Raw genomic sequence first — 67462 nt, 5'->3', positions numbered from 1 at the left:
GGTAGCAAGTTATTAACTTCACCATTAATTTAACTTCCTTAAAAGACATTCTGTAATTTCCGGTGGTCACATAATAAATGATGTAGATCGCTTTACTTTAGTTTGTCTCCCCAGCAAGAAGAGAGAACCTTGCTTAGTCAAACAACAGAGAGGGAAGATAAAAAGGAAGGAAAAGTTGTGGGGGGGAGGGGGTGGCGCGGGTCGGTGCGACAATCTGAAAACCCTTTAATAGAGATGGACTTGATGGGTACGGGCTATGAAAAACACTACGACTCTGGAATAAATCAATTCGTTGTTTCTAGAAATTCAAATCAATTCACGAAACAAACGATGCTTCCCCGAAGGAGGCATGCAAGCTTTCTAGATCAGTCCTTTTGACGTGGGAAAAAGAAATTGCGTGCACAAAAAATCCAGTCTAAGGTTGAAGAAATCGCCAAGAAATCTTTATGATGTGAAAGTAATAATATCTTAATTTGGTTCGAGTTCGATGCGGTGACGAATTGCCAAAATCGAAGCGGTCGCCGTGCTCGATGGACGTGCTTTCCTATGGTTGGGCCATTAGTGGGAATTGTCAACCAAAATAGAACTACTTACTTTTGACAGAAAGCACACTTTGAGAGAGAGAGAGAGAGAATTTTTTTTCTTGGTGAGATTGTCTAGGGTTTTCTTGTTTTGGAAAGTACTTTAAGAAATAATTCTGCGTCTTCTTATTTATGTAGCGAGAGCTTCTACCTGATTCTCGCATGTAATTCTTCTTTGACTAGATAATGAAATGAGTCCTCGGCTTGTGGACATAGATGAACTGTTGAATCACGTAGATTCGTTTATTACTCTTACTTGCTTTTTATTATATATGAACTATCGATATTCTAATTCGTATGTGAGCATAACCTTCATCTCACTTTCTCCCATCCATTGCGCATTGATGTCTTCATTTACCAAATGGTATGTTCGTTGAACTTGACTTCATTTCCAGAGCTTCATCTTTTCGAGCAACTTGAAATGCGGTAATTCACTATCATACGATGTTCTATATATTTAAGAGAGAATATCGGAGATCACCCCGCATTTACACCTAATTTCATGTTGCCCTTATAAGTTTGATTTGTACGGAATTTGGCTCCTGAAATTTCCATCTTTGAATACCCCCAACTTCACCGTCAATGAGAATTTGGTAAATGTAATTAGCTAGAACAAAGCAATATTAACACTAGAAGTATCAATTGGCATAAATAAAGATTCACATAGATTTTTTTTTTTTTTTTTTTGAAATGAAATATTCACTTCTCCAGGGATAAACATAGTATTAAAAGCAAGGAAAAAAGGGCACAATACATTCTTCTTGTAAAATGTCTCTATGCTTTTGTCCTTCGCCGACGGCTAGCTGGCATGACTAATAGCTCAAATTGAACGAAGACATCGTCATTTGCTGGTCTTGTATTCCAATAAGCATTCAACCATTCAACCAACTCTTTGGGTAATGTGCAGGAGATTCGCCAAGTTTCAAGTCTCCCAAGTCCATCACCCCCTGGCATAAGAAACAAGGAAAGACAATTAGGATTCAAATATAGACATACAGGGAACCATGAAAAGTAATCGCACTTATTGAATTGGTATTCAAGTGGGTTAGGAAAGAAAGGATTTAATGGGATTATACGAATCAAATGCTGATAGGAAAGCTAGAGATAATCGAGAGTAGGGCTTAGAGGAGCCACCACCAGCACAAAATAAGGATGTGATTATGGAGAGAGAGAGAGAGAGAGAGGGAGAGGTAGTAGGGCATCTGGTCGCAAGCAAAGACGGCCCTCGCACACCATGACTTGAAAACAATCAATCGAATACCAAAGGCAATGCGAGTGCCGTCTCTCCTTGCGACAAGACTCCCCAACCTCAGAGTAAGTTTCGCTTTCAATGACCTCTCCTTAACCCTCTTGCTTCATATTTATAGACCTCAACTCTCATATTTATAGACCTCAACTCTCTCTCTCTCTGTTTATGTGCTTGCGTGATGCGCAAGTATATCAAATACGTTGTTGTTTAAGGTTGCTTACTGGGTAAGTTATTGAATCTTTTAGAAGGTCTTTTCTAGAGAAGATTGACTAGAAATTCAATCACCGTGTTCAACAAAAGTCTGGAATGGGCATTATAGTTCTCACGAAGTTTCTTAATTCGATCCCCGTCTGTGTTGAAAGGTTCGACTTGCAAAACCCGCTCAACCCGCTCGGCAATTAATTGGGTTGCAGCCAGTCAAAAAAGAGAGAGAATAACAGTAGAGAAAGATCATGACAGAGAAGAAAGTGATTATGCCGCCAAATCCTTCACTCGTTTTCATTTTCGTTTTCGTTTTTTTTTCCCCACTTTTACGTGGCATTCCCAAGGAATGTTGAAGTGCTATCCAATTCAATTTGACGTGACCAAATATTTTTCATTTTATCCAACATAGACAAAGGCATACCGCAAGAGTACAGCAATTCAATCGTGGTTATATGTGCTTGGTTGAGAGGGCTAATAAAAAAGTTAGATTTGAAAGTTCCCTGAAGTTACCCGTCGACTTATGGGAATTTTCATAAAAATCCATGAATTTTATAATTCTTTAGTTTTTTTTTTTATAATTCTTAAAGTACTAATTAGGACTTGTATTCAAAATCAGCCTAAATTTACAAGTAAGAATAAGTTTGACATATTAGTAATTATCTTCTCTGAATTTGTGTCATGGGTTGAAATCAATGCTTTCATTAACTCTAACAATCAAAGGGTTCATGATCACATTTATAAAAATATACACACTATCTCCACCTAAAACATTAACTTGGAAATTTCTTGATACCTGCGTTGCAATTCTATGGCATCCATCACGCAATTGCAACGTAGGGGATCAAAGACTAAGAAGTTGCGAAAAAATACTTTAAACCAGTCAATCATAAGGCTAAAGGAAATTAATGTTTCTTAGTCGATGCGTGAGAGAAAAGCAAAGAGGAAGTGACCTTGTGCTAATTCACTGAGAAAATGTATGAATGGTATCCTATAGCACTTGCCGAGAAAGATACAAAAAAAATCCTAAACTTTTTATATTGATATCAATTTAGTCTTAAACTTTTCAATTAAACTAATTTAATTCTAAACCATTTTATATTAGCACAAACTCAACCCATTAAGCCAATTTAGGTTGGAAATTGCTGATGTTGACGTCAATTGTCCTATATGGCATGACCGAGCTAACGTTGATATTTTTACATAATTTTTAATAATTTTTTTCGATTTGAAAAATATGTTTACATTTTTCCTTTCCTTTTTATTTCCTAATTAGTCATGGTAAGTAATTGGCCATAGGGGAGGGTTGACGAGGGCATGACCCTTGCGGCCAAGGCAAGAGTAGCCCTTCCCACCTAGGCAAGGGTCGCTCTTGCCCGAGTCTAGCAAGGGCTTAACCCTCATTGCTTGGGCACAAGGGCAACCCTAACCGAGCCCTAGCCTCACAAGACTTGGTGGGAGCGATGAGGGTCAAGCCCTCACTAAAGGCCGTGAGGATGACTATCGCAAGATTTGGAGGCTACCATGGTCAAGCCCTCACTAGACTCGACAAGGGCAACCCTCGTCGACCTTAGATTCAGGGAGGGCACCCTCACCTAGGTCATGAGGGTCGTGCTCTTGCTAGATCCAATAAGGGTTGCCCTCGCCTAGGTCGTGAGAATCCTGTCACATAGGTGACTAGCATCAATATTAGCAATTTTCAGCCTAAATTGGTTGGATGGATTAAATTGGTACCAATGTGAAAAAAAAAAATAAATTAGATTGATCAAATTAAAAGAGTTATGACCAAATTTGTATCAATATAATAAATTTAGGATTTTTTAGTACTCTTCATAGCACTCGTTTCACAAATTTTGTAGAAGTAGCTTAGTTTAACACACAATAATGACTAGAAGCACATCATTTTGACTTTGATTAACTAACGGTTATACACATGACTGTAATGACATTGTATAACTTACTAATTACTACTGTTAGTATATGCGGTGCATTTAATCATACTAAAGACATAATCTTATTGGAAGACGAGAGGAAAACTGATAGTAATTCTAAAACATAATTTATTGAGCAAGTTATTATTAACTTCACTATTAATTTGATTACCTTAAAAGGCATTCTCTAATTTCCGCTAGTCACATAATAAATGATGCAGATCGCTTTAGTTTGTCTACCCCGCAAGAAAGGGGTACCTTGCTTAGTCAACCGAGAGAGAGAGAGAACAATCCGAAAGCCTTGTAACTGTAGTTCGTAGAAAGGTACGAATACACTCTTAACCCCCAAAAGATGGACTTGATGTGTACGGACAGCAAGACACTACGAATCTGGAATTAATCAATGCACTGTTTCTATCAAATCAATTCACGAAACAAAAGATGCTTCCTCCCTCGAAGGAGGCATGCAAGCCTTCGTTAATCAGTCAATCATGACGTGGGAAAAAGAAAGTGTGAATAAATAAAATCCATCTAAGGTGAAAGAAATTGCCAACAATTCTTCATGTTGGGAAAGTAAAAATATCTTAATCTGGTTCGATTTGCCAAAAATCGAAATGGTCGCTGGTTTGATGGAATAGTGAACCAAAATAGAACCATTTACTTTTGACTGAAAGCCCACATCCTGTTGAACCTCTTTTACAGAGAGAGAGAGAGAGAGAGAGAGAGAGAGAGAACCCTGTCGGCAGGAAAAGATGGCACTTGCGCACCATGACTTGTGATGCCAAAAGGCAATGCATGTGCCGTCTCTCCTTGCTACAAGACTCCCCCAACCTCAAAGTAAATTTCGCTCTTCAATGTTCTCTCCTCAACCCTATCTCTTTTCATATTTGTAGCCATCTCTCTCTCTCTCTCTCTCTCTCTCTCTCTCTGCATGTGTTTGCGTGATGTTCAAGTGTATCCAATACGTCGGCATTTTATGTAAATTTCCGGGGAAGTTACATGCATCTTTGAGAAGGTCTTTGCTAGAGAAGATTGACTAGAAATTCAATCACCGTGTTCAGAAGGGTTGGTTATAGTTCTTACGAAATTTCTTAATTTGATCCCGGTCTGTGTTAAAAGGACCAACTTGCACAACCCGCTTAAAAATTAATCGGGTTACAATCGGTCAAAAAAAGGGAGGATAAAAGCAGAGAAAGATCATGACAGAGAACAGTAGTGATTATGCCGCTGGATACTTGACTCGTTTTCGTTGTTTTTTCCCTTTACGTGGCATTCTGGAGAAATGTTGAAATGTTGTCCCATTCGATTCAATGGGACCAAATATTCTTCATTTTATCAAACATAGATAAAGGTATACCGCAAGAGTACAAAAATTCGATCATAGTGTATGCGCTTAGTTGAGAGGGCAAAAAAAAAAGTTAGATAAGGAAGTTCCCCGAGGTTACCTTTCAACTGATGGGAATTTTCGTAAAAATCCATGAATTTCATATTTCTTTCAATCCACGTACAATTCTTAAAGTATTAAAGTATTAATTAGGACTTGTATTCAATATTAAACTAGATTTACAAGTATGAATAATTTTGGGGATATTAGCAGGCATTCATTGACCAGTCAATTATGACGTGAAATAAACAAAAAAAGATATGCAGGAATAAAATCCATCGAAGGTTAAATAAATTGCCGGGAATTCTTCATGATGGGAAAGCAATGATATCTTAATTTGGTTCGCGTTCGATGTGGAGACGAATTGTCAAAACTCGAAATGGTCGCCGAGCTTGATGGACGTGCTTTCGCTTGGTTTAGCCATTAGTGTTAACTTTATTAACCAAATGGAACCATTTACTTTTGACTGAAACTTGAGAGAGAGAGAGAGAGAGAGAGAGAGAGAGAGAGAGAGAGAGAGAGAGAGAGAGAGAGAGAGAGAGTTCTTGTTCTTTAACCTAATTTGAGAGGTTTAAGAAGCACGGTTCGGCACAGTTACTGATCTTCTAAGTTTTATGCACTCTAGAATTCTACCTTTTTCAATTTCTGTTTCTCAAAATTATGAATTATCAAAATCTTATAATTCGATCAATTCCCACGGATACAGGCAAACTACCCCCTCCCATTCCACATACATCGGATAATGCTCTTTATCATCATCTCTCATGTTGAAGTTTTATACATGGCACTAATATGATGCAAAAAGCATATATATATATATATATATATATATTAGAAGAAGAATATATGTACATATATATTAGAAGAAGAATATATGTACATATCATAGAGAGAGTAAACACAATATATATATTAAATAGAATATTCAATTCTCAAGAAAACAAACATAATATTAAATGGAAAAAAGAAATGCACAATTAAATTCTTCCTATAAAATTTTTCTGTGCTTTCGATCTCTAGGTCCTCCAATGAGTAGCTGGCATTGCTCCTAATAGCTTAAACTAAGCACGCCGTCATTTGTTGATATTGCATCTCAATTGCGCAATCAACTTCTTGAACTATACAACACGGGGCTCATTGAGTTTCAAGTTTCACTATTCCTTCATCGCTACCTGACATAAAAAATGAGAAAAGATGATTAGTATAAGACTATAGATGTGGAGGAAACCGCAAAAATTCATCGCACTGTCTAAATAAGTACTCGAGTGACTTAGAAAAGAAGGGAACTAATTCAAATCCATGAATCAAATGCTCATAAGAACACAAGTGCTAATTGAGAGTAGGACTCCGAGCCACCACAAGCACAAATAAGGATGTGATTATTTGGGGGAGGGGGAGGGGGCGGGGGCGAGAGAGAGAGAGAGAGGAGGGCATCTTGTCGCAGGAAGAGACGGCGGTTGCACACCACGACTTGTAAAACCAAAAGGCAATGCATGTGCCATCTTTCCTTGCGACAAGACTCCCCCCTATCTCAAAGCAAGTTTAGCTCGTCAATGGTCTCTCCTTCACCTTCTCTCTCCTTATTTATAGCCCACAGCTTTCTCTCTCTCTCTCTTCTGTGGCTGGGTTTGCGTGGTGTGCCAGTGTATCCAATACGTTGGTCTTTTCCTGTATTACAGCGGAAGTTGCATCGATCTTTCGACGAACTTCGTTGGGGGATTGGCTGGAAGTTTTCTCGCCGTGTTCAACAAGGGTTTGGACGGGTACTATAGTCGGTTACGAAGTTTCTGAACTGGATCCCTTCTTTGTTGAAAGAAATCGACTTGGAAAGCCATCTTATTGATTAATTGGGTTATAATCAGTCGAAAATAGGTAAAAGTAGATAAATTCTATATTAGAGAGCAGTAATAATTAGGCTGTTAGTGAAATAACCTAATGCATTGACAATAAGTTATTACATAGACTTAGTTTATGGAAAACCAACATCATTATAGCGATTGATCACATGGGTCTCATTGTGGATTTTACATATCTAATGAGTATAATCGTGTATACCTACATTGATAAGGCTATGTAATATATTTCCATGCATGCGTATAAAATTGCGGTTTTATACTCATGCTTTCTTAATGCAATCTGATTTTTCCCATGAAGAAAAGTATATTGTGTTTATTGTATAGTTTTTATTGTGTAATCGGTAACACTTCACCATAATTTGTCGAATACTTGGTATATCTACTAGGCTATAATTTCTTTTAATTAAGTGAACATTACAAGGATACACGCATGCAGATGAAGGTCGAATCCTTCACTCGTTTTCGCCGGCTTTTATTTTGTGTGGCATTTCATAGAAGTGTTGGAGTGTTGTCCCATTCAATTCGACAGAACCAAATATTTTTGCTTTTGTCCAACCCGGAGGAAGTTGAGCGCAGAAAATTGATCATGGTATATGTTAAGTGTCGGGAGGGCTAATAATAAAAAGTTGATTAGGAAGTTCCCTGAAGTTACCTACCAACAAATGGGAACTTTCGTATAATTCATGAAACTATAATTGTTTCTGTTTACGTACACTTCTAAGTTCTAATTAGGACTTGTATTCAAGATGAAACCTAGATCCACAAGTAAGAATAAGCCTCAGAAATTACCATTTTATCTTCTTTGAAACCGTAGCAACTCATTAATAACATCTCATCCGACGAGTTTTCATTTATCTTAATTTTTCGATTCCTCATATAACCCGAAATCAGTAGAGGCACGGTCTTAAATTCTTCCACATCGCTTTATGCCGGGCTCATGTTGAATTACTTGATGCCTTTCTTGGCGATTCTTTGGCATCCATCTTGCAATTGCAACGTAGGGGGCTCAAAGACTTCGAATTTTCCGGGGAAAAAATCTTTAAACTAGTCAATCAGAAGGCTAAATGGAATTTATATATTTCTTGGTCGATGCGCGAGAGAAAAGCAGAGAGGAAGCAACCTCGTGCTCCTTCACGGAGAAAATGTGTGCATCGTACGATTATTGCACTCATTTTCACGTATTTTAATAGAAGCAGCTTCATTTAACACACGACAATGACCCAAAAGTATATGTGAATGATATCCATAACTTAGAAATTACTGATCGTAAGTATAGTTGGACCTCCATGAGAAGGGAAAATTATATGTAGTCCTGTATATTTATAGGTATAGGATTATGTTTTACACTGAGAACATAGTTAGCATGATAACAATTGAAAAGAAGGAAATTAATTGTGGACAATGTGTTTTACTCCCTCCATGGTTGGGGGAAGTATCTATTTGATGGGCACAACAATGGACACCACCTAGATTTATATTTAAGTTAGTTTATATGTAGGTGATGTCCATCTTGATAACTGTTAAATTAGATAAATGGTTGTTCTAACTAGAAATGGAAGAAAATATGGTCATATTATCTTATATCCATTCTATGACTAACCCAACGAATACAGTTAATAAGTGCAAAATATAATGTGGAATTTTCATTACCTTATTGTCTTTTTGTTTTTTTACTTGCTCGAGTGTGTACACATCAAAGCAATAATTAACTTATTCGATCATGTAAAGTTCATCTAGAGATCGTATGAATCAGTAACAACATAGTTCAAACAATTTACATTGAAACCTCAATAAAACAAGTTTCTCACGCCCCGCTCTGGGGGATATCCAACAGCGACTTGAATCATTCCCGTGACGTTCGCTTGAATATTTCAAAATGTTTCTCCAAGAGTAAGATGGCGTTTCCATTCGTCGGTCCTGTGCGGGCCTGAAACAGCCATCTCCCATCGAAAGTGCTGCAGTGTGTACAGAATAATCATTGAGGTGCAAAAATATGTGGATAGGAGGACACGTGCTCAGCAAATGAGTGGATAAATTCTCCTAGGTACATGAAATATGCGTCTGCATTAGCTGTAAAAGGTTTATTTATAGATTGTTGACAGGCCTAGCTGGAAAGAGCCGTTCCACTACAAAGTACTGCGAAATCACATCTAATCTCTCTTTTGCGTCGCGATGGACACTGACATTATAATTAACGACATACCAATCAAACAAATCAATCAATTAATTCTCTTTCATCGTCCGTATGATATTGATTGGTCACTAAGTATATATATATAGATATCGTTTAATTAATTATAAATCTATTGTATGAATGTCAATTCACTTCTTGATTTTTAAATTTTTCTAATTTAGTTATAAACCTTTGTGTGAAATTCTAATATAATCTTTTCGGCTAAATTTCGCTGGAAGTACACCACGTAGGATAGTTGATGATGATTGAATCGCCATGTCAGCGATATTTTGCAAAATTTAACTGGAAAGACTATAATGAAATTTCATGTAAAGGTCTAAAACTAAATTAACGAAATTAAAAAGTTTAGGACAAATTAGCTTTCGGACAATATATTTAGGATCAATTGAATAATTTTTTTGACTAAGACACTGAGGGAATTGCAAGAAGTCATGGTTGGTGATTTGACATTCAAGTGGGTTAGAATAAAAAAGAAACGATAGCACTATATGAATCAAAATTTCATAAGAATAGTAGTGATAATTGAAAGTAGGACTCGGGAGCCATCACAAGCACAATTAAGGATGTGATTATGGAGAGAGAGAGAGAGAGGCGCCGTAGGGCATCTTGTCCCTAGAAAAGACGCCACATTCCAAGTCATGCATGTGCCGTCTCTCCTCGCGACAAGACTTCCCTAGCCTCGAAGTCCTCGAAGTAATCTATGCTCTTCAATGGTCTCTCCCGACGACCCAAAAAAAAGAAGAAAAAAGGGTCTATCCTTGACCCTGTCTCTTCATTTTTATAGACCACAACTCTCTCTCTCTCTCTCTCTCTCTCTCCCTCCCTCATGTGTTTGCGTGATATGCAAGTGTAGCCGATTAGTCGGTCTTTTTTTGGTAAATTGCAGTGGAAGTAACATTAATCTTTAGAAGGTCTTTGTTGGGGTAGATTGACTAGAAACTTAATCACCGTCGACAAGGGTTTGAATGGCCATTCTAGTTGGTACGATGTTTCTCAATTTGATCCATGTCTTGTGCTGAAAGGATTGACTTGAACAACCAATTTATTAATTTTGGGTTACAATCAGTTACACAAAGGTAAAAGTAGAGAATGATCATGATTGAGAATAGGTGTTGCTAGGAAAAACACTTGATGCGTGGACAATAAGTCATTAAATAAATTTAATCTATGTGAACTAAGATCATCATGTCCATTGATCATATGGATCTCACTGCGGGGCCATACATTCAATGACTATGATCACCTTGTTCTACATCTACCAAGTTTAAGTAATATTTTTCTGTGCATGGATGTGACATAGATATTTGTGGCTATATGTCACATCTGGTTCTTAATGGACTTGTAATTTGCATGCCAAGAAAAAGTAAATCGTGTATAAATCACTAAAACTTCATCAAAACTAGATGGATTCCATGCAATATTCTATATAAAATGCTAGGAAGTGGTGAAAGCTCGGGCAGTACATTTTGTACAACACTTGTTTAACACAGGTAAGATGCCCCACCTTCTCAATCCCACGTTCATAGTACTCCTCCCAAAAGCTCACAATGTTACATTTTTTAATCAATTTTGCCCATAAGTCTGTGTAATATGAGTTAAAAACTCATATCTAAGCTACTAGCGAATAAATTGAAAGTGTTTCTTGATCGTATTATTTCACCTTCGCAATCGGCTTTTGTTCTGGGTAGAAGTATCCAACACGATTATGTACTTGCATAGGAAATCATAGATTTTATGAGGAAGAAACAAAAGGGAGAGGTTTTTCATGGGAGTCGAGGTTGATATGTCAAAAGCCTATAATAGAGGAGATTGGAAATACTTGAGGCAATGTTAAGGAGCGTAGGATTCTCAGACCATTTTAGCAGGCTCAAAAACAAGTGTACTTCAACAGTTCATTGTACTTTGCTCATCAACGGTAGACCGACAGGCATTTTTAAATCTCAAAAGGGCATCCGTCAAGTTATCCTACAAGAGTACATAAAATTTAATCATGGTATATGTGATTGGTTGAGAGGGCTAATAAAAAAAGTTAGATTGAGAAATTCCCTGAAGTTATCCGTCAACAGTTCGGAATTCTCGTAAAAATCCAAGAAATTATAATTCTTTCGTGACACTACATGTACATAAACACACTATCTTCCACCTGAAACATTGACCTTTTAATTTCTTGAAGCCTTCCTTTTAAGCCTATGGCATCCATTGCGAAATTGCAACATAGGTGGGTCAAAGACTTAGAAGTTCTGGAAAAATACTTTTATGCCGGTCAATCGGAAGGCTAAAAGGAAAATGTCTCTTAGTTGATGCGCAAGAGAAGAACAAAGAGGAAGCAAGCTCATGCTAATTGACGGAAAATGCTTGCATGGTACGACATTGCACTCATTTCGCAAATTTTGTTGGAGCAACATCGTTGAACACACGACATTGACCCAAAAGCACATGGTTTTGAGTTTGACTTAGGGTTTGTAGGAGAAAAGTATTTTACGATGATGGTGACACCACATAATAATAATGATGTGATGTAATTGATCAATTACCATTACTAATGTGTACTATGAATTCTATCCCAATCAACACTACGCGTAAGGAATTTGGAATTTAGGTGGAGGGGGATCGAAGATAGTAATATTGATATAAATTTATATGGAAGATAAGAGGGCATTTATATGGTCCTAACGTAAGTTCCGAACATATTTTATTTGGGAAGTTTTTAACTGCACCATTAATGGATCTACCTTAAAAGTTATGCTCCACGGTACGGTGGTCACATGATAAATTTTGCAAATCACTTCAGTTTATTTTGTCTCTCCCACGATAAGGCAGAATCTTGCCTAGTCAAACGAAAAGAGAAGGAAAGACAAGAATCTAAAACTCTGTTGATGGGGGCAAAAAACTGTAGCACTAAAGAGAAGGTGCGAATCCCCTGAAACCCCCAAAAGGTGGACCTGATGTGTACGGACCACCCATATCATTCCATTAAATTCTCACGGGAACAAACACAGTATTCACAGGAAAACAAAAGGGCACAGATAAATTCTTCTTGTAAAATGTCTTTATGCTTTCGATCTCCTAAGTCCGCTAGTAGGTGGCTAGCATGATCCCCTAATTAGTTCAAACTGAATGGAAAATGTCGTCATTTGTTAATTTCGTGTCTCAATTAAGCATTTAATCACTCGGCTAATTTCTTGCACTATATACACGCAATTCATCGTGTTTCATGTCTCACAAATCCTTCACTTTCACATGGCAAAGAAACAACAAAAGATTAGTAGTATAACAGTTGACATTGAGGGGACCGCGAAAAATCATCAGATTCATTGGATTGGTACTCCAAGTGGGTTAGGAAAGAACACTGGTGATAATTGAGGGTAGGGACTTGGGAGCCACCACAAGCGCAAAAAGGATTGTGATTATTGGGGAGAGGGAGGGACAGAGAGAGAGAGAGAAGTGGTAGGGCATCGTGTCGCAGGAAAAGATGGCACTTGCACGCCATGAATTGTGATACCAGAAGGCAATGCAAGTGCCGTCTCTCCTTGCGACAAGAATCCCCCAACCTCAAAGTAAGTTTCGCTCTTCAATTGTCTCTCCTCAACTCTCTCTTCATATTTATCTTCCACAGCTCTCTCTCTCTCTCTCTCTCTCTCTCTGCATGGGTTTGCGTGCTGTTCAGGGGAAGTCACATTTAATCCCCGTGTCCAACGAGGGTTTGGAATGGGGATTACAAGTTGGTACGAAGTTTCTTAATCAGATCCATGTCTTGTGTTGAAAGGATCAACTTGCACAACCGCCGTATCAACTAATCGGGTTGCAACCACTCAAAAAAAGGTAAAAGTAGGGGAAGATCGTCATAGAGATATGTTGCTGAATCCCTCACTTCCTTTTGTTTTGTTTTCTTTTGCATGACATTTCGGGGAAGTGTTGACAAGTTGTTTCATTCATTTCAATGGAACCGAATATTCTTACTTAACTACAAAGAATATAGAAAATTGATCATAGTATATGAGTTTGGTTGAGAGGGCAAATAAAAAAAGTTGATTAGGAAGTTCCCTGAAGTTATCTATCAATGCACAGGAATTTTCGTGAAATTTCTTGATGTTGTAGTCATTTCAGCGTAGATGCACTTCTAAAGTTCTTATTAGGACTTGTACTCAAGATGAACCTAGATTTACAAGTAAGAATAAGTTTAAAAGATGCAATTATCTTCTCTGGATTCGTGTTAACTGTTATGGATTAAAATTAATGTCTTCATAAACTCTGATAATCAAAGGGTTCGTGTTCTCATTTAGTATTCCTATATAAAAATATACACATTATCTTTCACCTAAAACATTAATTTGGTGATTTCTTGATGCCTTCCTTGAAATTGTATGGCATTCATCACGCAATTGCAACGTAGGCGGATCAAAGACTTAGAGGTTCTAGAAAAATACTAAGTCAGTCAATCAGAAGCCTAAATTGCATAGCCTCTTGGTCGATGCGATAGAGAAAAGCAAAGAGGAAGCAACCTCTTAGTTGACGTAGAAAATGTGCGCAGGATATATAATATTGCACTCATTTTGATGAATTTCGTAGAAGCGGCTTTGTTAAACACATGACAATGACCCAAAAGCATGTGTCGATGATATCCATCACTTGTATATCACCAATGTCATAGCCCTTTATATGAATGTATTTGTATATATAAGTATGTTTATAGGGACAGGGATAGTGTTTTGCGCCTTGAACTTATGCGGAATAAGAACTTAAAAGAAGGAAATTAATCACGGACATTGTGTTTCACTCCCTTCATGATTGGAGGAAGTATCCAACTGATAGGTTATAATGGTGGACACCACCAATATTTATCTTTAGTTTAATTTCAACATGAGCGATATCCATCTTTATGACCTTCTAATCGTAGGCACGGCTTGATCTAATTAGAAACGGAAAAAAATATAGTCGTAGTTTCTAATGCCTGTTCCATGACTAATTCAACGGATATATTCAATAAGTGCAAAATACGACACGGGTTGTCCATTCTCTATTTTTGACGGAGTTTAATGTGTACACATCGAAGCCATAATTAACTTGTTCAATCATGCAGACTTTGTTTACCGAAAGAGGGGAAAGAAAAAGAAGGCTTGAGCAATAACTTCTCCTGCTTTTCCATGCCAAAATAATGTTTGGACACCTCAAAAAGGCACCTAACTTTCATATAGTAATATTAAAACCTTAATAAAACATGTTTTTTTTTTTTTTTTTTGGTCAGACAATAAAACAAGTTTTTCACGCCTTCACATTGCACACCTAGATTGAGCCTTCACTTCCTGCTCTTCAAGAACATCCGACAGCGACTCGAATTATTCTTGGACTTTCACTTTGAAAATTCAAAATGTTTCTCCGAGAGTTAGATGGCACTTCCTCAGTCTTGCACTGGCCCGAAACAACCATCCTCGATTGAAAGTTGTTTTATACTTCAATTGTGCATCAGGCTTTCTGGGCCCTGCTGATTTTAATTAAGAGCGGAGGTATATAGATTTCAGATGAAGATTGTGAAAATTACTTTAAAACACGCGTGGTTAGTGCCGGCTACTGAACTGTTCCTTGCCGGAAAACTACATATGACTCGCAATCTAGAGTTGAATTTTTCTTGTTTTGTTTTGTGCAAGGGGCTAGTGTGAAAGGAAATTATAATAACCGTTGAAGAACTAAATGGAACATTAGAATATAAAAAAAAAAAATCTAGTGGTGAATTTTTCTTGTTTTGTTTTGTGCAAGTTGCTAGTGTGAAAGAAAATTAGAATAATTTCGTTGAAGAACAAAATGGAACATTAGACTATTAAAAAAAATTGTGTGTTGGAGGAACAAGGGCTCAGTAAATTAACAGATAAATTCTCCTGGGCACATGCAATTAGGAAAAGCTATTTTAAATACTGCCGTCTGCATATATTTGTTTATGTGCCAAGTGCTGGGGGGAGAAGAAAAATCATTGAAGACGGGAACATTAGAACAATGGAAAAAAAAGAAGAACATGTGCAGGTGGACTCGTGCTGAGTAAATTATTAGATAAATATTAGGAAAGGCTGTTAACTTAATTGTTGATGGGTCTAGTCTAGCTAACCATCCTAGGAAATTAATACATGCTTGTCAACTCTTAGCTGGAGAGAACCTTTGCCCCACAAAATACGAGGAATGAAAACGTAGCCTCTCTCTTACGTCACGGCAGACACTGGCATTAGTTGACGACATGCTAATCAAATATTTTTGCGTAATAAAAGAGAAAGGCCACCAAACGATAATAACGTTTCGTCGTCAGCCCGACGATTACGGGTCAACGAGGGCATTTCCTTCTTCCTCACCCGATCTCTCAAGTCTCAAATGATTGGATCCTTTAGAGCTGTACTAGATTTTGATGGACGCACGGCATGAAGTATGATCCTTTTCCTGTCAAAGAGATCCAAGCAGCATCGTCCCTTTCGCATCCGAGTTCTGGTAAGGCGAAGAACATGGAGAGGGAAAGGGGGTTCGAACATGGAATTTTGGTTTTGGGTTCTGATGAGATACAGTCTGACGTGCGAAATACAGACAGGAAGTGCAGAAACAAGGGGAAGAGAGTACTTACAGAGAGAGGTGCTTACACTGTTGCATCGCGAAACAAGATGAGAAGAGCCATGAACAAAGCGACTCGTTGACGGAGACGACGACGACCAAGCCAACAGCAACAGCTCAAAACTCTTCCATCGCTATATTCCGATTACTAACTAAATCACAGAAGAAAAATAAAAAAATCCAGGGAGATGGAAAATTAGAGGGGCAAAAATAGGAAAAAGAATGAATGGATGAAGGAGTTGAAGGGGATCTTGCCGCAGAAGGATGGCACTTGCTTTATGCATTGCAGGTGCCATCTCTTCTGTGACAAGAGCCCCTCAAACTCCATTTTCTTTCTTCTTCTTCTTCTTCTTCTTCAACCATGTGTATGCTCCGAAGAACAGACATCTCTTGTGGATTGCCTCCTGCATTTATAGCTGTAAACATGGTTTTTGTCTCGGAGACTTTTTAGTCCTCCAACACTTTAATTGGTCGAATGACTTTTCATTATTATGAACAGTATTTCTAGATGAAGAAAAAAGACTCAGTTCGATGAAACTCACGTTTTTCAGGTGTACATTGAAGAAGGTTATGTAGTTACGAGTCCACTTTCTCCTTCTCTAACAACTTGCATCTCTCAAGTCTCAAATGATCGGATCCTTTGGAGCTGTAATCACAATTTTGGTGGTCTCATGCATAAGGCATGATCCTTTCCCTGTCAAGGAGAGCCAAACATCATCGTCCCTTTCGCATCCAAGTTCTCAAAAGGCAAAGAACATGGAGAGGGAATTAGAGACCTGCATCGAGAGCTTTAGTTTTTGGTTCTGATGAGATACAGTCGTACGTGCGAAATGCGGACAGGAAGTGAGGGAACAAGTGGAAGAGGGCACTCACGGAGAGAGATGCTTGCACTGTTGCAGTGCGAAACAAGATGAGAAATGCCATGAACAAAGCGACTCCTTGAAGGAGATGACCACGAGGACCAAACCAACAACAACAGCTCAAAACTCCTCTATTGGTATACGCCGATTACTAACTGAATCACAGAAGAAAATAAAAATTTCAGGGCGATGGGAAAAAAAAAATGAATGGATGAAGGAGTTGAAGGGTTTCATGTCGTAGAAGGATGGCACTTGCTTTATGCATTGCAGGTGCAAGTGCTATCTCTCCTGCGACAGGAGCCCCTGAAACTCCATTTTCTTCGTTCTTCTTCTTTCACGCCAATTGCCACCTGTATTTATAGCTATAATACATGGCTTTTGTCTTCTAGATTTTTTTAGTCCTCTAATTGGTTGACTGACTTTTCATTAGTATGAACAGAGTTTCTAGGTGAAGGAAAAGTATTAGTCCGATGAAAGTCACGTTTTTCAGGTGTACACTGAATCAGATTATTTCGGTACGAGTCCACCCTCTCCTTCGCGAACAGCTTCCATCTCATGATTGAAAGTACTTTCTTTAATTGATGCACGTTTCAATATAAGAATTATAAATCAAATTATAGGTTTTCTTTCCATTAATGTTTGGATTTTAACTAGTTTTAGTTAGATACGGTTGGATTAGCCTTGGTACATTAGTATCTTCTTCAATTCGACTTTAGTACGGACTATATAGACCTGTTTATAATAAAGAGGTACGTTGCTCATGCGACCCATACTATGTAGATATTTACTATTACTGGATGGGTATCAAAGTTATGTCTTGACTTAATTACTACTCTTTTATAAAGTTTGGTTAATGTCATGACTCATTAGTTTACCTCCATCCATATTAACAATATGTCACTGCCGTCAAGGAAAAAATGATGATTAACATGTATAAAAGCCATAGATATTGATGTTGTATAGTTCTCTTAAGAGATCGTGGGGATTGATCTTTTTGGCTCATCGATAGCTAGTCACAAGTCTTTTATGAATATCTTTTTTTTTTTTTTTTTTAGTTTGTTGTCCGTGTGAAATTTTATGGAATCACTGTAAAACTTAGGAAGACAAACATGGATTAGAAAGATTTGAACTTAATGAGTATTTATGAGACCGTCGCCAACTATTTTAAAAGCTTAAGATACTATATAAAAGCGTGATTTAATATTTAAAATTTCAAGATAAGTGCATTAAAAGTTTTAAAATTGATTAAAAAAGTGCAATTGAGCCCTAAATTTTTTAAAAAATGCAAGTAAGTTCTAAAATTTGTTAAGAAAGTTTAATTGCATCTTAAAACTTAAAAAAATACAATTAAGTCATAAAACTTCTAACAAAAGTGTAATTGAATCCTACAAACTTCAAAAAGTATAATCAAGTCCTAAAACTTATTAAATTGATATAATCAAGTCATTTCGTTGATTGTATATTTGAAAAGTTTTATGAATTGCATTTTCATAATGAGTTTTAAAACTTTCAGTATACTTATCCCTTAAATGTTATGTGAGTTTGGAGTGTTTTATGCACAACTAAATCTTTCCTAGTGAGAGGTGCCTAGGTCGTAGTTGATTTGATATAATGCCTCCTCACGATTAACCTGGTCAACGCTCCGAGCGAAGACAGAAGGGTGCTAGCTGGCCGGCAAAACTATTGGAACTTTGAAGTTTGAATTCACTCGGGAAAGCCAAGCGCTTCATTGGTTTAGCGACACTAGATGGCAAATATTACTGACTGGCCCATATTTTAAGAGTCAATCTGCCCCAACTATATGCTTAACCTTAACTGAGAACGACGGCATACATCAAGATTCCTATTCCCCGCAAGATTCATGCATTAAAAGTAAGTGCGATGGCGACGAGTCAACGAAGACCATTGATTCTGTCAATGTGAACAGAAGGCTGCTGCGTGGAACCGGAGACAAAGATGTCTCCTGTCTAAACACAGATTAAATGCAAGCAGGCTTTGAATAGACGAGGTCAACAACATTCCAGAACAAAAAATACTCCAACTTTTGGTCTCTGACAGCCTGTTAAATGCAAGCATAATTGATGGACAACCGGTGAATAGTCCTGTACCACATCTTACTGGTCCTAAGGAATAGAGGAGGTTAGGTTAACCAAAAGATTGTTATCGGTTCAAATAGAAGAATCTAGGGGTCGGCTCCAGTTTTCACGTAGAATGCTGTAATTTCACTTGTCCGGCACCATTGATACGTGACATGGAAGTAGCAAAAAATGCTGTTGTTTTTTTTCTTTCTTTCTTTCTTTTTTTTTTTTTTCCAGATGTAAGATACCAATCTAAAAGCTTTACTAGGAATAGGAGGATGATTGATGTGGCTCTAGAAAAATTGGTCCCATCTTACGGCTGCGCAAGATCCCTTCATATGTAGGCCAAGGGGGGCCAACAGAGAAGGGCGTAATTTTCTCTGCATGCCTCTGACAAACCCGTGCATTTGGAAGACAATTGTGCTCAAATCTGATCTTGGCCCTACCTTCTGGTAGAAGGTAAGACTCTGTGGATTATGCATGTCAACTAGAGAAGGAAATTAGTGTTGTATGTTCCATTCCATAGTATGCATAACATTGTTGACGGTCTAATTTGTTTGAGCCCAATGTTGATTTCCAACGCAAGCAATTTGTTTCCTTTTAAAAAAGCTAGAGGATCAAGTGTAGTGATCTTGCTATATGAAGACCCCCAAAATACCATATAAACCTTATGAATGGGTTAAGTTTATACCTTTAGTTTTTCACACTCAATTAACTAGATTTGAATAGCTGACCTCTAGTTCCTTCTACTCGAATCAATTACTCCAATCCCTGAATCGAACCTTTAGTCATTAATTGTTTTAATTCAAAATGATTTGTGTTCCAATCATTCGTGGTGAAACTCCTGAGAAGTTAGATCCACATCATGGCATAGCCTTACCACTAATACATCCATACCAAACGGGGAACTTACCTTTTCTTTTTATTTTTCTTTTTATTTTCTATTGAGCCTTGTTACAACCGTGGCCAAGTGGCATATTTCTAAGCCAGCTCAGGACCTTTACTTCCTGCACCGAATGCCAATGTGACGATCTTTATACGAACGGCCCCAGAGTGACGGCAGAAATATTTATGGGTCTATTCTACAAACCTAATCAGAGGCTTATGCTATTGCCTCTTTATATACCAAAAAAGAAAGAGAAGAATTTCAACTAGCCAAAGTAATGACCTCCTTGGGGCCCATGAAAGTTTAGTGAGAAGCAAAAAGGATGTCCATCCAATTGAGCCCAAAGCCTGAGCCCACTCCTTATCCATCTCACACAACTGTACTTCATGAACAAGGCCGGCGCAGACGGTTTAATTCGGGTCGGATTTCTTCTCACTTTTATCAAAATCAAAGATTACTCGAGTGTTGTTCCACGCAATTGAGCCCAAAGCCTGAGCCCCACTCCTTATCCATCTTACACAACCGTACTTGGTTCGGATTTCTTCTCACTTTTTATCATAATCAAAGATTACTCAAGGGTTGTCTTTGGGTCTTGAGGCCTTTTGGACTTGTTCTGGTCTCTTCTAGCCTAGAGGCCGAGTCTTCACTATCCTCTCCGTCTCTCTCATATTTCTTTCATTTGGAAAAACTGAGGTTATCTTTTTTACTTTGTTTTTTTGGCCATCGTTAGAGAGAGGCTAAAAATACACACGATTTCTATGGTTCAATTTGCTTGCTGGACCCTGTATGACGTCCCTCGGCCAAAAATACCCGAACGATGTCGAGCAGAAACAGATGCGATTCATAAGCTGAAGTGGGACTGGTTTCATAGTCGCAGCCCCTAATCCCTTCATTCGATTCGACAGTACTAGGAATGTAAAAGTACATACGCTAGGACAGGGATTTCCGCTAGACATTCCAAAGGCCTTTTATAAACAAGAGGATTGGGGGCATAGTACAAGAATGAAATTCTCACTAGCCTCCTGAACGAGAACTTGAAGGCTCGCAACCTGGCTAGCTAAGCCTATCTCTTCTTTTTTATTTGGACAAGCAAGAGAAACCGAAAGGAAACGTAAAGGAAAATCAGATCGATTCTTGCTAAACCAGCTCCGTCACTCTGGTTTTGCTTAGTCGCCCTCCGGCGACCCCGACACAAACACCAGATCTTTTGTTTCCGTCTTCACTTCCTCCGTGCCCTCTTCACCCTTCAACTTCGCCGTCTTTGCCTCCTCAAGTGCTTCGACCAGGCTCTCCAAGCAAACCTCGACGTTGTTGGAGGCGCTCTTGGGCATCAGGTGCTCGGCCACGTCGGCGGGCGTCAGGTCGACCTCGTTCAACAGCTTCCCGATATGGTCGAACAGGGGGTGGGTGTCGATTTCCAGGTAGTTCTTGGCCAGGACCTTGAACGCCTCGAACCGGCAATACGACAGCTCCACGTGCTTGTCCATCCGGCCCTTCCTTATCAGCGCCGGGTCGAGCTTCTCGATGTGGTTCGTCGTGAAGACGAGCAGCCTCTCTCCGCCGCACGACGACCACAGGCCGTCGATGAAGTTCAGGAGCCCCGAGAGCGTGACCCTGCTCGCCTTCTCGCCGTCCGGATCCTTCTCTGCCCGCTTCGCCTGGTTACTCGCCTCGCCATCCTTCACCTCCTCCACTTTTGCCGCCTTCTTCCTCTGGCCCGTCAGGTCCAGCGAGCAGTCAATGTCCTCGATCACGATGATCGACTTGCTCGACGTCTCGATCAGGAGCCTCCTCAGCGACGTGTTGTCCTTCACCGCAGTGAGCTCGAGGTCGTAGATGTCGTAGTTCAGGAGGTTCGCCATCGCGGCGATCATCGTCGACTTGCCGGTCCCGGGGGGGCCGAACAGCAGGTACCCACGCTTCCAGGCCCTGCCGATTCGTGCATAGAACTCCTCGTTCTTGCTGAAGGTGATGAGGTCGTTGATGATCTCTTGCTTCTCGCTGGGGTCCATGGCAAGGGTTTTGAAATTAGCCGGGTGCTCGAACACGACGTGGGTCCAGTACCAGTTGTTGTTCGTGTAGAGCTTCCGCTGCCGGTTCTGGAACCTGATCTCCTTGCCCTGTTTCAGGACATGCCTCAGGTATGGCCCGAGGATGAGGTCCCTTTGCGCCTTGTGGAAGGTCAGCTTGTAATACCTGCATGATATGGCCAACCAAATTGTTCAAGGAGAGACAAAACAGAGACGCGACCAACAATGCATAGCCAAGCAAAACTGAGTGAATGTAACTCGTACCCGCTCTCATCGACCCCATCGGCGTGGAAAGACGATGCCCGCCTCCTCGATTCTTTTTTGCCAGAAGCCCACCAGAGCTTAACGCCGTTGTGCTTGTCGGAGACCTCCTCATGGTCGTCCATGCTCACCACCAGGGACTGGTTGTTCTTGACCAGGTCGCCCTTGAGCCGCTTGGCCTGCGTGGTGGCTGCTGAGCTGAGGTAGTTCTCGATGGCCAAGTAGGCCTCGCTGCGCATGAGCCGCTCCCCCGTGTACTCGTTGAAGGTGATCTGTATATAGGGGTACACGTAGCGTAAGAAGCGCTGCGAGTACTTCGTGACGTAGGCCCGGAGGTCAGGCGGCAGGAACTGCTGCAGGATCGCCCAAGCGAACATCATGCCCGCAACCACCGACCCCAGGTGAGCAAACGCGTTGCCCCCTCCTCCCGAGTTCGCCGTCTTAATTGGCTGATCGATCTTCATCTCAACTCTATCACTAGGAGCACAAGCACAAGTACAGAGATCATACACGAACCGGTAGTGTATTTATAGAAGTGGAGAAAGAGAAAGCGGGGGGATGTGGCTTCAACACGTGGGAGGGTTTTTTTGTCATGAAATTTCTAGGACGATGAGAAAGGTGGGGGAGGAAGCAAGATTCTCGACGCCTTTAGAATTTCGTTCTCCATCGTCCGAAATGTAGAAATCTTATTGGTTAAACTCATGCTAAAAATCAAATTTTGGGGCGGTCCCCATCACCATGTTGTCTCTTTGTCGTTAGTGATGTCTCAGCATCTACGTCGGGGGAGGATGCTTCCTATGGTGCTTCCGGGAGAGCATTGCTGTTGAAATTCTCGCTAATGCTGACTCAAAAGTAGACGGTTCTCGAGGAGGAGGCGCTGTCATGTTGACCTTGGGGTCGGAGTCGAGCCCCTGTTTTACGGAAAATGACCGCTGTGATTTGGACGCGAAACTACTCCCGTCATTTCGGTGCTCGATCTCGGAACTCGATCTCTATGGTAGAATCGTTTTTGGTAACTTGGAATCGAGAAAGAGAGACGCTACTGAAGAAAGTAGAGATTCAGAAAGACTCCAGCTCGATCAGAATTTTATAATAGCAAAACTGCCTTATTCAAATCAGAGAAGTTCTGTCAAATCAGTGAAAGCGTCCTAACAATTTTGAAATCGACATGATAGGTTTGCTATATTGTTTAAAGTGTCCTCCTAGCTAGCGGCGTTCACACAACTGTCAAGTAAAACCCAAATCTCCAAAACCCGTGCGGTTTTTCCAAAATCAATGTCGAAACCAATCTAACACTCGCTCTCTACAGATGACATTTTTGAGGCTTAAGGTTTGGGATTCTTCTGGGAAAGTTTATGATCCCGGTTTTGGGATTAGCTTAATCCACGCATGCCCTTGGTATGCTAGAAATGAGTTGAGCAATCCACAAAATTGGCGTCTGAAATAATAGAAAAAGCATATACATGTGCATAAATGGAGCAACTTATTAATTTCTTAATTTAATTTAAACGAGCCGACACTCCAAAAAAAAAAAATGACAGATAAAAACCTCCCAAGACAAAACGAACTGAGAGGGTCATCAAAAGCAGAATGGTCCACCAACCCCGAATAGAGTCAGCTTTGATAAAGATGAACCCCCTTCGGTGACTCGACACGCATTGTCGTAGATTCTCCAAAATCAATTATTTACCTTGTTTCTGCAACAGGACAAACAATCCCACTAGGTCTTTTTATTGCAGAATTCAAGGGCCGTGTCTTAGCTTCTCATTGGGTATAGTGCAGACAATTCATATATAATTGCAGAATGATAAACATATCTTGATGCGCAAGAGTGTATGACGCCAGAAAGGTTGATGTCATGCAGCTGACAAAGCCAAGAAGACGAGCAATCTCACAACGCCTCTTCCTCATACGACAAAGACCATACATAATCTAGTCGGTGTGCATGCTTTCACATGCTTGGACCGCTTTGCCTTCTTTCCCACTAGACAAATGAGGATAATTAGCCCTGCACTTTAAAAATACTATTACTTGCACGATCCACACCCTTCCCGATGTGCGCCATTATCCATTTGACCATCTTGATTCTCGATTAATTCCTAAACTTTGCTATGTCCCCAAAGTCGGTGTGGACTGCTTAATAATCTGTCACCCATTTGTTCATAACAAAAGAAACCAATGGATCATGAACCAAAATCTGGTCCGAGCATTACTTAAGCAATGGAAAGTCAAGGACTGAGATTAATATAGTGAGCCTAATTTTCAACCGAAGAAAGAAGCTAACCCAGAAATTGAACTATTTGCAAGAGTTCAAAGGCATAACCCAAATTGCAAAGTAACAAGATGAAAAAGTTCATTTGGACCGCTAAACTGTCCTTCCCATTTGAGCCTATCCTTGACGTTCAGATTTTCCTAATCTTATAATTAGAACTAGAAGACTAAAAGAACGTATCTACCATTCCAGTTTGTTAGCTAATTTCAGCTCGATCCCGTCCACTTTGCTTGGCCACTCTCTTTCTGTTCTTCAGCATCCGCACGACCAACATGACACCCTTCATCTTCTCTTCTTCAGCAGAGAACCCGCCCATTTTTCACTCATCCTCCACCATTTTGGGCTCTTCTCTTGCCTTTCCCTCATAGCTTTGGCCTGTGCTTCTTCCTCGGCCTTCTTCTTCGCTTTTTCCTTCACTGCTTCGAGTGCTTGTATCAAGTTCCTCAAGCAAACTTCCACATCCTCATCGTCGGACTTGGGCATCAAGTTCTCCGCAACATCCGCAGGAGTCATATTGGTCTTGTCAAACAACAGGCCAATTGTTTCATACAGAGGATGATCGTCGATGTTCAGATAATTTCTTGCAAGAACCTTGAATGCTTCATAGCTGCAATATGACATCTCTATGTGTTTGTCCATCCGTCCTCTCCTTATAAGAGCAGGATCGAGCTTGTCCAAATGATTGGTGGTGAATACAATTATCCTTTCACCCCCACAGGCGGACCAAATTCCGTCGATGAAGTTAAGAAGACCAGATAAAGTGACCTCACTGCTTTTCTTCTTCTCTTTTAGGGTCAGCTTCTTCACTAGGCTCTTATCCTTGCCACCGTTGTCATCGCCCCCCTCCTTCCTCTGGCCGGTGAGATCAAGAGAGCAATCAATATCCTCGATCACCATGATCGACTTGCTTGAAGTCTCAATCAGAAGCCTCCTCAGCTCCGTGTTATTTTTTACTGCGGTGAGCTCCAAATCGTACACATCATAGTTCAAGAAATTAGCCATGGCAGATATCATGGTGGACTTTCCAGTTCCTGGGGGACCATAGAGCAAATAACCACGCTTCCAAGCCTTGCCGATTTTAGCATAATATTCTTTTCTCTGGGTGAATTTCATAAGGTCGTTCATTATTTCTCTCTTCTTGTCTAGATCCATTGCCAACGTTTCAAAGGTTGCTGGGTGCTCAAAAACAACATGGTTCCACCTGGAGTAGAGTGGATCATTTGTGTATAGCTTCCGCTGTCGATTTTTAGATGCAATCGCCTTCCCTTCAGTCAATACATGCCTGATGTAAGATTGCATGATTAACTCCCTATTTTTTCGATGGAACGTAAGTGTGTAGTATCTCGGTGGCTCTGTCGCCCCATACATTGAAACTGAGGAACTCTTGGAGGAGACTCTGTTCAAGAACCACCGAACCTTTGCGCCCTTGTATTCATCGGTGACCTCCTCATAGTCATCCATGCTCAGGACGAGAGATCGGCTATCTTTGACAGAATCCGCTTTGAGCCTCTTAGCCACAGACGTGACATTTTTCGTGAGGTAGTTCTCAATGGCCGTGTATGCCTCGCTGCTCCGCATCCTTTGGCCCGTGAACTCGAGGAACGAGATCTGGATGTGGGGGTCGAACAGGCTCATCCACTTGTGGACATATCGGTCCACAAGGTTGCGCAGTTGGGCGGGCAAGTACTGCTGGACCATTGCCCGGAGGACCATCAGCCCGCCGATCATGGACCCGTAGTGCGCAAACATCTCAGGGAACATCCCCTCTCTCTAATGTGAAATTTCAACCTGCGAAGCGAGGGCATGTGCAGTGTTTTAGTGTGCGACTGTCAAAGAATGAACGACTGTTTCATTGCATATACGAAAGGAACCCAAGATGAAATTACAAACGTGAGTTTTTCTTCAAGATGGCTGAGTACAATCCAGAAGGTATTAATTTGCCGAACAACGTTCACGGAGAATAGTTTTCGGACTATCATGTCCTAACTCCTATAGCCATAACTGTCTCTACTAAAAGTTGTCGTAGACACCAAAAGAGACCTGAACGGTGGTCCACACCAGGACCACAAACAGAATCAGACATTCACTGACAAAAACAAAGACGAAAAGGAATTGCTAAATATACGATAAAACATATCATCATCATCATCGTTATGTGTCAATGCAACGCAGGTTACCTTCAAACAAAATTTGGGATCGGTCTTTGCTGCAATCGAACGTGCCACCCGCTCTAAGGACTCGGCAGGAAATAGCAACAAGTCACGTTGACGCCAAAGACAGAGGGAGAGAGAGAAAACGCCGTAAAGAGAGAGAGAGAGCCCGAGAGTGGTGGCGAGCTATGGCGCTAGATTCGCTGCCTCGTGACCGACGCTCTCCCTGCTAAAGGCGAGTGGCTCCTTTACGGCAGTGGACGCCAAAGGAGGAGGAGGAGAAGTGAGGACAAAGATGCAGAGGGAAGGTGTATGGAGCAGAGACTGTGCGGAAGAGGGAGAGAGAGCGCGCCTTAGAGGAGGAGGAGGAGGAGGAGAAGATGAGCGGAAAGCGCCAGAAAATTTCTAAAGGCTAGACAGCACAGGTGATAAGGAGAGCTACTGTTGGGAGCACTAAATACTCGCTCGGATCTATCCATCATGAAAATCCGGTGCACTAAATGCTTCTTCATGCGAACTCAGTGTGCTTCACGATTTTTGCTTCTCACTCGAGTAGGTAACACAGCCTATTCCAGCTTCTTTTTTTTGACGAAAACAGAGGACCGTAGATTAATATCAACCAAAAGTGCCACCATAGGGCATAATGTCAGTACAAAGCAAATCCAACAGGAGCGGTGGAGGAGAAAAGATCCAATTATGGGCTAGACTTCGGTGTTCATGGGCCTGTGCAGCCCAGTGGGCTACTCTATTCGCTTCCCTCCTGCAGAACAGTATGTGTAACCTAGAGAAGCAAGGGATGAGTGCCGCAGCTTCAGAGATGAGAGAGCGAGCTTCCCATGGCGTCGAGCATGGATTCCGCAGAGCATGGACAAGCACCCAGCAGTCAGATTCCACAATGAGTTGCTTCCTTTCCATTTTCTTTTGTAGCAAATCGTGTAAGGTGACAGTAAGGGCTTGAGTTTCTACTTGCAACGCCGTAGTTGCTAGAACAGTCTGTGTAGATCCATTGATTAGTCGACCAGAGTAATCACGCCAAATAGAAGCCACAGATCCCTCCTTTGATGTGGAAGAAAAGGCTCTATCTATATTAATCTTTATCTCGGCAGGATCCGGAGGCTTCCATAGGTGCTCTGAGGTCAGGAGGTTGGGGGAAGAGCGCGTCCACACTTCATGGGATCGACAAGCAGATTGGGCAGATGCAAAAGCTGCCAAAATAACTTGTTGTGGATCAGGAACAGCCCTGCGAAATACAAAAAGGTTTCGGGATTTCCAGAGGTGCCAGAGGATATGTGCCAGGGTTTCCAAATCAGGTATGGCCTTCTTCTTGCATATCAAATATGCTAACCAAGCATCCATGCGATTTGTATTAAAGTCTGTTGGATTTAGTTTAACTACTGAATGAGACCAAATCTTGCGCGTCCATGGGCAATGCAGAAAGATATGTTCCGTAGTCTCTGGGGTGTGATGATGACAAATCTGGCACGTAGGATCAGTGATTATTTTCCTGCGATAAAGATTGTCCTTTGTTGATAGAGCGTTGTGGCATAAGGACCACATAAAGATGCGTATCTTCGGTGGGGTTTTCATTTGCCAAATCTTGTCCCAAAGCTGTCGGGGTGGGTGGTAGGAGGAGGATGCAATATCTTGTACCTTGACATCTGTAGTAGATCGTAGGGAATGATAGCCATTCTTGATAGTATAATAACCATTCTGAGATCCTTTCCAAATAAGTCTATCCTCTGTACAATCTGTTCGGATGGGGATTGTCGAATTTCTTCGACTATTTGATCAGCAAAACTTCTACGCAAAGAGGGGTTCATTCCATTGGTTGCTCTCCAAATTAATAAGATCAGCAACCCTTAGTGGTTCTCCTCTTGGTGCAGGACCGCCAATAGGACCATTATTCAGCCACTTATCATCACGGATTGAGATCCGTTTCCCATCTCCAACTGACCATTGTAGATTTTGCATAATTGAATCTCGGCCAGTCAGTAGACTCAACCATCCCCAAGAGGGTCTCGACCCTTTGTTGGCATGCCAGAACTCTGTGGAGTGATGGTATAGACCCTTAAAGAGTTGACTCCATAAAGATGACGGGTTTTGTAAGAAACGCCATGCCTGTTTTCCTAGTAGTGCTTTATTAAAAGTGATAAGATCACGAAAACCAATGCCTCCTAAATCTTTCCTAGCCTTAAGTACATCCCAACGTTTCCAATAGATGCCGAGTGATGATGATTGTTACGCCACCAAAATCTAGCAACTTTCTTCTCTATAGATGTACATAAGGACATAGGAATTTTGAAAATAAACATTGCATATTGAGGAATTGCCTGTATTACCGATTTAATGAGTGTCTCCTTGCCCCCTTTAGATAGGAATTGCTCTTTCCAGCCTTCAAGTTTTGAATTTACTCGACTCAACAACTGGCGAACATCTCCTTTTTGATTTACCCCAATCCGAGGGAATCCCAAGGTATTTGCCAATCTTCGTTAACACCGGTACCCTAAGTTCTCGGGCTAGGTTTTCTGAAGCCGAGCGGGCAGGTTTTTCGAAGTAGATACCAGATTTATTCCGTTTACCGCCCGACCCGTTGCTAGGCAATATTGATTCAGAATGTTGGCCAAATTCTGACATTCCTGAATTTTCCCGTCAAGGAAAAAGATAGCATCATCAGCAAAAAAGAGATGGGATAGAGTCGAACACCACCTGTTTAAAGTAATGCCGTGAAGATTATTCATGTCCACTGCGTGATGGATAAGTGTTGACAGCACATCTGCCACCAGGATGAAAAGATAAGGAGAAATAGGGTTACCCTGTCTGAGACCTCTTGATGGATTAAAATAGTGAAGATTTTCACCATTAAATTTAATACTAAGAGAAGCTGTGGTAATGCATTGCATTATCCACTTAACCCATTGTGAGTGAAAGCCCAGATGTAGGAGATAATCCCAAAGAAAGTCCCATTCAACGCGGTCATATGCCTTCTGCATGTCCGATTTCAGAACGGCCTGAAAAGATTTCTTTGGCTTCCGAATTCTAAGCTGATGCAAGACCTCTTGAACGACTAAGATGTTGTCCTGAATTTGTCTACCACTCACAAAGGCAGATTGTTCAATAGAAATTAAATCAGGTAGGATAGGTTTCAAATGATTCGCCAGAATCTTTGAGATAATTTTGTAAATAAAGTTACAAAGACTAATTGGGCGAAATTGATCTAGTCGTTTTGGGTTCGGTGTTTTGGGAATCAAAGATATGGAAGTTCGGTTTAGTTCAGGACGCATAGCACCAGAGAGAAAGAAGTCTTGTACCGAATTAAAGATGTCTTCCTGAAGAATATCCCAATGGTGCTGGTAGAATATCCCATTTAGGCCATCAGGTCCTGGCGCTTTTGTTGAACCCAATTGAAATACAGCTTGTTTTACTTCTTCTCAGGTAACATCAACTATAAGAGCCATGTTCATATCCTCTGTTACTTTTGGTGGACACTGCATTAGGATTGGTCGATAATCTCGGTGACTGTCGAAGTGTATAACCTTTGGAAGAAAAGGTTAGTCATATTCTTCAATCTTTCTTGATCTCGGACCCAAGTAAGATCTTCATCCCGTAGCATAGTGATTCGATTCCGGTGTCTCCTCCGAATAGTTGTCTTTGTGGAAGAATTTTGTGTTCTTGTCCCCCCATTTAAGCCAACTAACACGAGATTTCATCGCCCAATATTGCTCTTCTTGCTACCACAAAGTCTGGATTTCAGTTTGAATTCGTTTAACCTCCGCTGAGTCGTAGTTCCTGATGGATTGATTAGAGATGACTTGGAGTTGCCGAGTCAAAATGTTGATCTGCTGGTTACCCCTAGGAAACTTACGACGACTCCAAGATGCTAGAGCTGCTGAAACAGATTGTAGTTTAGAAGAGATAGGGTGGATTGATCTAGGTAGGGAAAGCCAAGAATGAGCAATAACTGATCTGCATTCTGTGTCATTTATCCAAAAGGCCTGAAATATGAAATCCCGCTTCCTCTTAACAACCTTAGCATTAGTGTCCAACAAGATGGGGCTGTGGTCAGATCCTAGCGCCGGTAGTGCATAAACTTCAGCTTCAGGAAATGTTAGACGCCAGGCAATTGTACAAACAACCCGATCCAATCTTTCTTTAATTAGCTCATCACCCTCCCGGTTATTGATCCAAGTAAAGGCGCAGCCCTTACTATCTACATCCATAAGGCGGCAAGTATTTAGAAAGTCTCGAAAAGATTGCATACGATAGCAATCCGGCGGTCTCTTTCCATCCTTCTCCCAATAGTTAAGGATTTCATTGAAATCCCCAATGCAGGCCCATGGTAAAGCATTATTAAAACTGATATGACATAATTCTTCCCAGAGGTGTTGTCTTAGCGAGTAAACAGCTGGTGCATGAAGACATGTGAGACGCATAGACTTCCCATTGGCCAAATCGGTGCATACCATATCCATGAAATTTTTTGTGTTGCTCCATAGTTAGAGAGACCCGTCGGTCCAAAAAACCACCGTCCGCTAGCTAATCCAATAGGATCTTGAATAAGACAATTAGGGAATTTCAAACGCTGTTGGAGTTGGATAAGTACTTCATTCTGGTTCTTTGTTTCCATTAAGAACACCAAGTGGGGCTATTCTTGGACCATGAGGGCCCGTAGAGCGCGAACTGTCAGGGGATTGCCCAACCCCTGACAATTCCAGCTTATGATCTTCATTTTTCACTTGGTGGCTGTTGAGGGCCAGCCACCAAAGCCCAAATGTCAGCTTCCCGCTTCGCGCACTGTGGGTATCCAGGAATTGTTCATCATCCAGTCATGCGTAATGACACCCTTTGTGTCATATGGCGTATAACGTTTTTGTTTTTTAGCCACACCCACCTTTGGTGGCAGTCTAGAATTCTTTGTTTTCTTGACTTGTTTGAAATCCATAAGTGATGATTGAATTCCTTTCATTTTAGCTATTGCAGGAATGAGCGCTGTATGTAGATGTGTCCCTTCCATGATCGGCTCTGGATTTTTTACATTTGTGCGGGTGCTTTAACTCCATGATCGAAGAAAGTGCTAGTCGGCCTCTGGAGCAGCAACGGTAGCTATTGGTGGGGGCAAAAGAGGGATAATCGGAAGTTGGGAAGGAGGCGTCTCGGGTATGCTTTCTTCGACCGATCCGGAAGGATGAAGGATTATAAAAAGTTTGCCGTAAGGACTAGCCTGCTTTAACCTCGCCTTTAAGCCATGGACCATAGGCCATAGTATCCCCGCCTTCAAATTTGGATTCATCATAGGGGATCTCTTTACAATACATAGCATAATGGCCCAACCTTCCGCAAGAGTAACAGAAATGGGAAAGTCGCTCATAGCGAAAGTCAATCCATAATAATTTTCCTTCTATACGAATCAGTTTACCTGTCTTTAAGGGTTCCTGTAGTTTCAGTTCAACCTTCACCCTAGATGATCATTTATGTTTTCTCTTTAACGATTAGGTGGTACGGTCGTATTGATTATAGATGGTGACTGATAAGTTCCGAAATACATTTTGCACGCTTTTCAAGTTTTAAAACTGACTGAGTTGAAATTTTCATGGCGTCCCTTATTTTTCATTGACAATTTTAGTAAGTTCAAAATAAATATATATATGCATATATTTTTTATTTATGAATGCTTGGAATGGATACCAATTTCTTTATTCATAGGAATAGTTGGGGAATGGGTATAATTAAGTAAATTTTCAAGTCTAATTTCGTCATCTTCACATCCAACATGCTACTCCATCTTAATTAAGTAAATAATACTTTCAAGTCTAATTTCGTCATCTTCACATCGAACATGCTACCCTATCTTATGTAAATCAATTAAACGCATGTTAGAAATCTACCTGAAAGAGATTTAGGTCCCAGGGGTAACGCGGTTGAAAAATAAAATCTAGAAAAATCTCGAAACTAATAAAAGTCAAAGAAGAAGAAGAGCTAATCGATGCTTCATGCAATGAAGTCCATCGCTTTTTGCAAAGATTGCGCTCTCCAGTTTTTTTTTTCTCGGATAACGAAAAGAAAATAAGTGCAGGCTCGCAAGTCGCCATCCCCTTTTCTTTCCGAGGTTGCGTCTTCGAATTTTTCTTGTGCAAAAGAAGGGCACGCGAGCTAGCTAAGGCCGGCTTGAAAAATTGGAGCATTCCACCACTCTTTTCTTCATTCGCGTGCTTTCATGATATGACATCAAGGAGATGACGTCTTGAGAAGGTGAAAAGTCCTTATCGATGATGCATACAATGATGTCTGTTGAGCACTTTGGATGGAATTATTCATCTGGCGACAGGTCAAAGGAGCAGGGAAATTTCATCTAGTTCAGACAATGCCGACACTCCCGAGTCGCCGTCTGGTCCAGACTTACGGTCCTACTCGGTAGAACGACCGATGAAGAATCCACGGCCGTGCTCAGTGACACATCAACAGCCGTAAGACGACAAGACGACAAGAGAATTTTGGGTCGCCTTCATTTTTTATTCGCGACCTGCTTCCATCGGACATAAGTTTAATACAAATTACTTGGAATTTGTTCTTGATGCCCAAGAAAACTGATGCATAAGAAGCAACGCCAGGAGTTGCTGTGCTAGTACTATCCCTTTTCGAAATTCATAGAGAAATTAGACATGTTTGTTCCTGGAGAGATGTTCGCAAGCTTCGGATCCGCGATCGGCGGTCTGGCATTCATCTGCGTCATGTTTCCCCGGTGGCAGCAATACGTCCCTCCCCAGATCCGCGCCCTCCTGGACCGAGGCGTTAACAAGTTGATGAACTTGTTCTATCCGTACGTCCTAATCGTGTTCTCCGAGTTCGAGGGGGATCGGCTTGCGCGCAGCGAGACCTACATGGCCATCCAGAGCTACCTCAAGGAACACGCCACTTCGCGGTCGAGGAGGCTCAAGGCGGAGACTGTCAAACATAGCCAATCTCCGATTCTGAGCATGGGTGACAACGAGGAGGTCTCCGAGATGTTCGAGGAGGTAAAGGTCTGGTGGGCATCGAGAAAGAGGGTCCCCAGGAGCACGTCCCTTTCGCTCTATCCCATGACCGAGGACCGGAGGTATTACCGGCTCCTATTTCACCGGCGACACCGAGAATTGATCACGGAGTCTTATATCAAGCACGTCTTGACGGAAGGAAAGGCGATTGCACATAGAAACCGGGTGCAAAAGCTCTACACAAATAATCCGAGCAAGGGCTGGAGCTACGCACCGTTTGAGCACCCTGCCAATTTCGAGACCTTGGCCATGGACCCGAACAAGAAGCGGGAGATCATAAATGATCTCAAAAAGTTCACAGAAGGGAAAGAGTACTACGCCAAGATAGGGAAGCCCTGGAAGCGCGGGTATCTGCTCTATGGCCCGCCTGGAACCGGCAAGTCCACCATGATTGCTGCCATGGCTAATTTCTTGAACTACGATGTGTATGATCTCGAGCTGACTGCGGTGAAAGACAACACCATGCTGAAGAAGCTATTAATCGAAACTTCGAGTAAGTCTATAATCATGATCGAGGACATTGATTGCTCGCTTGATCTGACAGGCCAGAGAAAGAAAAAGAAGAAGGAGGATGACGATGACGAAGATGATGAAGAAAACGCAAATCCGGCAAAGAAGCTGGTCAAGGAAGAGCAAACAAGTAGCAAGGTGACTCTATCTGGTTTTCTCAACTTCATTGACGGTATCTGGTCAGCTTGTAGGGGAGAAAAAATCATCATATTTACGACCAACCATGTGGACAAGCTCGACCCTGCTCTTATAAGGAGAGGAAGGATGGACAAGCGCATAGAGATGTCCTATTGCTGCTTCGAGGCATTCAAGATTCTTGCAAAGAATTATTTGGACATCGAGGATCACCCTCTGTTCGAAACAATCAGCCCACTGTTAGGGGAGACCAATATGACACCCGCCGACGTCACGGAGAACTTGATGCCTAAGTCCGATGACGAAGATGCAGAGGCCTGCTTGAGGAACTTGATAGAAGCGCTCAAAGCGGCAAAGAAGGAAGCAAGGAAGAAAGCCAAGGAAGAATCACGGGCCAAGGCCAAGGAGGGGAAAGAGAAGAAAGTCAGTGGTGAGAAAGAGGAAGCGAAAGAAAGTGGAACATCTGCTGAAGAAGTGAAGGAAAATGGTGACATCAGTGGAGGAGTTGCTGCTGAGGAAGTGACGGAGGATGGTGTTGCAGTTCCAGATGTTGAAGTTTAGCTGAAAACGGGGTAGATGGAGTGGTTGGCGTAAATAGAGAAAATTAAGTAGTCTTCATGGATTTATCGCCCTGTTTTATGTTAGACATTTGCTGCATTATTTCAGATCAATAAAGAATTAGTGGTTTGACAATCACAATTATGTTCTAACATCTCAACTGGTTCTGGCTGTCCGAGCACATGTCTAACGATAAACATTGCTAACTCAATCAAATAAGAGTTAGTAAAAATAGAACTAAATGATAACTGAATTCGTGAAGAGTTGGCTAATCTCGCAAATTAACATTGGTAATTTGTTATGGAAGTCAATGTTGCAACCCTCTCGATGGCTAAAATCCTGAAGACGGCTTGACGGATTACCAAGTGGGCGGATCATGGCGCATGCACTTGGTGTGAATTCTCTCAAGCCTTGTCAATTACAACATTTTTTTTTTTTTAGTTATGATGCAATTTGGTTTTTCTTTAGTAGCCACCACTAATCTATTTGTTATTTGGTTTTTCTTTAAAAGTCGTCACTAATCTGTTTTGAATCAATTATGAGCCAAGTGAAATGCATGACTTCGTGTTACTTCCGTGAACCAAAGATTCAAGAGTCTGGGCACTTGATTATACTAGTCTTATTTAACGCCTATCATTGGTACCTTTTCTCTTGATGCAATCTTTTCCTAACTTTATTTCGTAACATGCAACTTCATGTCCATGCAAAAGCACGCAGGCATCACTAAAAATAATAAACATTCAAGGCCACATGTAATAACAACCCGAACCATATTGTGCAACATCAATATAAAATCTTGTTATTACGCTTCATGGCAAGACTCCCATAGGCGAAATATAAATCTCTTAATTTAATGATGAGAGATAAGATCTAAATGAAATGAAAAATAAAAATAAAAATAAAAATATTGCTCACATATCCAAATATGAACATATCTAAAACTGTGAATATGGCTTTTCTAAAAGTTCATTCGTTTCGCGGAAAATTGACAATTTTTGGAAAATGACTTTGGAAAATATTTTCCCATAAATCATTTTCTAGAAATGAGTACATTTTCCAAGTGTCGGCTGAAAACCTAAACTTTGAGTGAAAAATTTTTCCACCGTTCATTAGCTAATTTAATTGTTTGGGAAAAATTATGAAAAAATGAATTTTAATATTTTAAATTGACCAAAAAATTAGTTTTATTTTTATATATTTTAAAAAAAATGAATTTTTAATTATTTGTATTTTTAAAAAATCAAAATTTTAATTATTTATTATTCTTTCTTTCTTTCTTTCTTTTCCTCCCTCCTTCATCTCCGCCGCCACATGCCCGATGATGGCCACACACCCAACGATGGTGACCAAGACCCGGCCGCTAGATCCGGTGAGCTCAAGGCTGGCCTTATCCCGCCCGAGCTAGTGGCTCGCCGAGCTAGGCGAACCTTGGTGAGCTCGGGCGGCCCAAGCCCCGTCCAGCTCACTGGATCTAGTGTGACATCCTGATTTTTCAAATATGATTTCAATTAAATAAATCGGGCCTTTCATCGAAACGCTAATAATGCTATTCTCTGAGCTGATCACTCACGAAATAACTAGACTATCTAGGAAAGCAATTAGGGAATCTAAATGCAATTGGACTTGAGAATTCGACCAAGAATCGACTGCTCGACCGTGTTGATCTGCAAGGGTTATTACGGCACCGTCAGAGATCGATCAGAAATCAGAGATAGGTCGATTCGACTGAGATATGCGATCAAATTGTGGGTGATTCCACTTGATTGAAAAATTCCCATCGATCGACACTAAATTGATTTTCTGTCGTTTTGGTACCCGATGCCTGTAATTGAAATCTCGAGATTTTCACGATAATCGATGGTCGCCAATGGGTCAAAGATGTACTTTGTGACTCGAGATAAATCGATCACAAGTCAATTGCACCAAAAATTCCTAAAAGTTATCCAGTAGACTAGGTCATGCTAAAAGTGCGTCGGATTGAAAATAACCGCAAATTTGAACCCGATTTTAGAAATTGAAAGTTCTAATGTGTCACAAGCTATTTTAGGAATGTCGACTTATTCTCCGAAGAATTTTTAGAGATTCCAAGATTTTTACGAAAATCGATTCGGACGTTGCGGAAAATTAGCGAAAATTTGTACGGGCCAAATTAAAGGAAATTTGGACTTCCAAGCCAAGCCTTCGAGTGTCGGGGACTTACAGATAATTGTTCGGGATTTTTCTTCAGCAAAATCGGACCTCAATTTGGACAACCGGAGAGGAAATTAAACATAAAGCTGAAAATTGGGACTTTAAATTGGATTAATTAGTGATTTATGCATTACAAGAAAGTATTAAGGGGAACATGCTTTTAATGGAGGGGATAAGGATGCTTGATTGGGACCCTCCACCGGCTGCTTCTCTCGCACGCCACTTCTTTTCTCTCTCTCTCACGGATCAACACAGGCCAGCAGCTACTCATTTTTCTTCTCCTTTGTTTCGGTCTCGCCTTGCTTTCCTTTCATTTTTCCTTTCACGACAGCTCTCCATCTTCACCCACCGAAACACCAATTTTCCCCCATCTCCAAGCCACGACACGTCCTTATTTGCTGCATGCTCGGTCAACGTTCAAGCGAAGCCCACCTTGTTGACTTCATTCACGCCAACGAAGCCGCGTGTCGCGGCATCTTCTCCGAAGACCAAGCAGCTCTCTCCACTTCGGTTTGTTCCCCTCCGGTCAACAAACGAGCGTAGAAGACCACCGCCGAACCCCACGCACGCCTCCACGTTTCCAGCAACTCCCGGTGTGTGTTTTCGGCCCAGCTCCCGCCGTTCGTGCACCCTTCTCCACCAGCTCTTGTCGTCCACCCACAGTCCACACGTCGGCCATCATCTTCAGCGATTTCATTTTTTTGGCCAGCTCGACACCAGCGAATTTCTCAGCTCCGTTTCTGTTTGGGTTGTTCCCGCATCCAGCTGCCAGCGAAGCCCGCTCGTGGATCAGCAGCAACACGCGAAGCCCAGCTTCATTTCTTCAGCCCGCATCATCAGCCCACGAATTCATCCACAAGCCCATCTTCAGCACAGTGATTTTAAGCCCATCTCCAGCAGACTTTGAAGCCCAGCAAGTTGTTTCTTTTCAGCAGCCCAAGCCCAAATCAAGCCCAGTCAAGTCATTAACAAATCTCAATTTGGGCTGAGATTTGTTGGGCCCATTTTAGGCCCGGTCCGAGAGTTTGCCGACGCCGCCAAAAATTCAAATTTCGGCCGCCGTCGCGGTGAACCGGTTTCCGCAATTAACCGGTGAGTTTATACTCTAAACTCTACTTAGTAGGCTAATAACGTTTAAGGGGTGTTAGCTTTATTTTATTAGGAATTAGGTGGTTAGTTAGATAAAATTAGAAATTGAATTATTTAATTGAGCATGTTATGCTGTTAGCATGGTTTAGCTAAGGCCTAAATAAATTGTACTATTTATCTAGAAGGGTTCGAAATTTTCCGGTCCGTATTGGTATTTAATTTAATAATTTTGGCCAAGGTTAGTATTTTTAGAAATTAAATTGAATTAATTAATTAATTTTCGAAATAAATTATTTATTAATTATTTTTCCGGAATTTAGGCCAGGATAGCCGGTGACCGGAATTTCGTGCTGATTGCAATGATGTCGTTAATTTCTGCAATTGAGTGTTAAATTATGCAAATTGAGTGCTGATTGGTTTTTGGGTATTTAATTTCAAAATTTGTGAATTTCCAATATTTAGTCAGAAAATCCCAGGTGTCGGGTTTTGACACCGAAAATGGTTTTTAGTACTATATGAAATAGTGGGATTTCAAAAAGAATGAATATCAATTTTTCTGGATCAAGTTGACCGTGTACCCACACACGAGTAATTTCATGTGAATTTCTAATACGAAGAAAAAGGGCTAGGCTCACCATTTTAATTGAAGCATTTGTGTGCAATGCACGGTGCCTTGGGCCATATTTGAGTGATCGTGTGATGGTTATGAGAAATCGTCTCGGGCTATTGAGCTAGACGTTATCCTTATTTGGGATACCCCTAGATAACGGGAAGCCGGTCGCAGTTGATTCTGGACCCTATGCTCATTCGGGAAAGCCGTCTGATAAAGAGACGTGCCGTGCTCAATGGGGTGAGACGAAGCCTGGCAATGCCAGAAGACCGCCGAACTGAGAATAGGCCGTGCTATATGCCGAGATCAAAACTAGGAACGCATGATTAATTGAGTGTGGCGTTTCAGTTATTTGGAGCTTATTGTTGCTCATGCTTTTATGTTGTCTGTGATATAAATTATACTGACATGCAGGGTGGATCTAAGACGAAGTAAGTCTCATTGATTGTGTGATTGCGTGCTTAGGATGCTTCTGGGCGTATTTCCCTCCTAATTGGGGTTTAGAGCTTAGACTCGTTGAGATGATATCTCATCCCGTTGTAGGACAACATTTTCAGGGTCGTCAAGTGGAGAACCTGGAGCTGAGAGGAGGTGATCGGAAGCGTAGGTCAGTTAGGACCGCTTCTTTTTGGAAGGCCAGTCTTTTGTAGTCTTTTGTAGTCTTTTGGCCATAGACCTGTGTACATGACTCAGTGTATATATATAAAAGCATGTTTGTTTGTGAATCTATTATTCTGTTTTTCTATCCTGAGATGATTAATGTTAGGGGATTTCTTTTCGCTTCCGCATGTGCAATAAAATGGAAAGGGTCACTGACTCATCCTGGGAAGTCGCAAATTATTATCGACCAGATAGGGATGGGCACGCGCTCGGGGTCCGGGGTATGACATCCAGTGAGGTCAGAGCTTTGCCCCAGGCTGGCGAGGCCCGAGCTCGGCTTCCCCAAATCGGGTTAGGCGGAGCCTCGCTGGCCTGGGGCAGAGCTTAAGCTAGCTCGCGGCCGTGGCTGCGGCCAATCGTCGGCCGTTGTCGTGGCCAGCGACCGGCCAAGGCTAAGGAAGAAAGATGAAAAGGAAAGAAAAAAAGAAAAAGAAAGCATAAAAATAAAACAAAAATGTGTTGGTGAAAAGAAGTAAGGTGGAAGAAATTATGAAAAGTGGAAAATATTTTCTTTATCTTTGAAGGTTGTTTTTTCCAACATTTTCCTTGAGTAGTTTATTTCCCATGAAACGAACATCGAAAAACGTTTTTCTGTAAGTTATTTTTCGTGAAACGAATGGAGCCTAAATATGCAAATGTTTAAGATGCAATTTCCTAAATGATGTTCATGTAGTTTCACAAAACATGCCCCCTAATATGCTGATCTAGGGAGTAACAAATGCCTGTAACATGCCATGAATGATATTTTGTGATATACAAGAAGTAAATTTGGTGCGATGTAATCATGAAATTAAAAGGGATGATGTGATCTAAACTGAACTAGAGATATGAAATTTCTAAAGTGTGGAGTACATAGTTAATTTGTAACAGAATAGTCATCCTGCATAGCTTTTTATCTGAGACACACGAATAAAATTAGAAATATATAGCTATAAGCAAGCAATTAAAACAGAACAAGGTCGAATAACCCAACGGATAGAAGAAAGAAATTAGACGAAAACAGCCAAAACAAAGTATGAAGTCCCCCACCACATTCGGAGCAACTTCCTGAAAGGAGAGATGAGCAGTTCAAGACGAAAACACAGAGATGAGTTCAGGAAGCAAGTCAAGCACCCATCAAAACAAGAAGTACCCCACGTTTTCCTTGGACTGAGATTAAGTTCATGATGGCCCGATAGTCAAAACAAGACGAGATGAGGAACGGTGCTTTCCTAGACAGCGAATGACTAAACCAGACAAGTCGGCCGGACAGTTAGTCTGGTAACATCGAAGCTGTGACCCTGTGACGACTAAACAAAGAGTAGCTGAGCAGCGAAACGAGAAGACGAGCTGCAGGGAGAACGGCGCTCTTTGTCTCGCCACAAGCTGGACAACGGCTGGCTAGCGCGACGAGTGACCTGCCGGAAATGATGAATCTCCCTTGTGGCAATGGACTTAGTGATGATCCGGTTAAGGCAGTCCATTGAAAAGGCCGCGAAACAGAGCACAGATCGAGAGACAAATATAGAGTGAATCAAAATACTACAAGAGTTTAATCGGAGAAAGGACGACCTGGTAGGCGTGGTGGCGACAACAGCGGGATCTCGAGGTGGCCCAGATGCGGTGACTTCCTCGGCAGTTTCGGTTCTTGAAGTCGGGTCATCCCTTGGGCTGAAGCGCGTACTCAACTCTGGGATGGTGGCTGGTCTGTGACGCAGAGAGATAGCTCGCTCATCGGTGTGGGGTCACATTGAAAAGATTAAAGACAAAAGTAACGAGCAACTACAACCCAATGAGTAATATATCCTTTCTAAACAGAACTACTATGCATATATATAAATCAATACCAAAAACTCATACTTCAAACCCAAGATAAAATATACATATCAAATTAAAAATGAGTTGTTTCATTTCAACAAAGTTCTATACAAATAAAAAATATTTATTTAATCCACCACCACAATTCAAACAAATATGATTAGGTCCATTAATTAATTTCATCAAATTCTAAATCTCAAATTACACATTAATGATCAATTCATGCTTAATATCCAACTTAGGGCTCTCGAGGTGGCTCCCATGAAATTTACCTTATCGTGTTGCCCTCAATTCTTGATCAACACACATCAATAGTACAAGGCGCTAAAAATAGTTCTAATTAGACTCGTGTCACCGTGAAGTACTTAACCTTTGACTAACACATATTAATAGTACAAAGCCATAGGGATGGCTCCCATGATATTTGTGTCATTGTGTAACACTTAGTGCTTTATTACAATACCCTAGAAGTAGCTTCCATGAGACTCGCATCATTGTGTAAAACTTTATTCTTAATCAATTTGTATTACAATTGATTTCACAAACCAAAATATATAGCCTTTCACAAATCAATTCTTTCTAAAAAGTCAATATAAAATTTCTATCACAAATTAGTTTCAAAAATCGAAACAAATAATCTTGGCAACTCAGTTCATTGGTCAAAATCCTCCTCATGAAAGAATTTCTTAAATATATTCGGAAGCTATCTCCATGAAGCAAATTCGCAAGCTAGTACACAAAATGTTTGAAGTCAAACCGTCTCACAATAAGCAATTCGTGCTACACACTTGATCGAACTTTATACGACAAATCTATTCATGAGTTCCACAATATCAAAAGAGAGATCGGCATTCCTCATCACAGAATACCAAAAATCAACCGACCTAGCCATCCAAGCAAGACAATCTCGTAATGCGGGCTGAGGAGGCGTCGTTGACAAGTACCCCTTCCTTTTTCCTTTCTCTTTCTTCTTTCTCCTTCCTTTCCTCTATTTTTGCTCCTCTTTCCTTTCTGATACGTGCGTGCTGTCTGTCCATATTTGGTCAGTAGTCAGTAGTCATCCTTTGTTGAGTAGTCAGTAGTCATCCTTCTTCTTTTTTCCTTTTCTTTGCATACCTTTTTGACCCAGTCAACGTTACGAGATCGAACCAAATTTGGTCCAACGACCATGTATATAGAGGAAATCAAAGGAGTCACGATTGTTTAGCAGAAGTTCCGACAGCTAAAAATATAAAAAATAAAAAAGAAACAAGAAGAAGAAGAAGCAAACATAGAACCCAATGATCTGCACTAGCTAAAAGGAGTAAACTTATTACAGAGTAACAACAGGGCAAGAAAAATTCATCTGGACTACTAAATATTTCCACATTTAATACTACTCTTCCAAAATCTGTTCAATGACTTCAATTTGATCCCATCTGAGTTGCATGGCCATTCCATCGTCTCTCGCTTCTCCAGTAAACCGCTCAGTTTCCCTTCTTCAGCAGATTTTCCACCTCTTTTTAGCTTCTCTCCACCACTTCAATCTCTTCTCTTGCTTTTCCTTTTTTGCCTTCAACTGTGCGTCTTTCTCGGTTTTCTTCTTCGCTGCTTCGAGCGCTTCTATCAAGTGCCTCAAGCAAACCTCCACATCTTCGTTGTCAAACTTAGGCATCAAGTTTTCCGCGACGTCGGCAGGAGTCATTTTAGTCTCGCCAAACAGCCGGCTAATTGTTTCGAAAAGCTGATGGTGCTCGATATTCAGATAATTTATCGCGAGGACCTTGAATGATTCAAAGCAACAATACGACATCTCGATGTGCTTATCCATCCTTCCTCTACGTATAAGAGCAGGGTCGAGCTTGTCGAGGTGATTAGTCGTAAATACTATGATTCTTTCCCCACCACAAGCAGACCAAATTCCATCAATGACGTTAAGAAGACCCGACAAAGTGACCTTGCTGCTTTTCTGCTCTTTTTTGGTCATCTTCTTTAGGGGGTTATCATCCTTGTCGTCCTCCTTGTCTTTGTCATCTTCCCCTGCCTCCTTCCTCTGGCCCGTGAGATCAAGCGAGCAATCAATGTCCTCAATCACTATGATAGCCTTGCTCGAGGTATCGATCAGAAGCCTCCTCAGTTCCGTGTTATTTTTAACCGCCGTGAGCTCTAGGTCGTACACGTCGTAGGTCAAGAAATTAGCCATCGCAGCAATCATGGTGGACTTACCGGTCCCAGGCGGACCATGAAGCAGATACCCGCGCTTCCAAGCCTTGCCGATCTTAGCGTAGTACTCTTTCCGCTCAGTGAATTTCGTGAGGTCGTTCATTATGTCCTTCTTCCTGTCCGGGTGCATAGCCAGGGTCTCGAATGTCGCGGGGTGCTTGAAAACCGCAGGGATCCACGTGCAGTCTTGCGGGTCGTTTGTGTAGAGCTTCCGCCGCCGGTTTTTGCTTGTGATCGCCTTTCCTTCGGTCAGTACGTGGTCGATATAAGATTGAGTGATCAAATTCCTGTGACGCTGGTGGAACGTGAGCTTGTAGTACCTCTGGTTCTGCGCCACGGAATGAAACGAGAGAATCGTGCTCGGCGGGACGATTTTGTTCGAGGACCAAGTGATCTTCACGCCCTTGTATTCGTCGGCAACCTCCTCGTGATCGGCCATGCTCAGGATGAGGGACCGGTTGTCTTTGACGGAATCTGCCTTGAGCCTCTTGGCCCGGGAAGTGGCGTTCTCGGTGAGGTAGTTTTGAATGGCGGTGAAGGCCTCGCTGCGCTCCATATACCTGCCCGTGAACTCAGGGAACGAGATCTCGACGTAGGGATCGAAGAAGCTCACCAATTTGTGGAAGTAACGCTCCAGGAGGTCGCGGAGCATGGCAGGGAAGTATTTCTGGATCATCGCTTGTAGGAGCATGAACCCGCCGATGGCAGACCCATACTGGGCAATCATCTTGTTTCTTTGAATCCCGAATCTGCGAGTTATGAGAGTAAATGGGGACGAGCATATAAGATCAATTTATAAGCCGAAACATCGTTGGAGATATTAAAAAGGAAAAGCGATCTGGAAATGGTTCTGTCTTTCTTCCGCAGAAAAGTGACAAAACCGGAACGAACTTTTCTAGACACATGCTTTGATTCATCTTGGAGATCTCATATTGTTGGAAGATACGCTTGATCTAGAGGAAATCCTTTTGGATTGAGATTGATTCACTAAATTATTCAAGGATTAGATTGGATTAATCAAATATTAGATTTGATTCATTGAAAGAATTTCCTTTCTTTCGTACACCTGTACTACATTTACTCGGCTTTGTACACAGTAAAAGAATGGAATAGAATATAGAAAATTCTCCCAAAGGTTCCTCTTCCTTTTTTACGACTCTTCCTTTCTTCCCTTAGCTTCTTGTCTTCTTTCACCTATGCATCTATGCCTTGAGTTTTAAGCTGTCTCTTTTGGAGGAGCATGTCGACTAGAGTTGAAACACCGAGCTAGCTTTAGTGTTCCGGTTCTGGAATCAACTTATATATATCTACTCATGCTAGATTAGAGATCAACTAGATTAGCATCGTATCTTCGTACCTCTGATACACGGGAAGCACTTGCACCAAAATGCGCCGCGACTCACCCTCCTTCAATCCTTCAGTTCCAAATACAACGACAGAGGAGCCGAGCTCTCAAACTTGAAGAAGAAATAAGGACGATATTGATTAGAAAATTGTGTGCTGGAGTTGAGGAACAGAGGGCAATATTGAGCTGAACTGCGAATTTGGTTTGTGTTAGAAGGTCGCTGGATGAGTGCACATTTATAAATGTCCTCCCCTGCTAAGCAACTGCTAGGATGTTTCCTTCCCTGCTTTTTTTCCCAAAAAAGGAAGACAGATAAAGTTTATGTTCATACTGTCTTTTGGTATCAATTCTAAAGAATAAGCTTGTATTATTGTATGGCTAAGAAAAGATTAATTAAAAAATTATTTTCTTCGTGGTATTATACTAGTCTTCGGTGCAGAAACCAGGGCAGGCTCAGCTAGAGCATAGATTCGCATGAACGCGAAGCCATGGTCTGGCTTTGGTGGGAAAGCTACCAAGGAGGAGTTCTCTTTCGATTTTCCTTCTTTCTTGTCATTTTGCTCTATATGTCAAAAAGTCACTTTATTATTAGAAAGTTGAAGACCCCAAGGCTCCATAAGACAGAACTCAAACTGAAAATGCCAATGTGCCAATTAGACCAGAACTGTAACATGACTTTTTACTTAAATTCAACGGATCTTACGACATGGGATGTTGTCCAAAACGGTCCAGATGCTCCTCAACCGGCGAGAACAACCGCTTCGGGCAAATATCATACGGAGCCGAGAGTCAAATTGATCAGTAGCAACAACCACTCCAGAGGAATTGACCAGAAGGCAAGCTTCAACTGTCAAAGCTTTACATCCTTTATCTCCCTTTGAGTTTTATCCGTGGTCTGAAACCGGTTGAAGGAAGTTAGGTGACAATCAAAATAGTGCTCTTTGATAATTGAAAAGGGAATAATAGCACAAACAATTTCTGAATTTTAACTCAATATATAATTTGTTCTATAAATTTTTGATTTATTAAATATAGTCATTAAATTTTGTTCAATGTGCAATTTAATTAATAAATATTTAATTTATTTAATATAATCTCTGAACTTTTGAATCCTAAAATTGTATAAAAATATTTAATATAATGTTGAAAATATAATTTATGGATTAAATTGTATATTAAGTTAAAGTTAAAAACAAAAACAAAAAATTGGAATCACTTTTCCATTGAAAAGGAATATCCAACTCGATTTGACGTGAGTCGTGGCACATGGTCCAAAATCAGCTGTTTACCGATTTCTTTTCTCTTCTTTACAGCAGGACCAGCTACTCCCACCACGTCTCTTTCTCAAAGGACAAAAGGCCACGCCACTTATCGAGTCAGCGACAGGCATTATTTTATTAAACTTTACCCCCATTGCGTGCGGTCCGTCCAATTAGTATTTAAAAATTGTGGATCGGCAATGCTATCTTGATGCACGAGAATGTATGACGCCGATTGGTTGATGTCACGTCATGTCATAATGCGGGAAAAAGCCAAGAAGACAGGGCAAATTTATCACGTCTCTCTCTCTGTCTCTGTCTCTCTGAGGACAGAGAATATACACAATCGAGTCAATGCACATGTGATTCCGCATTCTTGGACTCTGGACAACTTAGACGATATTTGATCATCGGCTAAATAATAATTATTTCTATTCATTTATTTTTCGAAACAAAAAAATAAAAATTTATTTAATTTTTAATTTTTTATTCTCAAGAATAAATTTAAAATAGAAGCTAGAAATTTAAAAAAAAAAAGGGTTTTTCCTTTATTCTTGAAAACAACTTTAGAACTAAGCAATTTTCTTTTTCTTCTTTTTTTTTCTTCTTCTTCTTCTTCTTCCTCTAACTGTTAATCGGTGAAAAGGAAAAAAAAAAGAAAAATATAATAATATTATTTAAAAAATAAAAGAAAATTATTTCTGATCTCCAAATAAAATTTTGTGTAATTACCAAATACCTTCGAATGCTCAAAAACTCATTTAGAAAACGGAATTAGAAAAAAATATTTTTAAGCAAAAATTCTTCTCTAAAACAGAATAATTACAAAACAAATGTCCTTTGAAATAAAGAAATTTGTTGGGGAATATAATAAAAAAATTATTTTGAACATAAATTATTATTGGGAATGGAATGGTTAACAAACGCACATTTAGGGCGCGTTTTGTAACATTTATATTTTGGGAAATAATTTTTGAATAAAAATAGTTTTTTTTTGTTTTCAAAAACAATTTTTAAGTATAAGAATGCGCTTGGTAACTACAAAAATTTCTATTCCAAAAATAAAAATGCATTTGATAAACTTGTATAATTTTGTTATTTCTTTTAATTTTGTCAATATTTTTATTATATTTTTCCTTTTTTTTCTTCTTTGTTTTTCCTTTTTTTTTCTTATTTTTTCCTTCTTTCTCCTTTGTGGCCGATTGTCGGCCACGACGGCCGCTGACGACCAACCGAGCTCGCCGAAGCCTCGCTGAGCCACCAACGAGGCTCAACCTCGCCCAAGTGGTGCGAGATCGACCTCGCGTCGGCGACGCTCTGACGGGGTCACCGGCCAAAAGAAAGAAGAAAGAAAGAAAAGAGAAAAATTGTTTCTCGGAATTATTCCCTAGAACAAGAAATAACTTTTTTATACTTCTAGTTTTTGTTCTAATTATATTATCGGGAACAAAAGTTTTACCAAATATGTTTTATTTTTTTTTTTGTTCCCATAAAAAAAAATAAAAATTTTTTTCGGAGAACAGAAATACTTTTAACAAATAGGACCTTAGTTTCTTTTCTTTCTAAACAAGTAGGCAAATGGATGTTTCTTGTCTTCAGTGATTTGTTCATACTAATGCTCGTACAATCCACTTGTTCATCTGTCTTGATTCTTGATTTAATTCCTAATCTTTCCCAGAATCAGTATTAAATGCTTATTGATTCAAAGTGTTGAAGAGCCCGACTTTCCTGACAAAGTGAATGGGGTGACATCGGTCAAAGGTCATTTTGGAAAAGGGGGAGTGGCTTCCTTAGAAAACAATCATCACGATCATCATCGAGAAATGCATATCTAGCTGGAAATAAGGAAAATAGATTTTCTATGATGTCGGCGCACGACGCTTTCACATATGCTTGGACTGTGTAGTCTTCTTTCTTTCCTAGGCATATGAACGTTTTTAATAATAAAACGCTTTCATTATATATATCAAAATATGCTGGGACTGTGTATACAGTGTGACAATCAAAGGATGTCCATAAAAATTTCATTTCTCAAACATAAGCATGTGGAAGTTTCCAAGCAAGACACAAAATTCTCCCTCTCTCTCATCCAACTTTTGTGGCTAAGGAATTGTCCATTCTCCACATCATCATCGAGAAACGCATATCTAGCTAGAAATAAGGAAAAGAGATTTTCTATGAAGTCGGCAGAGATTTTCTATGAAGTCGGCGCACGACGCTTTCACATGCTTGGACTGTGTAGTCTTCTTTCTTCCTACACAAGTAGGCATATGAACGTTCCTTGTTTTTAATAATAAAACTTATAAGTAAACTTATGTACTTTTCATTAATTAAATATATATCAAAATGAATGGGACCACCGTATACAATGTGACAATCAAAGGATGTCCATAAAAATTTCTTTTCTCAAACATAAGCATGTACAAGTTTCCAAGCAAGACACAATTCTCCCTCTCTCTCATCCAAATTGTGTGGCTAAGGAATTGTCCATTCTCCACACTAACAGTACAGTTAGCTAATCATTTTCCTATTGAAATATTATTTGTCTCTTTTCTGCACTATTTAAACATTTCTCTAATTTGAGGCAAAAGTATAGTAGAAATCGAAACTTAGCACAGTAGAACACTTAAATGTTAAAAGTTACAAAATGTACACATAAGTGTTAAAAGTTACAAAGATACATATAAATGTCTTTTTTTTTAAAAAAAATTGAGACATCTGAGTGTCAAGTCTAGCAAACACTCCTGAAAATCATATATGGTATTTTTTTTTTTTTAATAATATAACTCATCTACGTGGCTCACTGAAAAACTAAGTCAGCAAAGAAAAGTCAAAGCAATGTCGTTTTGCCTCTTTTTGAATTTTAATATAAATATCATGTAAATCAAATTTAAAACTAAATTATTATTTTTTTTAAAAGAATGGCGAGGCCTTGCATAGCCCTCACCCAACGCCTTTTGCAACTTCTTCTTCTTCCTTCTTTAAAAAAAAATAATTTTTTTTTATAACTTCTTCTTCTTCTTCTTTTTTTTTTTTTTAAATAATAATAATTTAGTTGTAAAAATTTAATTAATATTTATATTAAAATTTAAATTTGAAGCAAAATGATATCGTTTTTGCCTATCTAACCATGTCACTATGCAAAACGTTGAACTTGTCTTGCCAAAAAAATAACACCTTAGTATTTTGGTAGGATTTTCTCATCATTGACATTTAATTGATTCATTTTACTCAATTTTAACACTTAAGTGTACATTTTTTTAACTTTTAATACTTAAGTATCCTCATACCAAGTTTTGGCACTCTTTGTGTGCGAGTCTCCTAATTTGACCCTATCCTTTCAAATTTTGCTTCACTTAAAATCAAATATAAAACAAAAATACATCAACTAGAGCATATTTGTATTCCCCATTTGTTAACCGATTTCAATTAGGTCCCATCCCAGTTGCATAGCCATTCCATCGTCTTTCACTTCCTCAGTATTCAACCTTCCTTCGATGGAACCGCTCAATTTCCCTTCTTTACCTGGTGTTCCACCTTCTTTTTAGCTTCTCTCTGTTGGAAAAATATGTCTTCAAAATGGGTTGAACAATGAAATCGGATCAAGTAAAATAACACGGACTTTGAGGCGTGATATCACTTTCTTTAAGGATTTATTTGACCCACAACGTTGCTAATGGTCACCGGCAAAAATCCTCCAGGATACAACAAAGTCTCGGATGAGAATACTAAATAGCAATTTTAGTATTTCTCCAGGGTCTTTCTAAGAAACAATCGAAAAATTGGCTGCTGTTTTTCAGAAAGATAACTCGAAAATGACAACACTTTTTTTTTTTCCGAAAATGACAAGTATATATATGAAACAATATTGCAACTCTTCATGAAAATTGCGAATAAACACGTCTTTAGAAAATTGTTCGGATAAACCAATGCGACTCTTCGGAAGAAGTCGAATAACGAACAATTGCAATCCTTCGGAAAAATTAAAACCGAATAAGTAATTTTCCAAAGATTGTCTTGAAAAGACACAAACAAAATTCAGAATAATTTTTTTTTAAAATAGAATTTCGAATTTTCATTTATATTTCATTTCCGAAATTCTCAAATTAAAAGGCAACCTTTGAACTAAAAAAAAAAATAAAAATAGCAAGGGATTAATGCTAATTAAATTGCGGGCGCACGGGCGTGCCAAGTGCACCAAATAATCGCGCAATTATTCGCGCACCCACACGCGGGTATGGTGGGGTCTAGCCCCGCCTAATCACTCCTTTAACTACAAAAGGGAAATCCCACATTAATAAATTGACCCTCCTGCTCCCACCTTTTCTATGTGGGACAAAGTAAAAAACACTCATTTTGTTTTAACAAACAAAATTCCAACACTCTCCACCACTTCCATCTCTTTTCTCGCCTTCCCCTTTTCGCCTTCAGTTGTGCTTCTTTGTCGGCTTTCTTTTTCGCTGCTTCAAGCTCTTGTACCAAGTTCCTCAAGCGTTTCACCGATTTTGTCCTCATAACAAAATATTTTTTACCAAACGATATGTTTGGCTTTTATTTAGAGGAGACACAGGTTTTGCTAATTCCGAACAAAGGATATCAAATATGATAATATAAAATCTTTAATTACAAAAAAACTATACAACCTTATGGCTAAACCTCAAATCTTTAAATTGAACTTAAATTGTGCTAGAATTTAATCGACGACACCGTTTAGACTTGTGATAGCACAATGTTGGAATCTAATCAACAACAATATACTTGGGTAGAGGATATAATGCCAAAATTCAATCAACGATGGTGGACAAAAAGTATAACACTGGAATCTAATTAATGATACTGCACCAGGATAAAGATACTTGTTGGAATCTAATCAATGACAAGAATTTGGAAGTTTTAACTAGATAAAAAAAAATGTGATAATGTGAAGACATTCGATGTCATGTCCGGGGGTGCTCCGTTGCTCTTCCAAGGTATTTATAGAGAAATTTGATAACCCCTTAGAAACTGTTCACCTCTTAGTAACCGCATCTATCTTTAGACATGTTCCTTTTGTAATCAACTCACCCATTTCCTGTATAACAGCTTTGATCGTGTCTTAATACTTCCTAGTTTGCCGACATTAATCTAATGACTAGGTATTAACCGTTTTCTCAATTGTGCGCTCCCTTGGCGCCTCTTGAAATATTTTGAAGACCCTAATCAAACCAACATTATTTAGGCAGCCATTTTGATCTTCGCCATTGTATTCTATCAATTGGACATGTGGCAATCCTTTGTTTCACCGTTAATCACTAAGTATGGAAAGTGAGCAATTGAACAATAATATAAACAGAAGAATAATATATATCGAATACAAGATTTGCATTGTTCGGTTGTAGAGACCTTCATTCATAGGAAGAGCAGCGACAAATTCATTATAGATCAAGCAATACAATGAAGATTACTCACTTTGAGTCATTCAAACACTCACGGTGTTTTTGAAGCCCCAATTATACCCAATAACACAAGCAGTGTTTAGTCCAGAAACTCCTTGCAAAATAATTTCTTAATCTCATAAAAAATTCACAAATCTTACCACAAAATTTCACGGCTACAAACACTAATTTTTCTCGGATGTAATTGCATGAACGAACAAACCAAAGCACTCATTTTGAGATGACATGCAATCTTCTCCACGCACTGCCAAATATATATAGTGAACTTGATGACTTTCAAATTCTTGAAAGTGACTCCTACGTGGACTAGAATAGAATAAAAAACAAATCTCCCAAACCGACTTCCGCAAGAAAAGATTTCGTTATCTTTAATTTATTGTTATCCCTTCATGAAAACGAGTCCAACGTGAACAGGGTATCCACAGTCAACTCTCCTCAAATTTATTTTCCTTGCTGACTTCAATGTAGAAACCAACTCGTGCATATATAATTTGTCTCTTTCTTCGCCGACTGCAGCTCCTAAAGGAAATAAATTACGTTCAAGTTCACAACACCATTACGGATGAGATTTCAGCATTATGCAAGATCCAATCTTGAACTTTTTTTTTTTTTTTATAACTCAAAGAACCCGCGCGCCGTACCAATACGGACAGCCCGATAAGCTCGAAGTAACAGGGGTAAACCCTAGGGCAACGCTAGCGGAGGATCCACTACTCCGACGTCGCATTTAAGATCCCGTGCGGCCAGCGGGATTCGAACTTCTCTCCTCTAGCAAATGATCATGAGAGCACTTATTTAACTGGATCACCGCAGGCGATGGTCAATCTTGAACTTTGATCTATCGAGATAACACACAAATAAACTTGGATTGGCTTCATTTCAATAAACTTAAACTCGAGACATATTTTAACGATTTTTTACTCGTAGGCTTGTCAATGACTAGTCATATATCAACACGTTAAGATGCATAATTGCATTGTATTACGCACGTGCCTAGTGCATGATGGTATGATCCTCAACTTCTTGTTCATGCGATCGGCCCGTGATGGTACAGTCCACATTGGGTGCCAACTCAATCTCTTACCCACCCGACCAGCACATGGTAGTACGGTCAACTCTGGATATCAACATCAAGCAAGCCTCCATATCTCCGTTGTCAGACTTTGGCATCAAGTTTTCTGCAGCACCGGCAGGAGTCATATTAGTCTCACTGAACAGCTGGCTATTTGTTCCAAACAGTGGATGGTGCTCCTGTTCGAGGACCACGTGATCTTCACGCCCTTGTATTCGTCAGTGACCTTCTCGTAGCCGTCCATGCTCCGGATGAGGGACCGGCTGTCTTTGACGGAATCTGCTTTGAGCCTCTTGGCCCAGGAAGCGGCGTTCTCAGCGATGTAGTTTTGAATGGCGGCGGAGGCCTCGCTGCGCTTCACATGCAATCGGGGAACGAGATCTCGACGTAGGGATTGAAGAAGCTTGCCCACTTGTGGAATTGTCATTCCAAGAGACAGCAGAGTTCGGAAGGATGTATTGCTGGATTGTCTCTAGGACTAGGAGCACAAGCCCACCGATCGCAGATCCGTACAGCGCAAACATCTCTCCTACGAATCGAACATGTATATGGATTTATGTCTTGTCTCGAGTTTTAAGCCCGCCTCTTTTGAAGGAGCATAAGAACAACATGGCCAACTTTAATGTTCAAGTTCTGGAATCAACTTTATGTATATTTTTACTCATGCTGGAGCACAAATCAACTAGAGCATCCACGATAACGGCATCTCAAATCAGAGTAAATTGAGTTCTACATTAGTAACGAAGCAATATCAATTCTCCGTGACCTTCTCCACGAACAATTACTATAATCTTCTTTGAAGAACAACTTTCGCGTCAATTCTCAATTTAGGATCATACTATCATATCTCTGATATACGTGAAGCTCTCATCCCAGAATGCTTTGCAGCTTGTCCCACAATCCTTCGATTCCAAGAAATCGAGTTTGCAAACTCGAAGAAGAGATGACAATATTGACTAGAAATTGTGCTCTGGAATTGAGGAACAGAGCGGAACTGAGCTGAATTGGGATATGGTTGGGTTAGAATTGTCACTTGATGAGGCATGTATGACGCACACTTCCTAGCTTTTTTTTTTTTTTTTTCAGTAAAGGCACACTTCCTAGCTTTCCGTGCGCACCAACTCTAAGAAACAACTGGAAGATTTCCTTCCTGCTTTTTCCCAAAAAGAAAGATAAAGACAGTTCGATTCACACTCTCCTACTGGTATCAATCCAGAAGGATAAGCTTTTGTTATGGCACGGCCAATATCAAATTAATCTAATGGTATCCTTCTTTTTAGTATTATCCTTGTCCTCGTGCGGGATGAGATGCTCAGCTAAAGCATGAATATGCATCAGCGCGTAATCCAGGTTGGTCGGTAAGCCACCTCCCATAACTTAATGTTTAAGTCAATCTAGTCCTTCTGTGTCCATATGCAGAATTCAATCAAGTTTAATTGGTTTTGGCCCCATCGCTTGTTTATTTTTTATTTTAGTAAACCCATATTTTTGTTTCTATTCTTGGGACGAAAATAATCACAATTATGAAAAAAAAAAATTTGTCATGCAAATAGAGTTCAACCACGAGAAATAGAGCAATCTAATTGAGATCTACTCAATATTTAATTACACACGTTAGAAAAAGATATTTAAGTTTAACTCAAAATTTAAAATAGATAAGTCAAAATTTGGGTTTTTTTCTTTGATGTCATTATCATAATATGTTTCTCTTTGTATTCCACAGTTATATTTTTTCTTCTTATTTTTTCTTTTTCCGACCAAAATGGAATCTTTTGAGTTTGCATAGGGGATTATGCAATATGAGTTATTGATGATCTCAGAGGGTTTTCATTAGTAGTTTTTTTTTTCCCTCCAGATGATTAATAGTCAACTATGAATTTGGACAGCCAGCTTCCATGAAACGTTATGCACATATCCGTATAAGCAAGTTCCTATTTCTTACTAAGGGATGCACTAAATTTCAAACTTACAAAAATGGAGGAAAGAATACATCAACTCCTAGATATTTCCTAGTTTTGCCGATCTTTCATGTCGCAGATCATTAACAAAATACGAGGCAGAAGAAAAATATATTATTCCATATTTCCAGTCCCAGTTATTAATAACTATTCTAAGAAATACGAGAATCACTAATTCTTATACAAAATCACCAAACTCAAGAAATTTTTTTTTTTTCGAATTTACCAACTCTTGAAGCTATCAACTGATAGTTGACTTAGTTACCAATGTTTATCAGATTGTTTCAAAGCTACCAATTGTTACCATAATTTACTAACATCTACGGCAACATACCGACCAGAAAATTTTTACCTATCCCTATGTAAAACTATCAACTACTTTTTGAATCAATTATCAATGTTTATTTGATTGTTTCAAGACTATCAATTCGTTCAATAATTTACCGACATTAATTTGGAGAGCTCAGCAATATTTTAGACTCTTTTTTACTATTACCAACTATATTGCAATAATTTATCAATAATTATACGTGAAGTTTAAGTTACCAACTCTTATTTGAGTTATTTACCAATTTTTATTTGATTATTTCAAAAGTGAAAACTATTCCAGTAAATTGTAAACATTTGTACATAACTGTTTGGGTTCCAATTTACTTGAGTTGCAATCAAATATAAATTGGTAAGATGGCTAGAATAATAGTTAGTAATTTCTTTTATAAGAACTAGTAACGTTAACATGCTTACAGCATTCAAAAAAAAATAAAAATAAAAATAAAATAAAATAAAATAAAATAAAATAAAATAAAATAAAGGGCTGAAAATCTATTAAGACAGGAGGTGATTTCGAAACAATTTAATAAGCATTGCTAACTCAATCAAACAAGAATTACTAAAATTAAATCTAAATGGTAATTGAATCGTGAAGAGTAAGTAAATATTAAAAGTTAATACCGGTAACTTTCTATGAAAATTAGCAACTTTAATATGACGTTCTTATATATAAATGTTGGTAAGATTTTGGAACGTATGGTAATTCTAAACCAATCAAATTAGAGTTAATAAATGCACTCACATGAGAGTAACTTTGTATAAAAGTTAATAACTTTAAAACGTTGGTAAGCTAAACAAGTAAATATTGGTAATAAATAGAAATAACGGATAAGTTAAAACAGTAAAATAACTGTTGGTACTTCTACAAAACTATTAATAACATACTATCACGTATCAAGCTATATAATTGTTGGTACTTTCATAAAACCGTGGCTCACTTACTATCATATTACAATACCAATTAAAATTTAGTTGTCGGCAAGTTTTGAAACCTGTAGGTAGTTTGAGTATAAAACCACATGACCTTTCTGAGTCGCTTACTTTAGCTTCCCCTCCGACGGCTCATGGAAAAGAAATCCTTTTTTAGCAAACGGCCAGAGAAACTTTGGAGTTATAAATCAGGTATAGAACCAATGCAATGCTTGTTACAATTTCGAATTTGTTATTATATGCTTGCTCTAGTACAAATGCAACAAAAAGACCAAGGACATGAGGTCAAACCAAAATTTGGTCCGAGGACCATTTAGTTTGAGGAAATCGAAGGACTCGCGATTGTTTAGCTGAACTTCCGGCAGCAAAAAATTAGTAAGTAAAAGAAACAAAGAATGTCTGTGATCTGCAATAGTTAAAAGGAGTGAAAGTAAATACAGGATAGAAAAGTTCATCTGGACTACGTAATGAAATATAAAACAAACAATACAAAAACTAGAGCATGTAATCCGATACAAAATTCATCTTTGGCAGATCAACTCGCTCAATTTTCCTTCTTTAGCAGATGTTCCACCTTCTTTTTTGTTTCTCTCCACCACTTCAATCTCTTCTCTTGCTTTTCCCTTTTTGCCTCCAGCCGTACTCGTTCTGCCGCTTTCTTCTTCGCTGCTTCGAGAGCTTCTATCAAGTTCCTCAAGCAAGCCTCCACATCTTTGTTGTTGGACTTAGGCATCAAGTTTTCCGCAACATCGGCAGGAGTCATATGGGTCTCGCTGAACAGCCGGCTAATTGTTTCGAACAATGGATGGTTTTCGACATTCAGATAATTTTTGGCGAGGACCTTGAATGCTTCGAAGCAACAATACGACATCTCGATGTGCTTATCCATCCTTCCTCTCCTTATAAGAGCAGGGTCGAGCTTATTGACGTGATTAGTCGTAAATATTATGACTCTTTCCCCACCACAAGCAGACCGAATTCCATCAATGAAGTTAAGAAGACCAGACAAAGTGACCTTGCTACTCTTCTTATCTGTTCTGGTCATTTTCTTTAGAGGATCGTCGTCCTTGTCATTATTCTGCTCCTCTGCCTTCTTCCTCTGGCCCGTGAGATTGAGAGAGCAATCGATGTCCTCGATCACAATGATAGACTTGTTTGAGGTCTCAATCAGAAGCCTCCTCAGTTCCGTGTTATCGTTAACCGCTGTGAGCTCTAGATCGTACACGTCGTACTTCAAGAAATTAGCCATCGCAGCAATCATGGTGGACTTACCAGTCCCGGGTGGACCGTAAAGCAGATACCCGCGCTTCCAAGCCTTGCCAATCTTAGCATAGTACTCTTTGCTCTCAGTGAATTTCGTGAGGTCATTCATTATTTCCGTCTTCCTGTCTGGGTGCATGGCCAAGGTCTCGAACGTCGCGGGGTGCTTGAAAACTGCATGGATCCACATGGAGTCTTGCGGGTCGTTCGTGTAGAGCTTCAGCTGCCGGTTTCTGCTAGCGATCGCCTTTCCTTCGGTCAGTACGTGGTTGACGTAAGATTGAGTGATCAATTTCCTGTGGCGCCGATGGAATGTGAGCGTGTAGTACCTCGGGTTCTGTGTCGTGGGATATAACGAAAACGTCGTGCTCGCAGGGACGATTCTGTTCGAGGACCACGTGATATTCACGCCGTTGTATTCGTCATCGACCTCCTCGTAGTCATCCATGCTCAGGATGAGGGGCCGGTTGTCTTTGACAGAATCTGCTTTGAGCCTCTTGGCCCGGGAAGCGGCATTCTCGGTGAGGTAGTTTTGAATGGCCATGAAGGCCTCGCTGCGCTTCATGTATTTGCCTGTGAACTCGTGGAACGAGATCTCGACGTATGGATAGAAGAAGCTCACCCATTTGTAGAAATATCGTTCCAAGAGTTTAGGGAGTACAGGAGGGAAGTACTGCTGGAGCATCGCCTGTAGGAGCACGAGCCCGCCAATCGCAGATCCATACTGAGTAAACATGTTGTGTCCGTGAAGTTTGAATCTGTGATTTAGGACATAGACGAGGACAAGCCCAATTTTCTTTAGTATCTGGCAATAATCAGTAGCACAGAGAAGTTTCAATCTGTTTGGGATGCAAATTAGATCGATGAATTAGTTGAAACATTGTTGGAGATAGAAAAAGGGAAGCTATCTGGATATAGCATGCATGTAAATCCTCTGCAGATGAAGGTCACAAGAATTGCTGGCACTAATCATTGCACTGAGAATTTTTCTGAAGACATGCTTTGATTCATTTTGAACGGTATATACACGTTTATTCTAGCTAACTTAGTTCAGGTTCTGAGATCAACCTGATGTATCTAATGTGCTAGATTAGAGAGAAACTACATCAGGATCGCCGTTTCATACCTCTGATACGCACGTGAAGCTCTCGCACCGAATTGCACTGTGCTTTTCCGACAGTTTTCAATTCCAATTACAATGGTCAAGAAATCAAGTTCGCAAACTTGAAGGAGGGTGGACAACACTGATTGGAAATTGTGTGTACAGACTTGAGGAACTGAGGGCAATATTGAGCTAAACTGCCAATTTGGTCTGTGTTAGAATGTCGCTTGATGAGGTGATTTATAATGCATGCTTCCTAGCTTTCTGTGCGCACTACCGCTAAGCAAACAAATCGGATGTTTCCTTCCCTGCTTTTTTCCGATAAAGAAAGACAAAAATGTTTCTGTTCATATTCTCTTTTGGTATTCTTCCTGAAGAAAAAGCTTCTTTTATTGCATGGCCAACACAAAATTAATTAAGTTATTTCCTTCCTTTAAGTATTATATTTCGTCCTCGTGCAGAACGAGAGTTGGCCCAGCAAAACAATAATTTTTTGCATTAACGCGAAGTCCCGTCATCAAACTTGGTCGGAAAGCCATTTCCCATAGATTAAACTAAAGTCCATTTATTGCCGTATCCTTTAGCAGAATTATAACCATGTTATTTAGGAGGGTGCTTGCATGACGGCAGGTTACTTTTGATTAGTAACGGTGCATCCTGAGCCATCCTTTTTCTTTAGATTGGTAACGGTGCCGTTACCCAAGCATTTTTCTGTTAGGAGGTTGCTTGCATGACGGCAGAGTTACTTTCGTTAGTAATATACAATTGGTGATTGCGTGAATAGTTACGAATTATAAATTTTGTATTGTTATATGTATTTTATTGGTTTTATTCACATTAATCACTTTCCTAATTTCATTTTTATCATATAAGGAATCTCACTATCATCCCATCAAGGGATATTTTCCTTCCTAATTTTCAAAGAAACCAGCTAAGCAATTTAACCAGTATGTTTGGGAAATTGATTGGCGGGGAAGGCACCGTCTCTTTCTTAAGAGGGACCGCCGTTACCCAAGCATTTTTCTGTTATTTATACTCAGTCTGGTTTAATTGTAGATTGTTTTACTTTTTTCCCCACGACAGTTTCCGTTTCTTGAGTAAATTTCAATTTGATATGCAAATGTGAATTCCTATCCGGTCTCCACCAGTCCGGTTGTTTTACCCTAAAACCATGACTTACTCCTACCTTTAGCAGAATTCTAATCACGCTATTTATAGCGAGAAGGAATACTTGAAGTTGTGATAAGGAATATACAAACGTAGTATGCTACAAATGAACACAAGCATTGCACGCAATTAAGGGATGACTTTTCGGACAATGATTATACCAATGGACTATTGAGAACATAAAGATTTTGAATTTCAAACGGTCAATTAGGGTGTGTTTGTTTGAGTGAAGAAATTTCTGGCAAATTAGTCTTTTAAAATTTTTAAGTGTTTAGTTTGCTGAAGATGATCAGTTAACGGAAAACCATTTATGGTCGAAAAATATATGCATGCTTACAATTAGAAAAATGAATTCCTTAACCTGAAAAGGGGGAAAACATTTCTTTGGCATCCTTTGGTCATGGAATTTTCTCCCAAACAAACACGCCTTTAATGCCTATCTAAATGCTTTGAAGAGTTTTAGCACTCTATCATAAATAAAAGTGAAAATTGCGAGTTTTTCGGGATCTATAAAAAAGTTAAAGGCCCAAGGCTCCTTTAGACGAACTCCTGAAACCCAAAATCGCAAAGTGCCAAGGCCAATGTTACCAACAGTTGGGCCGAAAACATTACTTTTTGGTCGGCTGTAGAGCCCACTCACCTTGGTCAAATAGAAGACACCGTCACATTTTAGATCCGTCCAATTTCATTATTGATTTCCGACACTAATTTCCCAAACATATTACGAGCTATAATAACATGGTCATCCTAATCAAACGTATTGAAAGAGCGAAGGTGCCGACATCATTTGGTTACACATATTGGAATATGTTATTAATGTTTAACTAAAAATTCAAAAGAAATTACAAAATACCTTAGGTTTTTTTTTTTTTTTTTTTTTGTTAATACCATCAATAGATCATATTCCTTTTTGAATTCCACGAGTTTCTTTTATTTGCTTCAACTAGAGTAAAAATTTTCATCTTATGTATTTCATAGTAAACTCTGTAATATGACTTATTAATTATGTTAGATTCTTTAAATTAGTATGTATATTCTTCAAATGATTTTAGTTATATAAGAGTTTGGACATCCAGCTTCTATGAAATATTAGATACACATAATTGGTAAAAGCAAATTCTTATTTCGAATGCAATAAATTTCAAGCTTACAACGGTGGAGAAACCAATCCATCCACTCCTAGATTTTTCACACATTTTGCCAATCTTTCCTATTCTAGTTTTCTTGAGATGTACAAATCACACACAAAATACGAGGCAGAAGAAATCTACATATTACTACAATTTTTCAGGATCATCTGGTTTCTTCAACGTCTACACTGCGAAGCCATTCTGTTTCACTTCTTTGGCAGCCACTCCTCCATTGATGACCCCATTTGCCTTCACTTCTTTATCAGATTTTCCACTCTCTTTCACTTCCTCCTTCACACCATTTTCTTTCTTTTCTTGCTCTTCCTTTTCAGCCTTTGCCCGCGCTTCTTCCTCGGCTTTGTTCCTTGCTTCCAGCTCCTTTGCCGCTTTGAGCGCTTCTATCAAGTTCCTCAAGCCAGTCTCTGGATCCTCACTGTCGGACTTAGGCATCAAGTTCTCTGCAACATCGGCAGGGGTCATTTTGGTCTCCTCAAACAGTCCACTAATCGTCGTGAATAGTGGATGATAGTCAATGTCCAAATAATTCCTTGCAAGAACTTTGAATGCCTCAAAGCAGCAATACGACATTTCTATGTGCTTGTCCATCCTTCCTCTCCTTATGAGAGCAGGGTCGAGCTTGTCCACATGGTTGGTGGTGAATATGACGATTCGCTCTCCTCCACAAGCTGACCAGATGCCATCAATGCAGTTGAGAAGACCAGATAAAGTCACCTTGCTGCCTTTCTTCTCTTCTTTCTCCATTTTCTTCACGGGATTGTCCGTTTCGTCGTCATCGTCATCATCGTCCTTCTCCATTTTCTTTCTTTGGCCCGTCAGATCAAGCGAGCAATCAATGTCCTCGATCATGATAATAGACTTGCTTGAAGTTTCGATTATTAGCTTCTTCAGCTCAGTGTTGTCTTTGACCGCTGTCAACTCAAGATCATACACATCGTAGTTCAAGAAATTAGCCATGGCAGCGATCATGGTGGACTTACCTGTCCCAGGGGGACCATAGAGCAGGTAACCACGCTTCCAGGCTTTGCCTATTTTAGTGTAGTACTCTTTCCCTTCGCTGAACTTTTTGAGATCATTCATGATTTCCCGCTTCTTGTTCGGCTCCATCGCCAGAGTCTCAAACGTCGCTGGGTGCTCAAAAACCACATGGCTCCACTTGGTTCGCTTGTATCCAAACCAATTCTGGCTAGGATTGTTTGTATAGAGCTTTCTTTGCCGGTTTTTCATGGCAATCGCCTTTCCTTCAGTCAAGATGTGCTTAACATAAGATTCTGTGATGAATTTCCGGTGCCTCCGGTGAAAGGTGAGCCGGTAAAACCTCCGGTCCTCAGTCATCGGATAGAAGGAAATAGACGCGTTCTTGGGGGTGGTTTTGTTCGACGACCACCTGACCTTCACCCCCTTGAACACGTCCGTGACCTCCTCGTGGTCATCCATGCTCAGAATGAGAGACTGGGTACTATCTTTGATGGCGTCCGCCTTGAGCCGCTTGGCCCGTGCAGTGGCGTTCTCCTTGAGGTAGTTCTGGATGGCCGAGTAGGCCTCGCTTCGCTTCAGCTTCTCCCCTGCGAACTCAGGGAACACAATCTCAATATACGGATAGAACAAGCTCACCAGCTTTCGGGTGTACCGCTCCACATGGTCCCGCAGCTGGGGAGGGATGTATTGCTGGAACATGGCCCATATGACTACCAGACCGCCGATTGCGGATCCGAAGCCCGTGAACATCTCTCCAGAAAACATTTTTTTCTTCTTACTCCAAAGAAATTTTTGGGAAGGTCCAGTGTAGTGAATTAGTTTGAATCAGTAGTCATGACACTCCACCTGTGCTGCTTTATATAGGGAGACAGAAGCTATGTGATTGGATACTCATTCTTGGGTATCAAGAAACATTTCCCTGAATTTTCTTATTTGTTTGTGGGATGGGAAGTTGATAGGAAACCGGTCAGATTTTTGTCATTTGGTGCCACAACAACTCGCTAGGAAACTGCTCAGCAGGACCGCACTGAAGGACAAACTGTCACTGATCTTGAAAATGAGATCAGCCACCAGAGTTTCTCTAGGTTCAGCGGTCACCTGGCAGAGGTGGAATTGCTGACCGCCATTTCAAGGACTGAATTAGTCTCTTCTCTACATTTTTCAAATGGAACAGTATACGCACGCATGATCTGCCGACGTGAGGCAGGTTAAGCTTTGGAACAGAATTCTGTACTATTTCACGCTTTAAAAGTGCCGAGCAACGAGCAAATAGAAAGTTGGGAACTGTCAAATTGGTCTACGTTCTTTAACCGATTAGAGGTGCCTCTTATCTATCACCAATCGCCAAACCCCAGAAGTTTAGACGCTTGCAGAGAGAACACAACGTTTTACTGGAAGCCTGAACGCAGAGTGTCCCGATAAGAGATATCTTCAAGTGCAAGTTAGGCGGCTTGCTGTTTTTAAAAGAGAACAAAAGTAATCTCATTGTACCCGTTCAGCTTCAGAAGCTTGAATAGCTTTACTTCTGGAAATACGGCAAAATTTTCAGTAGTGGCAAGATAGTTTGGAATTTCCAGAAACAACAACATCAAGCATTTGACCAAAATTGAGCCAAACTTTCTTATACACATGTTGCGAAAGTAATAATTCATCACCCTAATTAAAGAACCTAATATATTTGAGGTGGTTGGACTAACTACCTTGTGATGTTATCTATGTGATGTCATGATTTAAAAACTTGCAAAGAAAAGAGCAGACTAACTTGTGAGCCCGGCCTCCTTTAGAGCCAATTGCATCTCTTCTCCAAGAAATGACTTGAAAAAGACCAAAGCCTGTGTCGGAAAACGATGTCCTTGGAAATTTCTAATATTATTGGTATACTTTTAATTTGTTTAATTATGTCTTTTGGTTGAGATGATAAGGCGTGCATATCACCCAAACAATTTTAAAGTCCTAAAGGGGAGGCCAAGATGACCGTATGCCTTGAAGCTTCCAGAAGTGTAGGGTTTTCTGGATTACACTTATAAATTTCTTGGGGATATTATGAGAATTTCACTTAGAGAAATCTTATAATTGATGGAGGTAGACTGTGTATTAGGAAACTGGATTTTTGCCGTTAGATCAAGGGGAGACATACAATTGTAATTTGAGATCGGTATATGTAAAGAGTCATCTCCCTTAATTGGTAACTCCGTATATCCAACATAACAAAACGTAATAGAGTATTTTCTCCCAAATACTTCTCTCCAAAAGTTTCTCTTTACAATCCAGAGCGAGCCGAGTGAGCGAGTGAAGAGGGCAGGCTAAGCCTAAGCGTCTTTAGCAAGAGGTGAACGAGCCAAAAGGGTCCGAGGGTCGACTCTTGATAGTCGACCCGCTTATGCAAAAAGAAAACAATAAACAGAGAGATACCAAAAAAAAGGGCGAGTTATTTTTTGATCGGAGCATATTAAACGGGGGTACTTGTAGAGTAATTTGATTCTAAGATGACTGATACAATTCAATTGTTACATTTTTTTTTATTGTTATCTGAGGAAGGACGGTTTCCGAAGAGTAAGACGAAATGATGCTTGGTGTAGATATATAAAATACACGTGATAACTGCGAGACAAAAAAGCTATAATATCATTTTGACATGAGTACGACATTAAATATGCATTAAATTTGGGAAAATTGTCCAAATAGTCTTAAACTTATTGCATTTTTATCAATTCGGTCATAAATTTTTCAATAAACATTTTTACATTTTGTCAATTTAGTGCTAAACCTTTTCATTTTTTTTGTCAATCGAAAATTGTTCAATTTTGGTCGAAAATTGTTGAAATTGATCAATGTGTCACATTTTTAATAATATTTTATTTTATTATGTTTTAAAAAAAAAAAATTGGCTTTTTTTTTGGGGTTTTGGATTTGCCCGGCAACCCTTGTCGGCTAGATCCGAACCCCCAAAAGCAAAAAAATTTAAAAAATCATAAAAAAATTCAAAATATTATTAAAAAAGTGTCACGCATCAGCTATCTACATAAGTAATTTTTGAACAAATTTGGCCGGACTGAATTGGAAAAATGAAAAAAAAATCGAATTGATAAAATTAAAAAGTTTAAGATTGAATTGGCAAAAATATAACAGATTTAGGATTTTTGTACAATTTTCCCCATTAAATTTTGTCTCACTTAGGACTGCCCTCGTATAGACACTTTTAAAGCAAGAGTCCCAATTCGATTTTGCTTTCTCCTCCGATTAATCAATTCGGATAGCAAGAGTTCCAACACGTTTTCTTTCCTGCTCTAGTTAGTCAATTCGAACACGACTCCTACTCCAACATTTTATACATAGTATTTTGACTTGATTACGAAGAGAGCTTGAGAATACGTTTGATAACCATTATATTCCTGAGAATAATTTCTACTTAGAAATAAAAAAATTCTGATTTTATTCCCTTGATGAGTTTCTGAGCATTTAAAAACGTTTGATAACTGTATATAATTTTTATTTCTGGAATAAAAATACATTTGATACGACCTTCAATTTTTGTTATAACTTATAATTTCTTTTAATATTTTAATAATTTTATTACTTTTTTTCTTTTTTTTTTTTTCTTTTCCACCTTCCTCCTTCAGCCGATTGCCCATTGTTGGCCCTCAGCAAGGCCAAGCCTAGCCCAACCATTGGTGAGATCGCCGGCCTTGTTTGGCCAGTCGTCAGCCATTGCCATAGTTGATGACTAGCAAGAGGAAGAAGAAGATGAAAAAAGACAAAGAAAAAAAGAACATAACTTGGCCTTGATTCTAGAGTTTTTCTTGGGAGTTAAAAACATTTTTTTTTTTTTTTACTTCTTGATTTTTTTCCAAATTTATTTCCGGAAACAAAAGTATTGCCAAACGAAATTCTGTTCTTTTTCTTTTTCTTTTTTCTAGGAAACAAAATAGTAGAATTAAGCACTATTTGGCATACTACTAAATAGCCCTGACTAATCCTTGCACATCTTTGATTGGCAATTTTAGGTCATGACAAATAGTTATTATATACTTTGTTTCACAAAAATTAAAGATATTTTCATATTTTCCCATAATATCAATAATGAAGGTAATGAAAATTAATTTTCTTTGACTAGTGGCGAAAAAAATAAGAAGAGATTTTCTGATTGCTGATTGTTTATGGACAGAGGAGGTGAAAAAAATAAAAAGAAAAAACATTCAAACTTGTTTAGGAAGACGCTTCTGCTGAGAGTTTTGAGTGTTTCTTCTCAATGATGTAATTCTCCGAAGTCTGACATGTGCATTATTTTTTATTCATCTTTCATCACAGCAGAAGTGAAACAATCAAGAACTTATGGAGATCATATATAACAAATTTATTATGTACCTGATTATGAAGTCAAAGCAACTGTGAATGATTTTTTCCCACATTGATTCCGCAGAAGTCAGCCTACTCATTCGATACCTAATCATATAGTACCAATTAGACGTGAAATTGAAAACCCTCTTAGAGCAATACTAGTGTTTGTTACTACTGAAAAGAAAGCGAAACGGGACATGATCAAGTGGTAAGACAACGGGTGTTGGTCTCGGTATTCAGAGGTTTAGATCCTTTCGTCTCAAGGAATATTGGCTCTCTGTAGGACATTCATTTGGATGAGAGCCGTTTGTTTGCTTGGGCAGTCAAGTATGGACCGGTTCATAGGTCATCGAAAGAGAGAATAATCTCATTTTACCCTTTATAGCTTTAGCAGCTTTTTTTTTGGTCAGTCTTACTCTATTCCTATTCTACACTCACTCTCAGACTTTTGTCCCGTCTCTTACAGGACGTGGGAGTTGAAACCCACTCCTGAAACTTACGCAGCTTAAGTAGCTTTATTTCTAGAAAAAACAGCAAAAATTTCGGTAGTGGCAACATCTCTTATACAACAGTCGCGATGTCATTAGTACAGTACCGCTTTGTTGCTACACATGTGGCACGAAGTCTTGACCTAATCCTGAAGTTTAAATTTAAATTACTCATCGCCCTAATTAAAGAACCTAAAAATATCTACGGTGGTTGGATAAATTGACTTCTAACGTCATAGTTGGGCCGGCCTCCTTTGGATGCTTTGCATCTTTTCCCGGAAAAAAAGTTGGAAGGGCTATCTCGGATGGCGATGTCGTCGGAAACTCCGGGTCTTTGTCGGTAATTTTTTTTATTTATTTTAGTCTTTATTTTATAAGCAAGCATATCACCCAGAAAATTGAAGGAAACGTCTTGTGTTGTGCCGTTTTGAGCTTGCATTTGTGTTGCCAAATGCAGCTTTACAAGACAAAAGACCGAGAAGGCGGCCAAGAAGATCGGGCGTCCCTTGAAGCTTTTAGGAATCTAGGATTTTTGAGATACCCTGGAGTATTTTTAGGGGTATTAATTCTACTTGTATCCTAGAGAAATCTTGTGATTACTGAATATAAATTGTGTATGTAGAGATTGGATTTTCAACATTAGATCAATGGGAGATATACAATCAATTTGAAGGATTTGTGTATATATATATAAGGGTCAACTCTCTTTTCATTTATAACATTCCATATCCAACACAATGACAACAGAAAATAAACGGTTTCTCTTTATTACCTAGAATAGGCAACGTGAGGCAGCAAGCAAGGGGAAGGCTAAGCTTAGATGACTATCGTAAGAGCAGAACAAGTCGAAAAGAGTCTAAGTATCGCACGATTTTGATCTCAAAAGTCGACCTATGACATCCTGCAAAGTTGAATATATACGTTAAAAAACACTAAGAAAAGTCGCTAAGCAACAGCGCGACTGTTTCGTTCCCCACTTTTTCCCCAAAAAAGAAAGTGAAAGATATTTGGGTTCACACTCTCTTTTGGAATCAGTCCTGAAGAATAAGCGTTTATTATTGCGTGGCCATATAAAATTAATTAAATAATGTCCCCCTTTCTAGTATTATACTCGTCCTCGTGTAGAATGAGTGTAGACTCGGGTTTGCGTTAACGCATGACCAGGGTCATGTATGGTCGGAAAGCCATTCTAATAACTTTTACATGCAAATTAGGGGCGAATAACTAAGTATGAGCCCAAGATAAAATTGAGAATCGGACTGAACAGGTTATAGGAACTTGTTTGATTCCAAGTCTTGCGGTCATTATTTTGGTTCCCGATTGAAAAACAAGTAGAATCGATATTGTACGATTTA

General features: G+C 39.7%; 6 protein-coding genes and 1 non-coding gene across 7 annotated transcripts; 1 reads left to right on the top strand and 6 right to left on the bottom strand.

The window, feature by feature from the left end:
- Positions 1–20739: 20739 nt before the first annotated feature.
- Positions 20740–22603, bottom strand: LOC104419336 (AAA-ATPase ASD, mitochondrial). The gene is made up of 2 exons (XM_010030969.3): positions 22100–22603; positions 20740–22001 (listed from the first exon to the last, which is right to left on the bottom strand). Exons 1-2 carry the CDS (start codon positions 22558–22560, stop codon positions 20972–20974), a joined length of 1491 nt encoding a protein of 496 aa, XP_010029271.2. The 5' UTR covers positions 22561–22603; the 3' UTR covers positions 20740–20971.
- Positions 22604–24337: 1734 nt separating this feature from the next.
- LOC104419335 (AAA-ATPase At3g28580) lies at positions 24338–26901 on the bottom strand. Its single transcript, XM_010030967.3, has 2 exons — positions 26546–26901; positions 24338–26156 (listed from the first exon to the last, which is right to left on the bottom strand). Exon 2 carries the CDS (start codon positions 26127–26129, stop codon positions 24651–24653), a length of 1479 nt encoding a protein of 492 aa, XP_010029269.2. The 5' UTR covers positions 26130–26156; positions 26546–26901; the 3' UTR covers positions 24338–24650.
- A 6062-nt stretch (positions 26902–32963) lies between these two features.
- LOC104419333 (AAA-ATPase At3g28580) lies at positions 32964–34901 on the top strand. The gene has a single exon (XM_010030963.3). It carries the CDS (start codon positions 33175–33177, stop codon positions 34750–34752), a length of 1578 nt encoding a protein of 525 aa, XP_010029265.1. The 5' UTR covers positions 32964–33174; the 3' UTR covers positions 34753–34901.
- Positions 34902–42270: 7369 nt separating this feature from the next.
- LOC104419332 (AAA-ATPase At3g28510) lies at positions 42271–44879 on the bottom strand. The gene is made up of 2 exons (XM_010030962.3): positions 44655–44879; positions 42271–44046 (listed from the first exon to the last, which is right to left on the bottom strand). Exon 2 carries the CDS (start codon positions 44022–44024, stop codon positions 42576–42578), a length of 1449 nt encoding a protein of 482 aa, XP_010029264.1. The 5' UTR covers positions 44025–44046; positions 44655–44879; the 3' UTR covers positions 42271–42575.
- Positions 44880–56170: 11291 nt separating this feature from the next.
- On the bottom strand, positions 56171–57622 carry LOC104420667 (AAA-ATPase At3g28580). Its single transcript, XM_010032466.2, has one exon. The coding sequence runs from the start codon at positions 57620–57622 to the stop codon at positions 56171–56173; it is 1452 nt and encodes a 483-aa protein (XP_010030768.2).
- Positions 57623–60262: 2640 nt separating this feature from the next.
- On the bottom strand, positions 60263–62107 carry LOC104419331 (AAA-ATPase ASD, mitochondrial). Its single transcript, XM_010030960.3, has one exon. The coding sequence runs from the start codon at positions 62044–62046 to the stop codon at positions 60469–60471; it is 1578 nt and encodes a 525-aa protein (XP_010029262.1). The 5' UTR covers positions 62047–62107; the 3' UTR covers positions 60263–60468.
- A 3391-nt stretch (positions 62108–65498) lies between these two features.
- On the bottom strand, positions 65499–65595 carry LOC120288652. Its single transcript, XR_005546754.1, has one exon. It is a non-coding gene; the product is annotated as a small nucleolar RNA R64/Z200 family (small nucleolar RNA).
- Positions 65596–67462: the final 1867 nt, after the last annotated feature.

The sequence above is a fragment of the Eucalyptus grandis genome, chromosome 9 (assembly GCF_016545825.1).
Source record: "Eucalyptus grandis isolate ANBG69807.140 chromosome 9, ASM1654582v1, whole genome shotgun sequence".
NCBI classification, from domain to species: domain Eukaryota; kingdom Viridiplantae; phylum Streptophyta; class Magnoliopsida; order Myrtales; family Myrtaceae; genus Eucalyptus; species Eucalyptus grandis.
This window is presented reverse-complemented; position numbering and strand designations above follow the sequence as displayed.

What these genes read in the sequence shown, in the direction of transcription:
- LOC104419332 (XM_010030962.3), bottom strand. Translation starts at nt 44,024, where the DNA reads ATGATTGCCCAGTATGGGTCTGCCATCGGCGGGTTCATGCTCCTACAA.
- LOC104419336 (XM_010030969.3), bottom strand. Translation starts at nt 22,560, where the DNA reads ATGAAGATCGATCAGCCAATTAAGACGGCGAACTCGGGAGGAGGGGGC. An exon ending in GATGGGGTCGATGAGAGCGG is followed by an intron (nt 22,002 to 22,099) that starts GTACGAGTTACA and finishes CATATCATGCAG; the next exon opens with GTATTACAAGCTGACCTTCC.
- LOC104419333 (XM_010030963.3), top strand. Translation starts at nt 33,175, where the DNA reads ATGTTTGTTCCTGGAGAGATGTTCGCAAGCTTCGGATCCGCGATCGGC.
- LOC104419331 (XM_010030960.3), bottom strand. Translation starts at nt 62,046, where the DNA reads ATGTTTTCTGGAGAGATGTTCACGGGCTTCGGATCCGCAATCGGCGGT.
- LOC104420667 (XM_010032466.2), bottom strand. Translation starts at nt 57,622, where the DNA reads ATGTTTACTCAGTATGGATCTGCGATTGGCGGGCTCGTGCTCCTACAG.
- LOC104419335 (XM_010030967.3), bottom strand. Translation starts at nt 26,129, where the DNA reads ATGTTCCCTGAGATGTTTGCGCACTACGGGTCCATGATCGGCGGGCTG.